The sequence below is a fragment of the Rhipicephalus microplus genome, unplaced genomic scaffold (assembly GCF_043290135.1).
Source record: "Rhipicephalus microplus isolate Deutch F79 unplaced genomic scaffold, USDA_Rmic scaffold_15, whole genome shotgun sequence".
In the NCBI taxonomy this organism is placed as follows: Eukaryota; Metazoa; Arthropoda; class Arachnida; order Ixodida; family Ixodidae; genus Rhipicephalus; species Rhipicephalus microplus.
In genome coordinates, this window is record NW_027464588.1 from 14286410 (window position 1) to 14358498 (window position 72089).

At 47.4% G+C, this 72089-nt stretch overlaps 1 protein-coding gene across 1 annotated transcript; it reads right to left on the reverse strand.

The window, feature by feature from the left end:
* Window positions 1-383: 383 nt before the first annotated feature.
* On the reverse strand, window positions 384-31475 carry LOC142784778 (uncharacterized). The gene is made up of 6 exons (XM_075883278.1): window positions 31257-31475; window positions 23270-23416; window positions 19584-19707; window positions 15903-16391; window positions 11999-12092; window positions 384-603 (listed from the first exon to the last, which is right to left on the reverse strand). Exons 1-6 carry the CDS (start codon window positions 31473-31475, stop codon window positions 384-386), a joined length of 1293 nt encoding a protein of 430 aa, XP_075739393.1.
* Window positions 31476-72089: the final 40614 nt, after the last annotated feature.

A 72089-nucleotide genomic window follows, 5' to 3' on the forward strand; every position in this document is an offset into this window, starting at 1 on the left:
TATTATAGGCAGCGAATCTTTATTTTTAGCAGAAATGTCGAGAGATAGATGCTCATAAATAAGTTAAGAAAACGATTGCGGTTCTGACAAAGACGTGTTGTCTAAACGCGAGCTCTAGCAACAAACCTTGTTTGGCGACTACAAAACAGGTTTTTCTAGAGACAATTTGAAGGCCGTGCTGCAGGGTCTTCTCTCGGCTTTATTCTCAACACATCGCTGCACGCAAACATCCGGCAGATGGAGCCGTAAACAAAGAGTTGAAACTGGGATCACCCACAATAAAAGACATCGCTTAAAACTTCCGCAGCTGTGCCTTAGATGCCGGGATGCAAAGCGGTATTTTTATTTTTGTGCATCTGCATATCATGCGGCTACAATGCACGTCAAAACTGCTGCGTGCCTTCAGGAGCAGCCGAGAAGGTTGGCATAGATGGGTGCGGCTGCTGCAGTTGAGCTATGGATTGGTGAATCATATCCAGGGCAAGCGCGATGTCCAAACTTGAGGAACCTCCCCACGATGGCTGCTGCTGCTGTCCAGCTGTGTGCTGCTGTCGCTGTACGGGTTGCTGTTGCTGCTGCTGCATCATGAGTCGAGGGTGGTGCCTGCGAGTTGTCATAGAGTTGGGCAGTTATTCTAGGTCTGTTTTTTTTACAGCGACAGCGTCAGAGAGCTCGTTTCGCAGATAGGCAGTCGTCGGAGTCATTGGTGGTGAGTGAAAAATTATCTTGTGCGCGACTGAAAAATAAAAAAATAAATAAAATATAATAAATTCAACATTCCGAGTCTGAGGAAAGTGTAGATTGAACCCTAGCTACCATGAAACCACGAGATATGTTCAAAGTGTTTAGAAAATGAACATGAATATTGTGCAGATGAAAGGAGTTGACGCATCATATATATTTTCTGGAAAAAGCGTAAAATCACGCCAGCCATCAAAAGTTGTGGATTGAGCGAATAGTGGGTGTTTTAAAGGCCGGCACATATTAAAGCGCTTAGACACAGTTAATCATCAACAGTAGAACGATAAATAAATTGAAGGGTTCACATGTTGCCCTTCGGACGCGTAAGCATTGAACGATACTTTTAAACGGCAAATTTTCAGCGCACAGTCATTAGTTTTCTTACGGCACGGTCAAGTATTGCAGCGAGACCGAAGAATGTTGGCAGTTAAGAAGGCGATGTAAACGAGGCCCTATGAACCCTTCGCGAACTACTTTTCAAGGCGGAGGTCAACAGCAGAGCCATAAACAAAGTGAACAGCTGCGAAGGGTTCACGTGTTGCCCTACGGACGCGTAGGCGTTCAACGATACCTTTAAACGGCCGATTTTCTGCTCACAGTCATTTCTTTTCTTATGGCATGTGTAAGGGTTGCACCGAGAACCGAAGAAGGTTGGCAGTTAAGAAGGCAATGTACACGTGGCCTATGAACCTATCGCGATCTACTTTTCAAAGTAGAGGTCAACTGTCCTGTGTGTTTTTTTGACAATCATTGCATAGTGAGGTGTGTCTGTGCACATCTTTGGGAAGTATGAAGGTAAAGGTTGAACCTCTATCACTTTGGGATTATTTATTTAGCGCATAACAGGCACACTAAGTGCGTGAGCGACGATAGAACCACTCGTGTTCTTCATAAGTTCTGCTGCTAATGGTTGAATCTTCTTTTGTATAAAAGTGAACGAATGTTCTAATTTTATTGGTTGAATTGTTTCCAGATACTTAGAAGCAGCTTTATAACACCCTAAGCTTCAACATATTGCCACGTTCCTTTTCCCAAGTTTTTGTTATCGTCCCAAAACACCACACGATTCTTAGCGCAAACCGCGCCTGCAGTTTTCTAGAAGGTTCCGGACTGTAGTAGATCATTTCGATAAGATCACGCCCACTGTGCGAACGGTACAGATAGTTCTGGAAGCTACGCCACCGCCAGCGATAACGCTAGAACATTCGACAGCAAGAGTATAAATGCCGACGCGCTTCGCCGCTTGTGAGTTGTTGATCGAAGGCCGACGCTGCGTTCGCCGCTATCAGTCCGAGACTGCTATCTGTGCAAGACTGCTGCTGTAATTAGACTTTCTCTTTACCGGGCACAGGTTCGCCCAAATAAACAGTTAAATACTAACACGAAGTTTCCTGTCTTCGGCCACGTCACGACCCCGTGACATCTGGTGGAGGTGCTGCTTCGTTCATGTACCGGACGCCCCCGTCAAGCCGTGAACCCAGCCCCCGTCGCGGAGAAGACACCGACGCCAACCAAGGGCAGCTAACGAGCCGCCGACAGCAAGGTCTCCCACCGGAGTACGGCCTTCTACAAGAAGAGCCGCGGAAGACCAAGACCATGACCTCGACTGCAGTGACAATGACAACCGGGGCGTCCCAACCCGCGATCGTCTTTCATCAACCCAGGGAACCACCAACGTTCCATGGCTCATCGTTTGAAGACCCGGAAACCTGGCTTGAAACATACGACCGTGTGGCCACCCTCAACCACTGGGACAACGAAGAAAAGCTCCGTCGTGTGTACTTCTACCTGGAAGACACCGCAAGAACCTGGCTAGAGAATCGGGAGTCCACGCTCCGAACGTGGGATGTCTTCTGCGGCGCATTTCTGCAAACGTTCGTGAGCGTCGCTCGCAAAGAGAGGGCCGCTGCTCTACTCGAGACCCGGGTTCAGCTACCAAATGAAAAGGTTGGAATTTTCACAGAGGAGATGACCCGCCTATTCCGTCACGCTGACCCAGACATGCCTGAGGAAAAGAAAGTTCGTTTCCTCATGCGAGGGGTCAAACAGGAGCTCTTCGCGGGACTAATGAGGAATCCACCGAACACCGTCCAAGAATTTGTATCCGAGGCGACCACCATCGAAAAAACGCTGGACATGCGCACCAGACAGTATAATCGTCGCCTGACTCCAGAATGCGCTGCTGCTCAAGCCAGTGACTCCGACGACCTGCGTGAAACGATCCGAGCGATTGTGCGGGAAGAGCTGCGCAAACTGTTGCCTTCGGCGCAGCCTCAAGTGAATTCGATCGCCGACATCGTGCGAGAAGAAGTCCGGCAATCGCTTCGAATTCCCGAAACACTGCCGCCCGAGCCAGAAACTATGAGCTACGCCGCTGCAGTACGCCACAACGCTCCTCCCCGTCCACGCCGAAACGCCGCCCCGTCGCACTTCCGTCGCCAGACGCCACCGCCGCCACCACCCCCACCGACGTGCTACCGTTCCCCAGCAGGCCGGCGCAGTGCACCGAGGAAAACGGACGTTTGGCGTGCACCTGACAACCGCCCGCTCTGCTACCACTGCGGCGAGGCCGGGCACACATACCGCCGTTGCCCGTACCGAGAGATGGGACTGCGTGGCTTCGCCGTCAATGCACCGCGTCCGCGGCCAGGAGATCGGCCACGTGACATCGCCGACTACCTGGCAGGAACTCAGTGGACACCACGAAGTCCTTCCCGTTCGCCGTCACCCAGCCGCCGCATGTCACCGCACCTCCGGCAGTACTCTGGCCCATCGCGGGGCCGGTCTCCGAGCCCGTATCCGGGAAACTAAGGGCAGCAACCGATGGAGGTGCGGTTGCTGTGCGACGAACTACCGAAGATCCTCCGACGACGACGACGCCGCGACGGAGTTTTCCGAACACAACGCCAAACAGGCAAAGCCCTGACGGCGAAAGCTCACTTACCGAAGGTGGCCTGACGACGCAACATGGAAGCAGCGGAAGAAGCCGACGCAGCCGTGACCCGACGCCACGCCCTAACTGTAATGCGAGACGGCGAACTAGCGACCTCGACGTTCTTATCGACGGCCACAGTGTGACCGCTCTCGTCGATACTGGAGCCGACAATTCTGTCATCAGTGGGTCGTTCGCCGCGAAGTTAAAGAAAGTTAGGACAGCTTGGAAAGGCCCTGAAATCCGCACAGCCGGTGGTCATCTCGTAACGACTGCAGGAATCTGCACAGCGAGAGTCACCATGAACGGACGTATTTATCCTACAGACTTCGTAGTCCTACAGCGTTGCTCGAGAGATGTCATCCTCGGCATGGACTTCTTATGCCTCCATGGTGCTGTCATCAACCTAAAAACAAAGTCGATAACGTTATCCACAGAAGAAGCACTACCGCCGCGCACGCCGTCAGGACACCATGCCTTGAATGTGCTGGAAGAACAAGTCACCACTCCACCTTGCTCAAGCGTCAATATTTCAGTCGGCGCTCCTAAATCACCTGACTTGGAAGGCGTCGTTGAAGGCAGTCAGCATCTGTTGGTCACCCGAAATATTTGCGTCGCAAGAGGAATTGCAGAGCTGCGGGGAGGCAAAGCAACGGTTATGCTCACGAATTTCAGCAATGAGTACAAACATGTGAACAAAGGAACAACGGTCGCATACATCGAAGAAATTGTCGAAGCCACCAGTGCTTTCGCCCTCGCCGATTCTGCGGAACCTGCTCAGAGGAACCAAGCCCCTCCCATAGCTTTCGACGTCAATCCCAGACTTCCGAACGATAAGCAAGAACAGCTCAAGGCCCTGCTCCTGCAATACGAAGATTGCTTTTCGTCGTCATTGAAAATTCGGCAGACCCCAATCACGAAACATCGCATCATACCCGAAGAAAATGCCAGACCACTTCGTCAGAGTCCGTACAGGGTTTTGACGCGAGAACGTGAGGCCATGAAGAGACAAGTTGATGAAATGCTGCGGGATGACATTATCCAGCCGTCCAAGAGTCCATGGGCAACCCCCGTGGTGTTAGTGAAGAAGAAGGATGGGACCCTACGTTTCTGCGTCGATTATCGCCGCCTGAACAAAATCACAAGAAAGGACGTTTATCCTCTCCCACGAATAGACGACGCACTTGATCGGCTCCATAACGCCAAGTACTTTTCGTCAATGGACCTCAAGACTGGCAATTGGCAAATCGAAGTCGACGAAAGAGACCGAGAGAAGACGGCGTTTATAACACCGGACGGCCTCTTCGAGTTTAAGTTGATGCCCTTCGGCCTTTGCTCAGCGCCTGCAACTTTTCAACGCGTTATGGATATAGTACTGGCAGGATTGAAGTGGCAGACTTGCCTTGTTTACTTGGACGACGTCGTCGTGTTTTCCTCGAGTTTCGACGAGCATCTTCGGCGCCTTGAAGCTGTACTTCAAGCCATCAAGACTTCCGGACTCTCACTGAAACCAGAAAAGTGCAGATTTGCGTATGAGGAGCTCTTGTTTCTGGGGCACGTTATCAGCAAGTCTGGAGTTCGTCCCGATCCACGGAAAACAGCCGCCATCGCAGAATTCCCGCCGCCCACTGACAAGAAAGCCGTGCGCCGATTTCTGGGCCTGTGTGCCTATTATAGGCGGTTCGTGAAAAACTTCGCCCGCATCGCCGATCCTCTCACTAACCTCACGAAGGCCAACGTGGAGTTTAAGTGGGAAACGCCACAGGAACACGCTTTCCAGGAGCTTAAACATCGCCTCCAGACGCCTCCGTTACTTGCCCATTTCGACGAATCCGCCGAGACAGAAATACATACTGACGCAAGCAGCGTAGGTCTTGGCGCCATTCTTGTGCAGTGGGCTGACGGACTTGAAAGGGTTATTGGTTACGCCAGCCGATCGCTATCCAAAGCAGAAGCAAATTATTCCACAACAGAAAAGGAGTGCCTCGCCATCATCTGGGCTACGTCGAAATTTCGCCCCTACCTCTACGGCAGGCCCTTCAAAGTTGTGAGCGACCACCACGCATTGTGTTGGCTAGCCACCTTGAAAGACCCTTCAGGTCGCCTCGCACGATGGAGCCTGAGACTTCAAGAATATGACATTACTGTCATTTACAAGTCCGGCAAAAAACACTCCGACGCCGACTGTATCTCTCGTGCGCCTGTCGACCAACCACTACCCGACGACCCGGATGACGACTACTTCTTAGGAACGATAACTACCGACGACTTCGCTGAACGACAGAGGGCTGACCCGGAACTTAAGGCCCTAATAGAATACCTCGAAGGCAGGACCGCCGAAATCCCGAAGGTATTCAAGCGCGCACTTGCGCCGTTCTTTCTACGAAACGGTCTTCTACAAAAGAAAAACTTTTCACCGCTTCGAGCTAAGTACCTTCTTGTGGTGCCTTCAGCTCTGCGACCAGAACTCCTGCATGCCCTGCACGACGATCCGACGGCAGGGCACCTCGGTGTTTCTCGCACGCTCGCGAGGATACAAGAAAGGTACTACTGGCCACATCTTACCACCAACGTCACTCGTTATGTGAGAACATGCCGGGACTGTCAGCGACGCAAGACACCGCCGACAAGGCCAGCGGGACTCCTGCAGCCAATTGATCCACCTCGCCGACCTTTCCAGCAGATTGGCATGGACCTACTGGGGCCGTTCCCGACGTCAGCTTTCGGAAACAAGTGGATCGTGGTAGCTACCGACTACCTCACCCGCTACGCCGAGACAAAAGCCCTGCCAAAAGGCAGTGCATCCGAGGTAGCTAAGTTCTTCGTCGAAAATATCGTCCTACGTCACGGCGCCCCGGAGGTCCTTATCACCGACAGAGGAACGGCATTCACTGCCGACTTAACTCAAGCGATCTTGGCATACAGCCAAACAAACCACCGCCGGACGACAGCGTACCACCCACAGACCAACGGCCTCACCGAGCGGCTTAACAAGACGATCGCCGATATGCTGTCAATGTACATCGATGTTGAACACAAGACGTGGGACGCCATTCTTCCGTATGTGACCTTCGCATACAACACGGCGGTGCAGGAGACGACGCAGATATCTCCATACAAATTGGTCTACGGAAGGAGCCCGGCAACGACGCTCGATGCCATGTTACCCAACGTCACCGACGAAGAAAACCTCGATGTGAGCGAGTACCTTCAACGAGCCGAAGAAGCCCGACAACTTGCGCGTCTCCGTATCAAGAATCAACAGACGACCGACAGCCACCGTTACAACCTTCGACGACGCTTCGTGGAATACCAGCCCGGTGAACGTGTTTGGGTGTGGACGCCGATACGCCGACGTGGACTAAGTGAAAAGCTTTTGCGACGGTACTTCGGACCGTACAAGGTGGTTCGACGTCTCGGCCCAGTTGATTACGAGGTTGTCCCCGACGGTATCACGAACTCTCAACGACGCCGATCGCGACCTGAAGTCGTCCATGTCGCGCGCCTCAAGCCGTTTCATGCGCGTTAACAAACTGAACCAGTGTTTTTTTTGTATGATTGTTGTATCGGAACTTATTCATTGTACTTTCTTGCATTATTATTGTACTTTCATCTTTACTTAAAGCATCGGGACGATGCCTTTTTTCAGAGGGGGGCAATGCCACGTTCCTTTTCCCAAGTTTTTGTTATCGTCCCAAAACACCACACGATTCTTAGCGCAAACCGCGCCTGCAGTTTTCTAGAAGGTTCCGGACTGTAGTAGATCATTTCGATAAGATCACGCCCACTGTGCGAACGGTACAGATAGTTCTGGAAGCTACGCCACCGCCAGCGATAACGCTAGAACATTCGACGGCAAGAGTATAAATGCCGACGCGCTTCGCCGCTTGTGAGTTGTTGATCGAAGGCCGACGCTGCGTTCGCCGCTATCAGTCCGAGACTGCTATCTGTGCAAGACTGCTGCTGTAATTAGACTTTCTCTTTACCGGGCACAGGTTCGCCCAAATAAACAGTTAAATACCAACACGAAGTTTCCTGTCTTCGGCCACGTCACGACCCCGTGACAATATTTTTATCTCACCTAACTCGATACGATAAAGGGTCGTCCACCACCCATATTGCGTGGTTGATTGCTAATAATACCACTTTTCTATAGCCAGTTTTTATGATTTTCAGAGCAGCTGTCTGACTAGAAGCAAAATTTTCTTCTTTTTCTTCGAACAAGTAGAGGTAACGAAAAGCACGAGAGGGGACTAGCAAGTTGAATGCATCATCATCATATGTATATTCTATTACCCTGTCTTGTGCCAGAGAATTCCGGGGCATGCCTTCAGGGTTCTAAATTTTATGACACCACCTAATCATCTGCCATACTTTCAGACACACCATTTTTCCCGCGGCATTCTGCATACGATATCTAGCCTTATCTTCTCAAACTCTTTTGCTTCTCCCCACAAATTTTTCCAAGTTTAATTTCAAGGTCAGGAAAGCAGGAAATGCGTAGAAACCGCACTCCAGGTGAGAATATAGACAGCATGATGTAAAGAAAATTGACCGGTCAACAGCACGCCCGCTACGGGGTGGTTGGTTTGAACCGCTGGTTTCGGGCTCCTGAAATGACGGTGGCGTTTTCGTCAAGATGGGACCACCTCCACGGCCCGAGTACGGGCCGCGCAACGCGTTGCAGGGCTGCGCACAAGTACCCGTGCAGCAAACCTGCGTCGAGTAGGCATAGGGGAGGGAGGTAATCGCATGGGAGACCGTGAGTTCGCACGGCTGGAAGGGTCCGCCCATATCCTGGTGCTGCGTGGTCTGGGCCGTCGCCGGTGAGCAGAGCGTTGCTTCCACAGCGCTGGAAGTGGCAGCTTCAGTGAACCTCCAACGGGACCCTGAAAGAGGTCAGCATGCGTCACTCGTTGCTTGGTGCATCCAAATCCAGTACCCCAAGCCACATGCTCATTTAGTCCTGCAGTAGAGTTCGGCACGGTGGTTCACTGGTCACGGTACTCATCTGATCACCCGAAGGATTCGTTTTAGATCTCAGCCGTGGCATTCGTGTTTGGGTGGAGGCGAAATGGTGTGTGCCACGTTAGGGCAGGGGTACACTAGATGGTCGATATTTCTGGAGCTATGCGCCACGGTGTCCCTTACAATGGCACCGTGGTTTTGGTACATAAACCCCCCGATATTACTACACCAGTGCTTCCCTGTGGTGCAGAACGCCTTTGTTCAGAATCCGTATGGACGACCAAGTGGTCTCGTGACATGCCAGCTTGTTCGGCCGTTTTAAACGAGCATAACCTGAACGATACAGAGACCCACCGAGGTGGTCTAGTGGCTAAGATACTCGCCTGCTGACCCGCAGGTCGCTGGTTCTAAATCCCGGCGGTGGCAGCTGCATTTCCGATGGAGGCGGAAATGTTGAGGCCCGTTTGCTCAGTTTTTGGTGCACGTTAAAGAACCCCAGGTGGTAGAAATTTCCGGAGCCCTCCACTACGGCGTCTCTCATAATCATATGGTGGTTTTGGGACGTTAAACCCCACATACCACATACCAACTCGCCTGCTGACCCGCAGGTCGTGGTATTGAATGCCGGCTGCGGCGGCTGCATTTTCGATGGAAGTGAAAATGCGGCAGGCCCGTGTGCTCAATTTGGGTGAACAAACACCAGTTGGTCAAAATTCCCGAAGCCCTTCACTGTGACATCTTTTTTTTATACATACGCTGTTTTTTGGGGCGTGAAACCCCACGTATCGATCATGAACTATACAGATGCATTTACGTCATCTTGCTATAAAGCTCGATCAGCTTATCTCCAGTAGCGCAGTGGAAGCTGTGATTTGTACGGGAAATATCATGCGCTGAAGTCAAGCCCATAAGCGCTGTTGTAGTCGGATGTCTGCCTGCTTCTTGCAGCAGTTAAGATTTCCGGACCTGCGAAGAAAGATGACCAATAAGATTTAGTGTGGTCAAGTCGTCCATGCGCTGGCACCGCGAACGTGCAGTACAGTGTAGAAGTGCGAGAGGCTCGATGTCTACGTTCATATGCCGCAATCACAGTTCAAAAAGCAGCAATTTTATTTGAAACATGGTGTGAACGTATTATTCTGGATTGATGCTCTTCTTAAGCATAATTCTAACTTTAAGCGCTAAATTGGGAAAAGTACGAGAAAACAAGCGACACCAGAACTTGTGTCAGTTCCTCGTTTGTCATTATGTGATTTTGTGCTTTAGATTGTACTGATGCATATTTATCAACGTGCTAGTCTTTCAGTCTTCCTTCTTAACGCTACAGAAGTTTTTTGGTCGTCTTGGTGATATAGTGACTTCAGCAATGCAGGTGATCGAAAACGCTTCTGTGAGTGCTCAGTACAAGTTTCAGGCTGCTATTCGGGAGTCCAACTGAGTGCTCGCTACCTAGCGGCCATGTCTGTAAACGGCGCTACCTGGGAAAACCGTTAAAGGAGATGTGACCACGTTGCGCTTGTTGAGACGCAGCCGCATAGTTTTTGTCTTTCTGCCATGCCGCACGTGCGAGCCTGAAAAAGGAGAAAGCGCTGTTCAGAGACCATTGCAGTTTTTCGCAATGCGTGGCATAGTGGGGGAAAGATGGCAACGTATCGTTCTGTCACTTCCTTATGCTTGCAGACACGCACGACGGGGAACGGTGCAAACCAGAAACTTGCGCATTGGGATGGCCACTATAGTAGTTTGTTCTGATTACTTCGCTTGCGACGACTTAATTCTGCTCGGTGGGTACAGCATTATTAGATTGTGTGAATGTTTTTCAATATGAGACCCTCTCTAAGTGTGGAGTCGTTTATATAAGTAAACGCTTTAGAAAATTTGTTGCGTTACATGTGTGACTGTATTTTTTTCTTATGCTTGTTTTCTGTGCAAGCCGTAGTGCTACCCATTCTCAAATTAAGCTGCTGTAGTCGTTCCTCCCGATTTTTTTTCTATTTGGCATATGCGCGCACACAAACGCGTGCACAACGGTCGCGCTTGCGCATAGCGTGCATGTATGTTCGTGCGTACGTACGGCATGTCTGTCACGGTGCATTCATAGCGTGCGTAGTGGGCGTGCATGTACCTGCTTTCATCATCATCTACTGCCAACACGAACAACGGAGTGTCCGGAAGCACACGAGCTTAATCATTAGAAACCTAATAACATGGATCGGCAAAGGTACAATCGAAGGTACGATTTGCCTTGCCTCAAGACACACCAGCATAGGAATAGCTCCTTTATGTAAGAGTACGAACGGGCGCTGCACTCTGCCACGCGCCGCTCACCGCTCGCGAGACGCTGCTTTTCTCTAATCAGGTGAACTGAACGCGTATTCAGCTTTTGATGGCAAAACAAAACTTAGTGGGATACATCAAATCGGCAGCAAAGGTCACAGCATAGTTAGCTCAAAAACTGATAAGGCCTTGCCTGTAGCAGTGCAGCAACGCAGCGCATAAGCACTGTAGTGCCTTTCGAAGAGACCAGTCAATATGAGCAGTGGTCGTCTTCAATCTCGGGCTCACTAAACAGGTTCTTCAACGTGGAGTAAATATGTTTGCGTTCACCGAAAAGGCTCAGTGTTCCCACCCATAGCGCAATTATTTCCGCTCTTTCACCAATGAAACTTTTTATGCTGATGAGAATGAGGCGGTCCGCTTTCACCTTCAATGAATCAACGCGATCTGACACCACAATGAAAAAACTTCAGCACAGCGCCAAGCGAAACCATGGCGAAAGTGCCACGTCGACCCTGTTAGGCGCATCCATTTTGCTTATTCAACCAGCATTGCCTGCACGCAGACCGTTTTCTGCAGTTGTGAAAAGACAGTAATTGAGTTTACGTAATGTTGATGTCGTCAATCTGTAACAGTCCCGCCGACATATATTGCAGGGGGCGTGTCGTCGAGACGTTCTCTCAGGTTAAGTGGTCCTCAGCAGGACAATTCTTGGAACGTGACACTCCAGCCATGTTTCTTTTTCAAAGACCTCATCATAATTATTTGTTGTTCTTTTTTTCCGCCAGAGAACCACGATATGAATATGAGCCACAGCGTAATGGAGGGCTCCAGAAATCAGGTCTTCAACGCGCACCTAAGCCTAAGCACACGAGTCATGTCGCGTTTCGACTCAGTCAAAACTCAGCCGTTACGATTGCGACTCTACCGCCGCTCTGTTTTCTGGTCAGCAGTCGAACACAATAGCCAGGAAAGTACCGTGGCGAGTTCTGACGATTTCGCAAGGATGATTAGCACGTGGAATAAAAATTAATAACAATTAGATAAGCCACACAACAGCTTACGCAGCCAATGTCTCACCTGCGATTCGCTGTTGGCGACTGGCCATATTCGGCATCGCGGTTCCGGTCGGTGCCCTTCTGGTGGCAGTGGCGGTGTTCCTCTGCTGCTCGGGCTGCTCAGCGAAGGGCGCCACATGTAAACAGTTGGACGCAAACCGCTTGTAGTATGTTAAGAAAGGCATTATGCTCTATGATGGCGCCACAAATGATACGAATGTAAAAATTCGCGACCTGTAGCGTTCACGTAATCACCATCGTAGTTGCAATCGTAGTTTTGTGTCCATCTATGAACGGACACCACACTCGGTGACTTGGATCAATTGTGATGTCGGTTTAGACGTGCAGCTGCAAATTCCTTAACCATATCAATGCGCCTCTAGTTTCCTATCAGTTCTGTGGTCTCCCAATGCAAATTTCTTACCTTAAAACTAATTATGAATTACTAATGAGTAAACAGTTACACAGGGTGTGTCATGAAATGTGTCCGACATACTCCAAAAATCAGAAAAATGCGACAATTTATTGCTGGCTTCAAAATTGCTTTTCTTTTCTCACAGCGGTATGCATCTCTAGAGATCGGAGACATTATTTGCATTAGCAAAAGTGATTGCGCCCTGAAATATTACAGCATATATACAAAACCTAGTTTTCTTTCCTACTCTAACGTGAAGTTACGACGCAGAGTGAGCTTCTAGTGACGCAAGCGGTCAAAAAATCGTCACTTATCCACGGTCGCATCGCTCGGCGACGCACAAGATGACGTCATCGCAACTCGCTGTACGAGCGCTTCTGATCACCAGAATTGGTACTGTAGTTTGACGTAACGCTAGTGTCGATGTGATAGTAGAGAAGGTTGGGAACCTTGTCGTCCCCCTCATATTTTGTCGATGTGGATTTCAGTAAGTGCGCCAAGCAAAAATTGACTTCAATGTCAAAATAAAATGTTATCAGCAATCTACGAGCTTCACGCCTGGTCGGAGTCGTCTTTATATGCCGGAGATTTGTATGACGACGTAAAGTAGACTTATCGAATTGGTGCAGTACCCAATTAAAATCCAAGGTACATTTACTGCCGGGAGTGATCGCCCGACGGAGCTTTACAATATTGTGATATATCGAAAATTGTGATTTCATTGTAACGAGGATCAGGCCAGCATGAACAACAGCGAAACGGAGTAAAATAGCTCGCTTGCATCATGTGGAAGAACTGAATCGGACCAGGTCTGGCTGGTACTTCCGGCCTGGGGAGTTGCATCTGTGGACCTGGCAAAGCAAAGTGGGGTCCGACTTTTGCAGGAGCCACGGCCGTGGGCAGCAGAAAGGGCAGTGGTGGAGCCAGGGCTGGAGGTGCGGCAGCCGCAATAACTGGCCAGCACAGCACCGCTGCGTCGTGGAAGACTTAGTTCTATTCGCTTGCTTCTACCACGACGAAGCATAAATGACTGCTACTGTAGTACAGTAGACGCCTCGTGTGTTCATTTGAACACACGAGGCTCACTTTTTGACATGTTTATCAATAACATCACCCGACATGTCGTGCGAGTGAAAGCTCACAAAGGCTCAAAACAGGCGCAGCTCAAGCAGACATGAAACACGCCGACAATCTTAGTCGGTAGGTATACCGTGAATGCATGCCGTGGGGGGGGGGGGGGGGCTGCATTGAGGCACCGCGCTTCTACCAGGTGACTATTTCGGTGATTTCCTATAACACTGGACTTAAGTGAATAGCGACCGGTAAATCAAAAAAGGGTACCTGGAAGATATCGGAGTGAACTCTGCATGCTCAAGGCTGCTTCAAATGAAAGTAAAAAAGACTAGGTTTAAGCGTACTTGAGGCAGGGTATGTTGTGAGAAAATGTGTTTACAAGTTTGAAAAAATTTTGAGTCGTTAATTTGCCCCGCCCGTTTGTGCCTGCTTCTTGAAAGACGTCATTCGCAACGCTGTATGCTTGATATGTGGAATGGTTTTTCATTTTGAACGCCATATCATTCCTTTCCTATTTTTCGACAGTAATTGGCGCATCTTTTGTAATGCGACTTCGACACGAAAACTTAGTGGAATCTGGCTAATTGCAATTGTTAATATTTCACTTTCTTCACGAAAAAAAGAAACAAACAAAGAAAGAGAGAAAGCAAGCAAGCAAGCAAAAAGAAATGAAATAAAAAACAAAAAAAGAAAAAAAAGAAAAAAATAGGGCTTAGCTAGAGATGGCCCCAAAATGACAAACCTTGTATATGGCATGGAAAAGAGGGTATGTATAAATAAAAATGAGCGAAGGGCAATAAAGCTAGACGTTAAAGTCATCATGGTAGTCTCATGTTATCAAGGTGTACTCACGCGCTGCGGCTACTCCGACTGTCATGTGAGCTGCAGCGGCTTGGGCTGTTTGGTCGAAGAACCATCTCATCGTTCGGGCGCTTGCATCGAAAAACTGAGGCAGTCCAGGGCCGTTCACTTGTGGATGAGATGAAAAGACGCAGGAAAATTATAAAACAGCTCGTGTTTTTAAAGTAAAAAGAAATATATTGCCAACGCAAGTAGACACGGCTGGGTTTTCAATGTTAGACATAGTTTGTAGGCCTAAATGACAGGAAGGAATACAATCAACTCGTATGTGTGTTCTGTCACATTTTATTCGGTCATACACGTTCCACTTTCAAGCCTACACATGTCGCACCAACAAGGTCGGAAATCAACCCTTACTAGCTGAGCTTTATCGCCGAATACCCCAAGATATGTCGAATACTGTCATGTTTAAACTACGTTCCACGTCGAGAAAATAAGATCGAATTTCTTACCTTCATCTACATCACCAACAAGATCTTGACAAAAGCAATACAATGGTAAGGTATTCTACGCTGTGCTACCACACCCAATCGGGAACCTACAGCAAATGGTTGGGAATACTTACGCACAGCAGCGCAGTCTCTGCTGAGGGCTGCCAGCGAGCTCAGCTGGTTTAGTGGGTAAGTGGTTGGCGGCTCACGGGTGGTGACAGTACCAACCTTACGCAGTGGCGGTGGCGGAGCTCTGCGTAATCGCTGAATATGACCATGGTATCAATAACCAATCAATCAATCAATCAATCAATCAATCAATTGGTTAAGCAGTAAATGTATCTATAAATGAGTTATTTAATCAATCAATCAATCAATCAAATGATATGTACTCAGGCAGTTTGTCAAATTAAGGACAGATGTGTGCACAAACGTGTGCAGGGTTCCTCCGTGAGGGAGGGTGGAAACATTTTACCGCCGTTCCATCACATCATCGTCCCCTCCCCCACTTTCCGCTTCCTTGTTTCTTTGTCAAATTCGACGAAAAGAAGCTTCGCAATACATGCAAAAATCTAAATGAAGCGAGCCCACCATGGTGGAGTGGTCGTTTAGGAGCTCGGCTGCTGACCCGAAGGTCGCGGGTTCTGTCCCAGTCGTGGCGGTCGCATTTCCATGCAGGTGAAATGTTAGAGGCCCGTGTACTGTGCCATTTCAGTGCACGCGGCAAATAACACCGGATGGCCGAAATATCCACAGCCCTCTCTTACGGCGTCTCTCGTAATTATGTGTCGTGCTCTTGGGGCCTTAAACGCCATACTTGATTATTCTTCAGACGTTTATTAGCCGGTAGTCAGCGATAACGCATTATGGAGAGAGTCAGAACAGGGTACGGACTCTCACACGAGCGGCGCCCTTCTTGGAGATCACCCACTAAAAGGTCCTCGAGAGTGAAACACGTTGCTAAGTTTCTAAAGATTTCTACGTTATTTCAATGAAAGGGAGACATGATTCCCGCAATGGCCTGTTTTCGATCACCGGTTCTCGGAGGATGAAAATTGGAACAGCTCGGAGTAAGCAACGTCAGTGGTTCCCGACCATTTATAACATAAAAATAATCTTCATTGTTTAAACCTGCATTTTCATACCTTGCACAAGAGCGGCGACAGGGACGATAGAGTAAAGATAAGAGACCGATTTGGCGCTCTCTTTTGTGGTAAGCTCCTCCCCTTTCTCCCGAACCATTTTCGTCAGCTGTTTTATACGCAAGCTTGTGGTCAGGAACAAGCTTGCGTATAAGTATGGGGAGTATGGCCGTGCAACTGGTCCAGCCGATGCGGTGGATGGTGCGGCAGCCGTCGACCTGCCAGTTGGCGTTGTCCGAGCGTCGGCCTGAGTGCTGGCCAGGGTAGCAGTGGTTGCCCACCGCCTGAGCTGGAGTGGCAGCGGGGGAGGTGACTGCGAAAGCCGCGGTGGGTTCTGCAATGCAGGAGTACTTGGACCTAGGGATGCAGAGGTGCTCTGTGCTTCCAGCTCCTGGTCGTCCGAAGGCTCCTGCTTTACTTTGCTGGCGATCGCCTTGGCTATGCGCGCCTGCTCCTTGCGTCGGTGTGCCTCGCGTGGGTTGTAGACGTAGCCTACGCATTGACGAACTCACTGTAGCGTGGTATACGCCGTTCAAGCGATTCAAGTCACCTAAGTGGTATTATTTTGAAACAAGACTGCATGCGCAAGTCTTGAAAGAGTGCCTAAGGATTAGCACAGCACCGAAGCTCTTCAGATCAGCGTTACGAAACGCTCGTAAGGGTCAGTGATGCGACACGGCCTTAAAGGCTCGTTCACACCTGCTACCATTTGCGAGCGGCAACAAAAAGCGGTTCAAGGCCATGATTGTTCACGGCCAAGTGCGACCTGTACGTATCGTCGTCAGACAGAATTCATGTCTTCTCGCATAAAGCTTTCCTACCTCCATGTAGCTCGCTTTCCCAGTGTCCCGCAAAGTAAGCTCACGTAATGTTCCTGCTCATGTGACTGGCTCAGAGTTTTGCAACTGATGCCGTCCGACTGAAAAATCAAGGAGCGAGCGGATGAGCTAAAACTGTCACCTTGGGGCCCAAGCGGTCGTTTGCGACTATTTGCAACCAGTCGCTATTCGACTAACTTTATCGCACGACCGGTGCTGGACCTAGGTGTGAACGAGTTTTAACGCTTGACGCAATTGCTGTTCTCCAATGGAAACGTTATTTGGCTGGCATTCTATAAAACAACGCTCGCTTGGCGAGGGAGATACCTTTGATGTATAACAATAGCTCTCATTTTCACCAACTGTCCCAGTCAAATCTTCTAGGTGGAGTCATTTAGTAGGGTCCGTTTACCGTACAAATGTACCATGAGTTCGTGGTCGGCATTTCACTATTTCAATCTGTCATACATGTATTTTTCACTATAACCATTCGATCACGTTACCGTACGCGCACCGAGCAACTCGCACAACATTGTATTAACTTCTCGGATAGTGGTATGTTTTGAAACGCAACGGTAATATCCTACAGCGTGAATGGTACAGTACTACCATCATTTCTGAAAGATCCAGATTACGGTTGGCAGGATTATACCAGCGAGAAGTACAAAGTGGGGATTTCAAAAGACGCCTAGACAGAGCGACACGATTTTGGTTCTACTCCTTGTGATCGCTTTCACTTTTATGTTTAGTTGATAGATAGATAGATAGATAGATAGATAGATAGATAGATAGAATTGTGACCCACGTACTGGAATATCATTGATTGATCTTGCATTACTTAACGGATTTCGCGTTAAATTCAGCACATCCCATGCAACTTGGCAATCGACGTTATGCGAAGCATGCGAAGGGAAGGTGGCCATCTTGTAATATTTGTTATTGAGCGACACGTTACGGAATGACGCTAAGTAGACGCGAAGTCTTGTACACACAGACATAAGTTGAAAAGTCGCACATGTTTTATATAACCAGTTGTTTGCACTTGCAACACGATGCCAACAGCAACATGAGTATTAGCAACACAAGAAGCGGTAAGCTGATATGTAACACTTGTACATGAGGATGGTAGCCCTGGACGACACTGCTACAAAAAAAAAAAACTGCAGCGTATTCACAGAGCGAATTATAATTGGGGTGAAGCGTCCGTCAGCCCTTCCGTGCTTCCGTCCGTCGGCGTGACCATCCGTGCGTCCCTACACGTGTCCTTCCATCTGTCCGTGCGTCCACACATCCGTCCATCTGTCCATCCGTCTTCTAGTCTGTATGTCGGTCCATCTGTGTGTTCATCTAGTGAACACTTTAAGTACCCCCATCTCGCATCTCCTGTGGCACATAGCCGCTCCTCATGTCAGTCCATCCGTCCGCTCATCTGCTATTCTGCCTGTCCATCCGTCCGTCCATGTGTTCGTCCGTGCGTCCGTCTAGTGAACTCTCCAAGTGCCACCATCTCCCATCTCACATCCCGGTGGCTACGTACGACAACAACGGAGGATAGACAGACCACGCCTTAAGGAGCTTAGCCCTTGAAAACTACAGTACATGGTGCCTAAACACAACTGTCGCTAACGCTACGAGATGTCTCTATGGTAGCAGTACATATATAATGCTTACACAATTGCAGATTCGCAAGCACAACTAACGTTTCTCCCACATTACGTCCGGATAGCACATTTTTACAAATCATTATGGAGACCTGGCATTGTTATGTGGTAGAATACACGCGAAATAGTAGGACTCAATTCGTGCTGGGACAACGGCATTTATTCATTGCTTTCATCCAGCCAACGCTGCTGATGTCACTTTTTCTTAACACTCTCGCACTTGACTTACCAATGTCTGTTGTCACGGTTCCTGGGTACATAGAAAGTTTCAATCACTTGTGGTGCATAACCGCCTCCATGTGGCACATACCCGCTCACAAGTATGGCCACCGCGTCAGAAGGTGTTTGACGAGGTGCGCGTTGGAATTGTAACATTAGACAGTGCTAGCTTACCGTTAGCGTGATAGCGGGGTTAAAGAAATAGCGTTACCGTGCAGAAAACGTACGTTACGGACAGCATCCTATAGTTTAGCGGGATAGCGTTTACATGGTTTACATGCCCTAGCTAGGATGGTGGCGCCATCTATCGAACAGTCGATAAGTTGAAGAACATGAAAATGAGAAGAAATCGAGTATGTTCGCCTGTGTCACCGTGCGAAGTAGTCTTACAAGAAAGTTTTAAGAATATTAAAAGTAAATAAGTATAAACCTCGCAAAAAACGCTAAAACAATTAGGTTTCCCATTTGTTTACACCGATTTTCTATTTAGGCGTAGGGACGATCATATTGACAAGCTATCTCAAACATTACACTAGCATACCCGCAATACTCGGTCATCAAAGCCAATTGAAGGCAAGCGGAGTCATTTTAAGCTGTCGTTTGCTGTGAAAGAAGTCTACCTTTCAACAACTACGCATAATCACTTCGAAGCGGGCGCCCGTAAGCGCCGCCATGTTTACGTACACTACGTACAGCACGCTAACACGGCAACGTTAAATATGAAAAATAACGCGCGTACGGTAAGCGTTACGAGCAACGTACGCATCTGTGTATGCGTATCTGTGATCCCGCTATCGGGGTAAGCTCGCTATCCGCTAAGCTTGGTATACAATAACTGTTCACTATTCTTGCTACGACCAGCGGGCCATATTCGTCAAACCACCTTACTTTTAGCACCCAGACGTAGGCGGCTGATAGATAGATGCGTAAAAAGACGTCAAAAGTGTCCGCAGTACGGAAACAAATCATTTGCATTTAAATTATACCAGGATATTTGATTCGGTGGATTGCTGCTGCTACGGCCGCCTTGCGCCGATAAGATTCTTTAGCGGCCGCGCTTAGAGAACGCCAAAATTTACCCAGTCGGGTGCTCACACGCTGGTTGTCCTCCTGCGTCGAAAACAAGCACAATATTTTTATCGGGTTTCACGTGCCAAAAAGACATAATACTGAGACAGAAAAAAACATGAAAGCACACCTAAAGAAGCCATCAGGTTGTAAAGATATGGTGAGCCAATGTATGTAAGGGAGCTTCATACGAGCTCAAAAATTGCCGCGAGTTTCTTCATTAAAGTTCAACTTAATGTTCGAGTATTTCACTTTTCCTGTATACCTGCAAGTATAATAGACGAAGTTTCCTCACCATTCTCCGTGAGGTCATATATAATGACGACGCTTACAAGAGCCTACCCAAATCCTCTTCAGTGAAAATGAAGTAGATTGTCCTCTCAGGGTTTAACACCCCAAGTTTGAGAAAATGTTGTGGAACAAATGGTGCCAAAATAGTACTTTGGAATTCCTGACGTCATGCGTGGAAGCTTTGGTGCTGAATTCAAAAACGAAACGTTGACCTTGATTTTCTACACTATTAGTGAAGTTATGATGATCAAATTTATGATGTTTGCGTTCTCACAGTACAATTTAGCGATTTCAATCAATTCAATGTTTCTCTTTAGTGTAACGTTAAGTTCTATCATTGTCCTACAAAAAAAAAACCGCAAAAAGGTATGAAAGCGAGTACAGTGCCCAAGCCCTGAAACGTGATATCAATAGTTTTAGCATAGCGACTCCATTCTACGGCAACGCCGGCACCCACTGCCTGTCACATTTTTGCCTCGCTAAAAACGCGGCATGCGTTTCCACAACCCGTTGCAGCACTACAAACGTGGCTTCCAAAGGTAACGTTTCTGTGATTTAGGCATTTGCGTCAAAATTACGGCGACATGACGTGAATCGGATATGGTGGGAACGCAAAGTAAGTGCACTGCTTAGTGCTAAATTAGGTGCTCCGATCCACGAGTGCTGAATTAAAGCGTATACGAGGCGTTACGCCTACACAGAAAATGCTAAATGAAGAAAAAAAATTGCCCGCAGCTTCCCTCGGGGGAACACTGAGGAGGATGCGGAGCATATAACTGGTTAACGGGGTGTTAAAGTGCGACTTACTTGGGTCGATGGCTAAATTGGTTAACGTGGTTGTGAAATGGGGTGTTAAATTGCGACTTACTTGGGTCGATGGCTAAATTGGTTAACGTGGTTGTAGGAGGGGGTGTTAAATGAGTGAACACGTACACACGTATGCGAAAGGGCGGCGCTGGTCGAAGGAACGTCGATCACTGTGTTTGTGGATTCGTTGGAATTCATTTCACCGCGACCTTGGACGTCGACGCGCCGTACAAACCAACCGACGAGCGGCAACTGAGCGAGCGAGCGCCGACTTTGAGTATATATACAGCGCGACGGCGCATGCACTGTCAGCTGTCGAATGTTCGAGAAGGGGGAGAAGCGCAACGGCGCATGCGCACGCGTCAGCTGCCGATGTTCTCGAAGCGCGACGGCGCATGCGCGCTACATTATACAGCTAGCGAATGTTCGTGAAGAGGAGAAGCGCACGCGGTGTGTAGAGGAGGAAGGTGCACAGACGGTGGAGGAGAGAAGCGCGCGCGGTTTGTAGAGGAGGAAGGGATGCACAGATGGTGGAAGAAGGAGGAGGAAGCTTGTGGACGGCGCCGCAATACAAGCCTCGAGTATTAGATGCTCCGCATCTAAAAGTTGCCGCTGTCATGTATGCGATAGCACTACGTGTTGTTGATAAGAGCGGGCTGCCAAGCTGCCCTGTAATGATGGGACCTGACTGCGATCAGTATAAAGCTGGCATGTCTAGGCTACCTCCCCACTCACCCTTTTCACTTCTTTTATACCGTCGTACTTGATTGATGATTGATTTGTGGAGTTTAACGTCCCAAAACCATCATATGATTATGAGAGATGCCTTAGTGGAAGGCTCCGGAAATTTCGACAACCTGGGGTTCTTTATATACCGGCGTACTTACGGCACGATATATAAGCAAAGTGTTTTTAAGTGTGAATACACTTTATAAGCGACCCCAAACCATCCACCGCCGTCGGCGGCGTCCGCAGTCTTCTCTCTATCTTTAAAAGAAAGAGGACTTGGCAGGCCGCAGCGCGACGCTCTACCAAATAAGCCACAGACGCGACGCTGATATCGGTGTCAGTAACGTGCCTTATACCCCTCCCCCTTCACTCCCTCCTCCGCTCTCCTCGCTCGCTGCAGCTCTCTCTCTCGCGCGCCCGCCTTCTCTCTCAGTCTCCCGTTGAGCGGGTCGTGCGATGGATGTCCCGGAGGCAACGCTACCATCAACAACGAATGCAGTACAACCGAATGCCAGCACTGCACCCGTCGTTGGAGGTGACGGTACCGCGGTGGTTTCGCCGACTTTGGAAGACAAGGCGGCGCTGCGAAGGGCTTGTGAGACCGAACGTAAGCGGGCGAAGCGTGGAGCGGATGCCGAACTGCGTGCTCGCGAGGCCGAGTGCAAGCGGGCGAAGCGTGCAGCGGATGCCGAACTGCGCGCTCGCGAGGGTGAGGACAAGCGGGCGAAGCGTGCAGAGGAAGCCGAACTTCACGCTCGTGAGGCCGAGGACAAGCGGGCGAAGCGTGCAGCGGATGGTGAACTGCGCGCTCGCGAGGCCGAGATGAGGCATCAGCATCGATCCGCCAACGCGGCCCAAGAAGCGGAACGAAAACGCAAGCGTCAGGCGGAGAAGGGCGATGAAGGCCGGCGTCAAGACGCCGCTCGCTATCGTCAACGGCGAGTGGACGTTCCCGAAGCCGTTCCAGCCAGTGAACGTGCCGCGCGGGAGAGGGTGTGAGCGCTGGACTTTGCTCATCCGGACGCGTCGTGAAGTGTAAATAAATAATACTTTGTATATAATGTATCTGTGTACAAATGCTTCATGACAAACAACACTTAAATTCATTAATTACACTTTAATCATCATCATCAGTAATAAAACTCCCAAGCATTTCCCCGAGGGTGAACATGGTTAAGTGCGAATGCACGGGGTGATGCTATGAGGGGGAGTAAAGTTAAAATCCATTGGCATTCGCCAGTGAGTTAACGTAAATTCCCCGTGTGATCAAATTGCGATTTTCAGGAACCATTACACCATAAAGGCACCATAGTGTGATTAATAAATATAATAGTGCGAATTAATAAATACCCCTCATAGCATCACCCCGTGCATTCGCACTTAACCATGTTCACCCTCGAGGAAATGCTTGGGAATTTTTTACTGTTTCACCTTCATCTCCGGGCTTTGGACGTAATAGCCGCGCACGTTGGAGCTCTGTACAGCTATTACCCTCGTAGTCAGCAACTAGACCAATCAGCGTTGCTAAGAAGTGAAGTATAACAGCAATAAAAATTAGGCGAAGAGTTGGAGAAACAAAGTTTACGAGGAATGGCTCGATTGCTGTAGAAATAATTCTAACTCCCAAATGAAGCTCGCAAGTGCTCTAAGCTAAACGCTCATACCATCTGGGTGTTTTTGTTGTTGTTGTTTTTCGTTATGTAAAGAAAGCTATTTGTGGAAACCTTTTGTTGTAGAAAGGAAACGCTTTGACAAGTAGAGAGGAAACTGCGCGTACGTTAGGGTTCTCAGCAGCCACTGATCGCCTGTTCTCCATTGCGAACAGCATGAACGCATTTGGAGGCTGCGGGATGCGTCTTCGCAGCTGATAGCCATGCTGCTCTCCGCTGCTCATTGACGGACCTGCCCCGCTGAGGTCGGGTGGCTGCGTGAAAGATATACGTAAGAAAAGTACGCGTGTTCATCCGCAAACTTAAGCTACACAGGGACAGGAATGAAGAAGCAACAAGACAAGTGAACACAGATTCATACCAACTAGCCCGATTTACATGTTTATCAAGTCCCTCTTTTGGTTCTGTGTTCTGCTAAATAGGCACCCGGCAATGCAGTTTACGAGATCTGATGGAAGCGCAAGAACACATAGCCTAGCGAGTAGGCGCAGCAAAACAGAGTCTTCCAATGCGTAGCCTAGCGAGTAGACGCTGCGAAACCAAACTTGCACACGCAAATCATTTTCTTTTTTAGTTGTGAGCAAGTGGGTTACGGCTGATTATGTAAGCGCCCAGGATGCGCTCTTTGAAAACGTACCAAAAAATTGGCAGCATATCCACGAAGTGAATGATGGAGAGTGGGGCGAAGCATTCGTCCATCCATTCGTTCTTGCTTCCTTCCGTCTGTGCGACCGTCCATGCGTCCATCCACCCATCCTTGCGTGCGTTCATTCCTGCGTTCGTCCATGCATCCGCCCCTGCGTCCGTTCATGCGTCCATTCATGCATCTGTCTGTGTGTCCGTTCGTCCATATATTCAACACTCCAAGTACCACTATCTCGCATCTTTTCATCATATTGCCACGTTCCATTTCCCAAGTTTTTGTTATCGTCCCAAAACACCACACGATTCTCAGCGCAAACCGCGCCTGCAGTTTTCTAGAGAGTTCCGGACTGTAGTAGATCATTTCGATAAGATCACGCCCCCTGTGCGAACGGTACAGATTGTTCTGGAACCTACGCCACCGCCAGCGAAAACGCTAGAACATTCGACGGCAAGAGTATAAATGCCAACGCGCTTCGCCGCTTGTCAGTTGTTGATCGAAGGCCGACGCTCCGTTCGCCGCTATCAGTCCGAGACTGCTATCTGTGCGAGACTGCTGCTGTAATTGGACTTTCCGTTTACCGGGCACAGGTTCGCCCTAATAAACAGTTAAATCCCAACACGAAGTCTCCTGTCTTTGGCCACGTCACGACCCCGTGACATCTGGTGGAGGTGCTGCTTCGTTCATGTACGGACGCCCCCGTCAAGCCGTGAACCCAGCCCACGTCGCGGAGAAGACACCGGACTTCTACAAGACAAGGCGCAGAAGACCAAGGCCATGACCGCGACTGCAGCGACAATGACGACCGCAGCGTCCCAGCCCACGCTGGTGATGCATCAACCCAGGGAACCACCAATTTTCCATGGGTCATCATTCGAAGACCCGGAGTCCTGGCTAGAAACATACGACCGTGTGGCCGCCCTCAACCACTGGGACCATGACGAAAAGCTGCGTCATGTGTACTTCTATTTGGAAGACACCGCAAGGACCTGGCTTGAAAATCGAGAGTCCGCGCTCCGAACGTGGGATGTTTTCTGCGCCGCATTCCTGCAAACGTTCGCGAGCGTCGCTCGCAAAGAGAGGGCTGCTGCTTTATTATAAACTCGGGTTCAGCTTCCAAATGAAAATGTCGCCATTTTCACAGAAGAAATGACCCGACTATTCCGTCACGCTGACCCAGACATGCCTGAGGAGAAAAAAGTTCGTTTCCTCATGCGAGGGGTCAAACAGGAGCTCTTCGCGGGACTGATGAGAAACCCACCGAAAACCGTTCAAGAATTTGTAGCCGAAGCGACCACAATCGAAAAGACCCTGGACATGCGCACCAGACAGTATAATCGTCGCCTGACTGCAGACTGCGCTGCTGCTCAAGCCAGTAACTCCGGAGACCTACGTGAAACGATCCGGGCGATCGTGCGGGAAGAGCTGCGGAAGCTGTTGCCTTCGGCACAGCCTCAAGTGGATTCAATCGCCGACATTGTGCGAGAAGAAGTTCGGCAATCGCTTCAAATTCCCCACGCACCGCTGCCCGAGCCGGAAGCTATGAGCTACGCCGCTGCACTGCGCCACAACGCTCCTCCCCGTCCACGCCAAAACGCCGCCCCATCGCACTTCCGTCGACAGACGCCACAGCCGCCACCACCCACACCGACGTCATACCGTTCGCCAGCGGCCCAGCGCAGTGCACCGAGGAAGACTGATGTCTGGCGCACCCCTGACCATCGCCCGCTCTGCTACCACTGCGGCGAGGCCGGACACACATACCGCCGTTGCCAGTACCGACAGATGGGACTGCGTGGCTTCGCCGTCAATGCACCGCGTCCACAGCCAGGAGAACGACCACGTGACATCGCCGATTACCTGACAGGAACTCGGTGGACACCACGAAGCCCTTCGCGTTCGCCGTCGCCCAGCCGCCGCACTTCACCGCACCACCGGCAGTACTCTGGCCCAACGCGAGGCCGGTCTCCTAGCCCGTATCCGGGAAACTAAGGGCAGCAACCGGTGGAGGTGCGGTTGCTGTGCGACGAACTACCGAAGATCCTCCGACGACGACGATGCCGCGACGGAGCTTTCCAAACACAACGCCAAACAGGCAAAGCCTTGACGGTGAAAGCTCACTTACCGAAGGTGGCCTGACGACGCAACATGGAAGCGGCGGAACAAGCCGACGCAGCCGTGACCCGACGCCACGCCCTAACTGTAATGCGAGACGGCGAACTAGCGACCTCGACGTTCTTATCGACGGCCACAGTGTGATCGCTCTCGTCGATACTGGAGCCGACTATTCTGTCATCAGTGGACCGTTCGCCGCGAAGTTAAAGAAAGTTAGGACAGCTTGGAAAGGCCCTGAAATCCGCACAGCCGGAGGTCATCTCGTAACGCCTGCAGGAATCTGCACAGCGAGAGTCACCATTAACGGCCGTATTTATCCTACAGACTTCGTAGTCCTACAGTGTTGCTCGAGAGATGTCATCCTTGGCATGGACTTCTTATGCCTCCATGGTGCTGTCATCAACCTAAAAACAAAGTCGATAACGTTATCCACAGAAGAAGCACTACCGCCGCGCACGCCGTCAGGACACCATGCCTTGAATGTGCTGGAAGAACAAGTCACCATTCCGCCTCGCTCAAGCGTCATTATTTCAGTCGGCGCTCCTAAATCACCTGACTTGGAAAGCGTCGTTGAAGGCAGTCAGCATCTGTTGGTCACCCGACATATTTGCGTCGCAAGAGGAATTGCAGAGCTGCGGGGAGGCAAAGCAACGGTTATGCTCACGAATTTCAGCAATGAGTACAAACATGTGAACAAAGGAACAACGGTCGCATACATCGAAGAAATTGTCGAAGCCACCAGTGCTTTCGCCCTCGCCGATTCTGCGGAACCTGCTCAGAGGAACCAAGCCCCTCCCATAGCTTTCGACGTCAATCCCAGACTTCCGAACGATAAGCAAGAACAGCTCAAGGCCCTCCTCCTGCAATACGAAGATTGCTTTTCGTCGTCATCGAAAATTCGGCAGACCCCAATCACGATACATCGCATCATAACCGAAGAAAATGCCAGACCACTCCGTCAGAGTCCGTACAGGGTTTCGACGCGAGAACGTGAGGCCATGAAGAGACAAGTTGATGAAATGCTGCGGGATGACATTATCCAGCCGTCCAAGAGTCCATGGGCATCCCCCGTGGTGTTAGTGAAGAAAAAGGATGGGACCCTACGTTTCTGCGTCGATTATCGCCGCCTGAACAAAATCACAAGAAAGGACGTGTATCCTCTCCCACGAATAGACGACGCACTTGATCGGCTCCATAACGCCAAGTACTTTTCGTCAATGGACCTCAAGACCGGCTATTGGCAAATCGAAGTCGACGAAAGAGACCGAGAGAAGACGGCGTTTATAACACCGGACGGCCTCTTCGAGTTTAAGGTGATGCCCTTCGGCCTTTGCTCAGCGCCTGCAACTTTTCAACGCGTTATGGATACAGTACTGGCAGGATTGAAGTGGCAGACTTGCCTTGTGTACTTGGACGACGTCGTCGTGTTTTCCTCGAGTTTCGACGAGCATGTTCGGCGCCTTGAAGCTGTACTTCAAGCCATCAAGACTTCCGGACTCACACTGAAGCCAGAAAAGTGCAGATTTGCGTATGAGGAGCTCTTGTTTCTGGGACACGTTATCAGCAAGTCTGGAGTTCGTCCCGATCCACGGAAAACAGCTGCCATCGCTGACTTCCCGCCACCCACTGACAAGAAAGCCGTGCGCCAATTTCTGGGCCTGTGTGCCTATTATAGGCGGTTCGTGAAAAACTTCGCCCGCATCGCCGATCCTCTCACCAACATTACCAAGGCCGACGTGGAGTTTAAGTGGGAAACGCCGCAGGAACGCGCTTTCCAGGAGCTTAAACATCGCCTCCAGACGCCTCCGTTACTTGCCCATTTCGACGAATCCGCCGAGACAGAAATACATACTGACGCAAACAGCGTAGGTCTTGGCGCCGTTCTTGTGCAGAGGGCTGACGGACTGGAAAGGGTTATTAGTTACGCCAGCCGATCGCTATCCAAAGCAGAAGCAAATTATTCCACAACAGAAAAGGAGTGCCTCGCCATCATCTGGGCTACGTCGAAATTTCGCCCCTACCTCTACGGCAGGCCCTTCAAAGTTGTGAGCGACCACCACGCATTGTGTTGGCTAGCCACCTTGAAGGACCCCTCAGGTCGCCTCGCACAATGGAGCCTAGACTTCAAGAATATGACATTACTGTAATTTACAAGTCCGGCAAAAAAACACTCCGACGCCGACTGTCTCTCTCGTGCGCCTGTCGACCAACCGCTACCCGACGACCTAGATGACGACTACTTCTTAGGAACGATAACTACCGACGACTTCGCTGATTGACAGAGGGCCGACCCGGAACTTAAGGCCCTAATAGAATACCTCGAAGGCAGGACCGCCGAAGTCCCCAAGGTATTCAAGCGCGCACTTGCGTCGTTCTTTCTACGAAACGGTCTTCTACAAAAGAAAAACTTTTCACCGCTTCGAGCCAAGTACCTCCTTGTGGTGCCTTCAGCTCTGCGACCAGAACTCCTGCAGGCCCTGCACGACGATCCGACGGCAGGGCACCTCGGTGTTTCTCGCACGCTCGCGAGGATACAAGAAAGGTACTATTGGCCACGTCTTACCACCGACGTCACTCGTTATGTGAAAACATGCCGGGACTGTCAGTGACGCAAGACACCGCCGACAAGGCCAGCGGGACTTCTGCAGCCAATTGATCCACCTTGCCGACCTTTCCAGCAGATTGCTATGGACCTACTGGGGCCGTTCCCGACGTCGGCTTTCGGAAACAAGTGGATCGTGGTAGCTACCGACTACCTCACCCGCTACGCCGAGACAAAAGCCCTGCCAAAAGGCAGTGCATCCGAGGTAGCTAAGTTCTTCGTCGAAAATATCGTCCTACGTCACGGCGCCCCGGAGGTCCTTATCACCGACAGAGGAAAGGCATTGACTGCCGACTTAACTCAAGTGATCTTGGCATACAGCCAAACAAACCACCGCCGGACGACAGCGTACCACCCACAGACCAACGGCCTCACCGAGCGGCTTAACAAGACGATCGCCGACATGCTGTCAATGTACGTCGATGTCGAACACAAGACGTGGGACGCCATTCTTCCGTATGTGACCTTCGCATACAACACGGCGGTGCAGGAGACGACGCAGATATCTCCCTACAAATTGGTCTACGGAAGGAGCCCGGCAACGACGCTCGATGCCATGTTACCTAACGTCACCGACGAAGAAAACCCCGATGTGAGCGAGTACCTTCAACGCGCTGAAGAAGCCCGACAACTTGCGCGTCTCCGTATCAAAAATCAACAGACGACCGACAGCCATCGTTACAATCTTCGACGACGCTTCGTGGATTACCAGCCCGGTGAACGTGTTTGGGTGTGGACGCCGATACGCCGACGTGTACTAAGTGAAAAGCTTCTGCGACGGTACTTCGGACCGTACAGGGTGGTTCGACGGCTCGGCCCACTTGATTACGAGGTTGTCCCCGACGGCATCACGAACTCTCAACGACGCCGATCGCGACCTGAAGTCGTCCATGTCGCGCGCCTCAAGCCGTTTCATGCGCGTTAACTAACTGAACTAGTGTTTTTTTGTATTATTATTGTATCGTAATTTATCCATTGTACTTTCTTGCATTATTATTGTACTTTCATCTTTAGTTAAAGCATCGGGACGATGCCTTTTTCAGAGGGGGGCAATGCCACGTTCCATTTCCCAAGTTTTTGTTATCGTCCCAAAACACCACACGATTCTCAGCGCAAACCGCGCCTGCAGTTTTCTAGAGAGTTCCGGACTGTAGTAGATCATTTCGATAAGATCACGCCCCCTGTGCGAACGGTACAGATTGTTCTGGAACCTACGCCACCGCCAGCGATAACGCTAGAACATTCGACGGCAAGAGTATAAATGCCAACGCGCTTCGCCGCTTGTCAGTTGTTGATCGAAGGCCGACGCTCCGTTCGCCGCTATCAGTCCGAGACTGCTATCTGTGCGAGACTGCTGCTGTAATTGGACTTTCCGTTTACCGGGCACAGGTTCGCCCTAATAAACAGTTAAATCCCAACACGAAGTCTCCTGTCTTTGGCCACGTCACGACACCGTGACAATATATTCCCCATATAGAAACACCGCCATCCAGCGGACATTCCAAGGACTAAACGAGACGCGGCACACGCACACTTTCTAACAGCTTGCGCTTCAGGTCTATTTCCCACCTTTAACCACCTCGAGTTCATGGTATATACTAGTTCACTGTATTCATGGCACTGTGGCCCAACACTCGCTAAACCTTTTTAAAACCAAGGAGGTTACACCCAGCGAGTATAACGTAGCGACCTTTTCCTGGCAGATAGAGCTCAATGTACATGCCAATGGCTGCATGGGATATGAGAGACAGGAGAAATCGGCTTTTACTTTCTTACGGCTTGCACTTCGTACCTACTTCCCACCTTTAACTACCGCGAGTTCATTCATAGTATATACTAGTTCATTGTATTCATGGCACTGCGGCTCAACGCTCGCTAAACCTTTCTAAAACTTAGGTGGTTACACCCAGCGGGTATAACGTAGCAACCCTTTTTTTTCAGATAGTGCTCGATGTACATGCAATGGCTGCTAATGGGGATCACAGCGTGCACGTTAACTAAAAGCCGAATGTTCCTGTCTATCATACCCCATTATCAGCCATTGGAATGTACATTGAGCACTATTTGTTTTTGTTGTTCAACAATGCACAGACGGAATCTCTCACCAGCACCACCTTGGAGGTCAAAATGTTTGCAGGTAAAAGCGTAAGACTGGTTACATACTACGACGGGACGCGGGACGAACAGGTGCCGCTATAAGGAGCTTCGCCCCTAAAAGGCACTGACACATCAGCGTGTCACTGGGTTCAGTGAGCGTTCCATTTTCCTGGTATCCCTGGTGGTCGGTACCAACAACGCTGAGGCGGCCTAAAGAGCTTCGTCGCGCCCTCTGGTCCACTGTCGGGTGCCTATATCGCCTAATTATAAATCAAAGGGGTCTTGAAAAGGTCGCTCCTAAAATTACAAAGCGAAAACCACCGCAACCACACCTATTGGGTAGGTGATGTTTTGGGTGACGTCAGCGTATAAAAATTAGACATGTATGAATGATTTTCGTGGTAAAACGTCTATGCTTTAAAGGCTTCTCGAGTCTTTGTCTCGCTAAGCGTCCATGCAGGTGTACTCTTCTCAGACGTACACCACCTAAAGCTGAAACCGGACGCTTTGCGAGTTCTCCATCTAAGCAGAACAATACGTGGCCGGCTACAAAGGCCATTGCCGCCGCACGCGCGTCCAATTACGACCTTCGCGGTCTAACGAAATTTCCACAAGGTTCCTTCAAACTTTCCTGTACCTCATCCGGTGCAGTGGTCGCTTCCGTTGTTGCAGTTGCTGCCGCTGGTGCTCTCGGGGAAAACGGGTGACCCTCCACAACAGCTGAGACAGCGGCTGACGACGATTCCAGACCATCGCCGGCAGCCCCGCCCACGGAGTCCAAACTGTCCAGAAAGCCTCCATCGTCGAATGGCGAGCTGGCCACCGACGAGTCGTCGTCCTCTTCTTCCACCAACATGGCTGCAGAGACTTGGTCAGAGCTTCACACACCCGCCGTTCCACGAACTTCTAAGGCGTAACTTTATTTGCATTTTGCATAATTTTACGGTTGAAGTGAGTGAGGATGAATTTATATAATGAATAAGGGTAGGAATTTCAAGTCAATTTTCAACTGGTTCGAAAGGGAGCTTAGCGCCCACGAGGATGACTGAAATCAGGTGCCCTTTTCCCTTCTTGAAAAACCACGCATTATTTCTCTCCCTCTTTCATTCTTCCTCACCCTCAATTTCTCTCCCACACTTTTGCTATGGTATACATTTGTATACCATGAATGGTCATGCTGTACTAAGAGGTAGCTGCTTGGCTCATATCCATTGAGTTTTCTGATTACGCTACGCGAAGAAGCCTTGAGCTGTTGAGATAGCTCGGCTGGCTGCGCCCCTGCTCCAAATAATCCCATGTCGTAATTGCGGCATCTTAAGCCCATCACAAAGGCCTCCGCAGTGCTCTGGACCAATCATAGTTGACAAGATGGCGAATGTGACAATATGGTGTAATTATGTGGTAGTTAGGATAGAACCTACGGCTGATCGCACAATAGCTACATCACAAGAACTTTAAAGGAGAAATCGAAGCACACTTTGTGAACTCCAAAGTGTGTTGAGCGAAAGCCTGTGTCCTTTGAAACGGGGTTGGTGAGAACGGAATGCGATGCGCGCGTCTTCAATTTCAATGAGTGGGCACGTTCGGCGCAACGCTACGTTATAGGGTGTGTTCCAATATTCACCGTAAACGGCTCCATAGACAGCTAACTTGTCAGCGACCATCTTAAGTTCCATTCCAATTCTCAAGTAGCGGGCAAAATAGGGAGCTTCGATAAGAAGGCATCGTATACAAAAACGATGCAGGGTACTCTGCTGTCCCAACAAGATGGGGGCTCAGCGAAGTGCTCAAATAGCTCGGATCTCGTTGGTATGGTCGTTTGAACACATACAGACGCGTTTCAATATGTTCAACGGGAGTAGCCTTCAATTTTTTGTATAGTTGAGAACGAAATAAGGCAAAAGAAATAAGAGTTACATTTTTTAACTTAGCTTTTTCTTCTCAACGTTAAGTACCGTAGCGTCACGTAGACGGCTCATAAAAGTGCCCAATTTTTCGGAAAACATAAGCTCTTCTATGCTGTCAGCGTGGACTATATATTTGATAATGTGTAGAATCGGAACACAACCATGATAATTGTCTCCGTTACCACATGTTTCACTGCAAATTTCATCGAAGGCCAATAGCCTTTGCATCCAGAGAGAGCGATGAAAACATTTATTTGATGTTCTGTGGGAGAAAATCGGTGAATGGGATTCGGGAGGCGCTATATGTTAAAATGCCTCAATGCGCACAGTGGGCAAGTGCCACCAATGTATCGTCTTCGCAAAACTTGAATGTACTAAAATGTTAGCACACTCTAGCGAGGCGCAGATAACACCCCCCTTTTCGTGCAAAGCGTTGCATTGTCAGCTTATCGTAATAAACGCAATGATCTTTAGAATTACTGATTCACGAGTTTTATAGTTTAAAGAAACACATCACAATATATTGACGTGTTTATGTTTTGCCTCAAATATGCGCAAAACTGGATTTATAATCGATACTACGCAAAAGTATGTACTCGAAAATCATTGCAATATTGGTGGAGGCTGCGTATGTGGTTGGATTTTGGAATTAAAGGCCAACAATAGAATTAAAAACGACTAGCCGTTTCGGGTTACGGACAGACCGATCAGAATTTTTGCTTCGAAATATCCAATGAAAGGCTATCGTCTTTAAATAGGTCCTCTAACACTTTTCGCGACCTCATAGTTTGACATGTCTTTAAAGCTGGTTGCGTACACTGATGGCTTAAGAGATAAGTGCCACAAAAACGGCAGCGATAGGAGCACGCTTTTACTTTTTTTATTTTGTGCAAACAACGGCGCCTGGAGCATCCCCGAAGCGTTTTTTTTTCAGAACCAAGGCGTTAGGCGCATTCTTGAACAAGCTTTGCAGTTTTCAAGCTGGAAACTCGAAGAGCTTCATTCTCTTCCGCTTTGCGGGAAAAATCATGCTAAACGAACAATTGGCCCCGTGTCTGCATGTTTCTGCAAATCTCGTCGAAAGACGATAGTCTTGCGTGTGGAGAGAGTGAACAAGACATTTATTTGATGTTCGGCGGAAGAAAATCGGTGAGTGGTATTCTGGAGGCACTGCGTTATAGTGCCTCGAGCGTGCAGCAGAGATGAACGAGCGCCAGACGTGAGACATGAGTGCCATCTGGTAGTTTTCTTAAAAACAAAGCACGTGGCTCTGAGACGAGTGTGCGCGCCTGTCTCAGAGGTGATAAGGTGTAGAATGCAAGGCGATTGGTAGGTGCCACCACCATCTTGTCTTAGCAAAGCGTTGAAAACAATCCCCGTTCCGTGCAAGCGTTGCAAGGGAAGAGCAGCGTGATAAGCGCTACACTCCTTAAAATTACTTATGTATGCTTTTTCTAGTAAGAGACGCACATTCAGAATATATACGTGTTGTTATGGGGCCCTATGGATGCGAAATAATTGCTTTTTTATTGACAATTGCACAAGCATGAACGCTCTACTTTGAGCAACATTAGTGGGCGCTGCGGATGGGGTTGGCCATCTCAAGTACCCGGTGCCGTTAAAAGTAGAAAAACAGACAAATGTACAGACAGACACAGACAAAAATGTTTGCGTCCAAGGTCCCCAAGAAAGACTATCGTCTTTTAAAAAAATCCAATAGTGATCCCTATTTTGAAGCAATGCCGTGATTACATTTAACGTTACATTCATCCAATGATGTGGCGCAACCTTCCCGCGTTATTTACACTCGCAATAGTTCTGGCAAGCGCCACTACGCGTTATGCAGTCAGCACCTATGTTTGCGAGTGTTAAAGGGCCCTTTGAATAGCAAGACGTGAGCCTTCGATGCAGAAGGGATTTTCAGGCGCTTCCCGGTGGCCACGGGGTGGCTGAGAGAGTGTGAGTGAGAAAGAAGCGTGCGCATGGAAGCCATCTGGCCCCATTCGATCGTTGATTCGACTGACTCGAACGCTCCAACGAGACGCTGTGTCATAACGCGATGGCTGAGAGTGTGAGAGGGGAAGAGACCACAGCTGGCACTGTGCCAGGGAACGTATGGAGGGATGTATGGACGCACGGACGTGAGCACGAGGCATCGAAGGCTATGACATAAAAAATTTAGAAAGGAAGCTGTCACAATGCCTTACCGACAAAGTTGAAGCTAGTGCTTGCCCCCCCCCATTCCAAAAAAATGGCCTGTTCTGGTGATTACTTCGAGAATAAGTGACGTTGATATGGTATTATATTTGGTAGGTTAGTTGTAAAGTAAAGATCTTGGTGGAAGTAACAAATCGAGATGGGTACTGGTGACCTGATCTTCAATAGGATTTCAGGAGACTTTGTCGCTTTCAAAGCAAACGGTTTACACCGTGACTCACGTTGAGCAGTGCCTACTCGAAGAAAGTTGCCGTAACGTTTGGTACTGAGTTCAAGCCTGCAATAGGCGAGCGTACGACGCATGTGCAACGCTAACGCAAAGGTTTGCGTTGGCCTCTCTAAATAAATAAGCAGGCTTAAGAGGCAGAATGCAATTCTTTCTTCGCCTAATGGTATCGCTTTACCGTGCTCCTAGGGAGATGGCGGTCACACCCGCCATCTTGTAGGAGGCATGGCTTTACCCTAAAGCAATAATTTACGCTTCACTGCCCACTGTGTCGAACGTCATGGAGCCCCGTCTAGTTGTGTTCGCCAACTTACGTTTGTTCTGTTGAGCCATAGGGCTATGGGCCTCTTGGCGGGTCACACGGCATGTCCCACGACTGAAGTCCTGCCAACAAGACTTCGCTGTTGGCTTGTAGCGGAGACGATTACTAGCTGGCTTGCGCCTCGATGTCTGAAGAACCACGGTAGAACGTCGTAATTCAGGCTTCGGCACGCAGGAACATGCGCCAGCGCGAGGACTGTGCGTTCGAAACACGACGAAATGCACGCGGATATCTTCTTCCTCGTCTTCACTTTATGGACTGTTTCACGGTTCAACGCACGCTGGTGGATCCGCCATGAGGTCGTCGATAAAAAATTCCAGCATCTCTATGGAGTTTTCTTACTTCTACTAGGGTATACTGGAAAACATGGCTGTGGTGGTCGACAGCCAGGGAGAGGTACGAGACGCCCTGACTATACTCTCACAAAGAACTCCACGGTGGCGGAACAAGCCGCGATTGGTTTAGCTTTCAGGAGCAGAAAATGGCTATACATCTATAGCGATTCCAAAGCAGCAATTAAGAGCTTCGACAAGGGCTATGTCACTGGGACTGTGATAGAACTTATGAACAAAGTCAATCCTATCAATAATGAAATCCGATGGTTTCATGCACATTTGGGACAACTAGACCAAACTCGGGTCAACCTCAACGAGGTGACGAATGAGGTGGCACGAGGACTCGCTTGCCATGCCGGTCAGACCCTACCCGAAGCCCACTACCATTCCGGGGAGTATAAAGATAATTTATTCACATACAATGACATCACAAGATGCTATTACTTGGGGCTCCACTGTAGAATGCTGGCCAGCGCAATTCTCTCTTTAAAACGGGCAACATTAATCGGAAGAATATTGAAAGCATAAAAGAACAAGAAAAACTTAGTTGGTCAGCGTGAATTGAACTGAAGTCGTACGCTAACAACGTACCCACTCGCCTCAAAATATCAACGTAGTTGAATTGTCTATAACAACTGGCACAAACAGCGAAAAACATTTCTGCAAAAAATCACAATTTCAACTGTTTCAGAACAGTAACATCGCTCTTGACGCATTACCTTAAAAAAGTAAAAGTAAAAATTAACAGAATGTGAACTTGAACTGACGACCTGCGGCACCATCGGTTTCCCAACTGCCCGTCAACTCCCTATGCGAGCAGAACAGCCAGATGATGGGCCTCAAATCGACTACACATTTAGAGCATCGTACCCTCCCCCCTCATTTTTTCCAGTACACTGACGTGACCGGCCGCAGTCAATGCTTAACAGTGATGGGGCTTGTCAATTTAGCTGTATCGCTTTTATGACATGCCCCCTTACTCCAACGATAGTACTGCGTTGACGGGCCCCGTCACAATAGTCATTGCTTCTTCTAATACGGCGTTCCTCACAATGCTGATGTTGGCTCTCGACTTAGTACCCCATCACTATCGTATTATCTAACGGTAACGGCAAAATGTTCGCTGCACCTCTCTGCTCGATACTGTTGAGGCGTAGTCTGTTTCGGTAAGCCAAGAAAAGCGGTGGGCATACGCCAAACTTTCGAAGTCCTTTCAATCAGGATATAAAATCATGAGATGGCAATGATAATTTTATTTTTATACTTTACGTAGCGATCGGAAGGCTCGGCATACTTACAGATCGTATTTGTGGCAATTTCTGTGGCAATTTCGGTGTCTTGACTAAATCAGCACGTGTCTCTACCTTAGTGTCCTGCTTTGGTATCAGAAGCTGGTCACCCTCCGGGACTTCCCATTCGCAATTTGTTCATGTCGGCTAAAAAAAGCCATTTTCATCTTTGTGAGGCTGACTTTCTATACCGGTTTTTGCCGTCGCCGTGATGTTCCGTATATTCTCCTTGGTTTCTGGGTACCCATTTAGGTACCGTTGTTTTAAAGGCTCTAGATTATCTCAATTCAGTATCCCCGTGTCCAAACTTCTCTTGGCAAATGAAGGATTAGTCGCTTTCACAAAAGAACTCATCGAAGCAACACGGTGCCCTGAGAAGTGGCGCAATATGTGTCTAGTCATATTCACAAAACGAGCGAACGGTTATGGCTGAGTACTGCACGAGCGCTCAGATGCGTACTGCACGAACGCTCGGCTGCGTTCTCGTGATAAGTGAAGGTTTTTTTACTTTGTTGCAGCGTGAACGAACACGTCTGTATTACATTTTTTCAGGTGTGAAGGCTCTATAGATCATATTTAAAGTCATTTTTGTCTAATTTTATTTCACTTAATTTTAAAGACATCAAAAGATCAGGAGCACGCAAATGGGTACAATCACATTTTGAGCCAACCATTCAATTTTTCGAAGTCAACCATTCAATGTTTCGGCATGTGTTTTTTGTTGGGTGCAGTTAGTCAAATAATAGTTTTGCAAAAGCTTTTCACATAGGTCAATTCTAGCGACTGAGAAGAGTGTGTATATGTATTGATATATTTAGGAAATCATCATAGAAAATAATTTAGAAAAATGTTTTCCATATGCGAAATCGAACGAGGGGCTTCTCACTCCGCAGCGCGCAGCGTCAACCAATGAGCAGCGCAGGCACTCGTTCTTGAACGTTCAAATGACGAGCTATTTATATACACCACTTACCACTGGCAGTGAACATCTCGGGGTGAGTATCAGCGTGTTCATAACATTACCAGTGAGATTACGAGAAGCGCTAAAGGTGCGGTCGGCGCCCCACTCGACGCGACGCGTTGTCATCGATTTACCTCCCAAGCATACTTTGCCCCACAGGTAGTATAGACACAGATGTGCACGCGCTAATCTCGCGGTGGGTAACATTGTACGCCTTTGTCTTTCACTAGAATGATCACGTTGTACTTCCCAGGCTCACGTAGTTCACTTCGGTGGCTACAAAGTCCCGACTTGCGAAAGGACCGTGCTTTTTAGACACAACGAGGTAACAACCATGGCACTTGTTAGTTCACGCTCGTCTGTATATGGGAGTGCGTTTTGTGCATCGTATTTCTTTGAGCAGCGCATTATGTGTTGAGCTGTGAATGTTGTTATATCGCTCTCGTCCTGTTTGTGTTATTTTCGTACGTCATTTGTGACTTTTGTGCAAATGCGATTTTGCGAATTTATGACTTTTGTGCGAATTTAAACGTGCTACTATTCCACTTTCTTTCAAGGGCCTTCAAGTGCATGCCGCCTCCGGCGGTACACACATGAAGGCTCTCTAATTTTGTTCCTATCGCGTTCATTGCTGGGGCCTTTCGGTGAAACTGTGACTTTTTTTTTGTTGAATGAACCACAGATATACTTATGGCGGGAAATGTTAACGTGCAAGTTGAACACTACAATGCGTGTTGGCAACATCACCTGCATGCTTTGTAAGGAAGCCGTTCATAGCACGCACTTGATTTTTATCCTTACAAGCCGTCTTAGAAAGCTTTGGCCAGAACAAAATAAGAACGTCGCTGCATAATGAAGGTGGCGCCCTTGATTCATTAATTTACCCTACAAAAAGAAGAGGTAACGAATAATCTTGAACACAGTCATGAATTGCACAAAACAGGCAGGATATGGGTTGCGAGCAAAGGAGATCTGATAGAGATTGAGCTGTGATAGATAAGGAGCTCTGATGGTTAGGAGCTCTGAAAAAGAGCTCTGATGAATACTTGATGTTCTTCCTAGAATAAAAGTACAAATGGAATGAGCCGGAAAAATGGCGACGTATAACAGTGACAGTGATAATTTGCAATGAACTAAGTACAGCCGTGGCCACGTCTGTGTAGGGAGCCCGAGCAGCTGAGTTTCCTTCTGCGGAGCGACACCTTGAGGCAGTTTCGGGCTCTGACATGGTGTGTCAGGAGCATGCGTGGCCTAGCAGTCAGGCTGACCACGCCAGAGCCCAAAACTGCCTCAAGATGTCGCCACGCAGAGTGAAAACCGTCTGCTCACATGTACTACAAAGACATGACCACGTATCTTCAAACACATAGTGAAACCAATGAACCTGGGTGGCAGCCTTACGGAATACTTCAGGAGGGTTGACTTGTTGGGACCTACAGCCAAGTGCAGTGAGAGCAACAGAGGAGAAAACCAAAGCTGTTTGGCAGTTAATGTTTGCGGTCATGGTTGGCTGATACAGCCTTTTTTGTGATTAACTGCACACTTGAGCGCAGCGTGAATACGTTGTAGCATAAATATACGACTTACTTACGCGAGAGACTTAACAGAAAACAACCGTGTTCGCACGTGAAAAAATCAGCTGCCAGGTATACGCAGTATTGCCACCGCACTCGTAAACTATAAGGTGGAGTACGCCACGTTACGGTTACGTTTAATTAGTGTAAACTTAACGTGCGAATTGGCTGTATCATACTCTAAATGTGAGAAATTACAAACAGGCCAACAGTCTTGTCCGTTCTAACGCTTACTAGCACGCCAATCAATATGCTTATGAAAATTACAAAGAAGCTGCTCGACAATGGTGATATGTTAAGCACGGAAAACAGTTACACAGATCTGATATGCAAAATAAAGAAAATAATTGAACAGCTCTCAGAAATTGTCAGGCATTTTATCCATGATGCGTGATTGTGAAGCGAACAAGTATATCCTATCGGCCGGATGTAAGAAAGATGCCATGAAGTTGTATATAAAGTTAATAGGTAATGATTTGGCGTGGCAATCGTCTAGAAAAGTTAAGCCCGCTGGGTGGTAGGCTTGGTTATTTATACGGTACTGATGGCTGCGACATCACACGCTCTGTATGCGTTATTTTTACCGCTTATCTTATAGTGTACAAGCACTGGAGGTTGTGGGAGTCACTCGTATCGGGCGGCTACTTACAGTGGCACACGTGCTGCGCATCACAGATGCGCATGACACAATAAGACCATTCACAAGGAGGAGCTGACGCGCCGGCCAAAAATTTGCTGTGGGCTGGTGGGCGTGCCTTCGGCGTTCGCTTCGACGAGACGTAGGCAAGTGAATAATGTCGTGGCTCGTGCTTTTCTTGTAATTCAAACGTGCTGTTTGAACGTTCGCCCACTAATAAGTTGCCGATGTTTTCATCCACGGTTTCCACTCCTTGGAGCGGATGGTCCGAACTTTCAAAATTTGCAAAATAATTCTAGCTATTGATTTTCAGAGAAAAGAGGTAATCACGATTGGCCGTGCAGCACATTATTCTGCAAAAAATATAGGGAAATGCTTATATACAAGTATGTGAAAGCGAAAATTTGGACATAGCCGACGCGTGAGTGCGCCGCAATCAGGGTGTCACCGTTTCGAGAACGTCCTGCGGGGGCCGCCCATGAAATCGTCTCTTCCTGCCCAGCATCACTATGGCCATTTGGGCCAACGTCCTTCGGGGCCTTGAAACAAGTGCTTTCACCATAGCTTTATCAATTTTCAATGGCAAAAAAGCCGTTTTAAGTCATAAAGACAAACTTGAGCCAAATCTCTGTACTGGCTGCGTCGTTATACCCTGCGGGATAAACCCTCACAATTGCAGATCCCATCACTACTGTGCCATACCTCTCTTTATATTGTGTCAAGTTATTCTTTAGGAATTCTCACATGAAGCTAAATATTTTAGGCTAGTTTGGTGAGCAAAAATCTGCCATTTGTGATAGCATATACGCTCCACTATACCTTACGACAACTTCCTGTGGCAGCAAACCAAGGCTAAAAGAACGAGGCACGCCCCTTTTTATTACGCTTCTGCAGGTAGTCCAAAATGCTTCTATATTACGTAGCATAAACGAAATTGTAAAACAAAAGATATTGTTATTATAGTCAAGATTGTTCGCATTGTTATCAAGAAAACGTTTTCAGTGTGGTATTTTCGGTTTTCACTGTTTCTAGTTTTCTGGTGTCATTTCACCTTTTCCTGCCCAGGTAAATCAGAATGGCGTTTCCGGGATGTAGAAACTTGACGTCGAAGCTTGCGAGTGATCATGATTACGCGTTCCAGCCCCCCTCGAAAGTTGCACCAGCGATCTCACGATCTTCAGTGAGACCAGCGAAATTGCGATTGGAAACTGTAAGTAAACTCAATAACTTTTTCGTAAATTGTGTTTCATACTTCGTCTATATTTCGGTAGTCTACTATTGCTGGTACAATAACGACAAACGTCGCATGTTGTAACACCGATACCTGTCAGCGTCTATGGAGGAGTGGTTCCGGCGCTTTGCGGCGGCAGAGGTATTCCAGAAATAAGTATCCAGTGGAAAGCTTCACCTTGGCAACAGGCGCGTATATGTCTAATACGCGGCTGACTGTGCAATAACACCGTTCTTGGCTGAGCGTGGAGTGCGTTTCATTCGCCTGAATTTCAGAGCTTTAGTTGGCTGCTCGTGACGTGGTTGTGGCCAAGATATCTGCCAAGGTAGGTACAACTGGTAGCGAGGGCTCCATAGAAGCCCATACGTTCAGAAGATGGCGGCTGATCAGCTGCTCATAGAGCTTAGCGCCATCTCTGTGAGGTGGAATACTTCCGGCGGAACAAAAAATAAATTGAACGTGACGCAATAGCTGGTTAACAAAAATGACGTAATTTTGCGTGCACTAGGGGTAGATTTCATCTCAAATTACTTTTTTTAGGCCCCTTATCGCTGAGGACTCGCATTGAGGCAGTCGGCGGCGAGTTCCCCACGAGTGCGCTTCAAATCAACGACAGCTAATCTGATGCCTACTCATGACTAGATATCGATATTTAGGTTTACTACGGTTCACTTTGTGTCGGTTTTACGAGCAATCTGTTTTTTTACCTTTTATTGAGCGTTCGTGTCATTTTTCGCACATGGTTTAAAGCAACGAACAGCGTATTCCTGTCATATCGGTAGCGTTGCTTATTTGCTCCACACGTACGCATGTTCTTTAGCATGAACAATGCTTGTGTTCTTCGGTTTTAACAGAAAAAAGATGACGCCTACTCACGCCAGAATTATGAAATTTCAGTTTTATTCAATGGATGCATTAACTCGAACCTATTACACTGCACAAAATGGTAATATGCACAAATGTCTGCGAGCACTACTTATATCTTTATGGAGTTTCATCTAATACTAAATTACCGCTGTGCAATTATGTGGTTCAAAGAAGCGTTTGCACCGACCAAATCCAAGCGAGAGATGCCTGTGCTCCCATAAGTTTTCTTACCCAACTTTTTGCGCAGCTTCCGCAGCGCTATACCCGATGCGCGAAGTGGAGTAGAGTGCATGCACTGGCAAACACCGATAAAACAGCTTCAATAAGCGGTGCAGAAAGGTAACAATGTCAACGGTCTAATTTTGTTCAAACGGATGCTTTGGGGCCCATCGAAACACACGCAAATGGAAAGCGCGACCCATTCGCGAGTTCACGGCTTGAGATAACAATTTCGCTTTGCTGTTTGTTGCCTGAAATGAAGGTGATTTGTATGGGTGCATGTCGAGTACCAGCGTTGATGACGTGCATGTTTACGCCACTTTTTTGAGGAATGCACAGTGTGCTTTGTCCAGGTGTATGTCGGATACTTCAAAATGTTCAAGAAATATATGAATGTTTCTTGTTGGGATAAACATGTGCCACCAGTGGTAGATGTAGGTGCGTCTGCACTAATGGTGCTATAGCTGTCATACAATGACTGACATTGAACCACCTCTTGTGTTTAGTTGTGCAATAAACATTCAATAACTTCAATGAGGACACGTTTCACTCTCTTGATATATCAACAGCAACGAGATGTGAAAATACCACGTTTTTCAATGGTATACACTGCACACTTTAATTTTATTTTCAATTCGCAATTTTTGTTTATAAAAACCTTGATATAATATTGAATATGTTAATAATCTAGCAAAATTTCATGCATCTCTTACTGTGGTTGTTAGCTACAGGTCTTAGGCGGACAACGCCACATTCCTGGGCGATGATGGTGGTTTTGCGGTCGTTCGAACGCATCTCTGTGGTAACTGCATATGCTGTCTGTTCGTTCGCAAGTTGTCGATGTGTTCAGTCGCGATTGATTTAACGTCTAGCACCATTCCAAACGTTCTCATCCAGATGGCCGACAGAGAGAGAGGGAGAGAGAGATAAATAGAGAGGAAAGACAGGGAGGTTAACCAAGCTTGGCTCGGTTGGCTACCCTACACTTGGAATTGGGGGAAAGGGAGAATAATAGAAAGAGAAGAGACTTAAAAGAAGAGTAAGAATCAGAAGAATAAATGTTTAACTCGAGACCACACAGCGCAGTCTCACACTGTTCTTTCACAAGCGGTTTTGAAATCTGGTGGTTGTTAAAAAGTACAAGAGGGCTTTCGTGGCTTTGTGCGTATGGGAAATTGTCGACCAAGGTCTTATGATTTTCTCTTCTGTGAGCGGCCGTGAATATAGCTGACAGAGTTTGGCTTCCATAATACGTCGTTCAGACTGGTATGCTGGGTAATAGCATAGAATGGGCTCGAGCATTTCCTTGCAGGCGCAGATGATGCATGCCGAAGTGCTCGCCATTCCAAGGAAACGAGAATACGCATTCGTAAATGCCACGCCTAACCTTAAGCGACACAGTAAAGTTTCAGCGCATCGTGGGAGCCCGGATGGCAAAAGAAGTTGCAAGTTTGGGACAATCAAATACAGGTGCGTGTTGGAGAAACCCGGCGTATTCCATTGTAGGAGCGTTATACGGCGAGCAAGTGGCCGACTTATCCACACAGACAGTGGTCTCATTTGATGTATTCTTTCAACCGCAGTTGGCGAGAGCTGTGAATTTTTATGGGATATTACAAGAATTAACACTGATCCATCAGCTCATCCTCGTCGACACGAGATATGAGTGAATAATCTACATCAAATAAAAGGAGCCATATACCCACTTTGAAGTTGCATTGATAAAGTTCAATATCGTTTATTAAACAATACTACACAGCACGACTAAAGAAATCATGTTTTTCTATAGCTTCACAAGTCATACCTTTCGACAACTCTTGCGCAGCATAATAAAAGCAGCTTGTATAATTCAGATGCATTCGCAAACTGTGTAGAAAAACATTAAAAGTGCTGACAGTGAAACAGGTTGAAGTGCACTAATGATCTTCAAGAGTTAGGAACTGCGCAGTAATGCACAAACAAAAACAGTATAATTGACAAGTTCAGTGTAGCTTCTCTTAAAACATTTCTTTATTTTGGTTTCCAAATATAAAAGACAAGAATCTTTTCCGATAATAATATTAGCATGTCAGTATTTACGTCTTAAAAACCACGATGAAATCAAGAGAAACGCTGTAGTGAAGGACTTCAAAAATAACGAACCCTGGTGGCCTTTAGGGTGCATTGGCATTACAGCGTACGCGAGCCTTTGTCATTTGGGCCCCATCGAATTGTGTAAGTCTAGGTCGGAATCGGCTCCACTACCTTCGGATCAGCAGTCGCGCATGCTCAGTGCTGAGAAACTTGACTCCAGCGTTCGGTTGGTGTTTATAAGCGTTTTCATGTGAGCTTTCGTTATAATCAGAATCTTCGTATATGTATTTGTGAGTATAGCCAGCTGTGAGTATACAAATGGGTGCCACAAAGCCGTCCAGGCCTTGGTTGATTCGAAATTTTGTGTCGGGGGATGTAGAATATCAGTATATGATGTTAAAATACAGTTATAGTGATGGTGCAAGGGCTCGCTGTGACCGAAGTGAATATTTATGCTTAGACGTAAGAGTAGGGAATTATGTAATATACCTGCTCAATCAAGAATAATCTCGACGTAGTTAGAACTCGCATATATTACCTCCAATAAATCGCCGTAGGTTAACATCTCTGTGGTTTACACCTTCGTTGAGTGATATCGCCATTCCACACGGAGGCGGATGCCAGCAAATCTGCAGTGCTGGTACCACTAAACTATGAACTCTGCTGCATTTTCTTCTCAAAGGTGGATGTGGACATTTATGCATCTATGGGCACCCACTCCACACTGTCGCCATGACGGGGCCGGCCGGTAGCCGTACCTTCGCAGAAAATCACCGAGTGCATGAACGACGTTGTTTCTTTTATCACCCAGACAATCATCTGCCACTCTCCGTACATCGCAGCGGGGCTTGCCGAGATTTGGTAAATAATATCTAGGCACACATGCACTCAGACTCTATTTAGTATTTTGTACTTCAGGTGGAAGGAATCTCAAAAGTAGAGTTGCCCTAACTATAACCGGCAACCTGCTGTGCAACTACAAGTACTCAGAATTTGAGGGAACAAATTTACCGTTACATATATTTTAAGGGTATGTACGGTTGCTAACCAATATAGCGCCCGCGAACAGCCATAAAGCATGCAGTGGGTACAACTAAAACTTCGTCGTTTGTGTCAGCAGTGTTTCTCATATAAGCTCCTTCTCGTGGTGATCGACATCAGCCAAGTAAGCATTCCAGGCCTGTAAAAGAAGTTGCACATAAGACATGAATGCGGTTTGTAAAATGAGTGGCACGGAGCCCGAAAATGATACTAACCGGTAGCTTTCTCTCATGACGAGCAGGAATGATGCTTCTCCAGAAATAAATGCCGGGTTGTGACAGGGATTGCGCTGCCATTTTTCCTTCTTCATTTCACCTAAAACACATATTGCAGTGCAAGGTTCAGAAAGATTTCACACAAGATATTGAGTTTACTCACGTACTGAATTGCGAGCTCTTGGGCCACAAAAACATCACAGCCGTATGCAGGTTTTCAAAAAGTACAACTCTAAACTTCTTAAAAATATGGAGTATTTTTTTATTTTTTCTTACAAAACACTTCACTATAGCCTTTGATTTTTATCAAACCTCATAATGCAATATCCTCGTGGTATTTTACGTATTGCTACTTTGGCAGCTACATAAAAGAACATCACGTAACGCCACTGCATTGTCTTCGTGGTACGGTTTCCCAGTCGCAAAGAAATGCGCGGAATTTATTGAGCATAAGCCTGCCAAAGGTCATGGTTTTCTGCCTGAAGTACATGTAGGTCTACGTTTTAGGAAGTGACAAGAATTGGCACATAAGTACAACCAGTTGCTTACAAGAAAAGGTGATAGTTACATGTAAATATTTGTATTACCTGTAGCAGCACTCACGCAACGCCAATTATTAGTGTGGCAAATATAGTGAAAAAACTGGCCCACAGGTAAGACAGACGGAACAGAATGAACGGTTCTTCACGGTTGCATAAAGAAAAAAAAAGAGTCCGAACTCTAACTCTTAGTTGCTCGTGCACACAGGACCACAAGTGCACGTGCAGACATAGTCGTGCAATTTTAGTAGAAATAAGCTTTATTTCAAAGAATTGTGTACAAGCGATACTCGCATCTAAAAGAAGCTGTGTAGTGCTAAAATTTGCTTTTTTGGGGGTTTACAAATATATACCACATCCGTATTTGAATGGGCATAGATTGTAGTAGTATTTTTCAAGGACACCTAATGCACATTGAGAGTACAATTAGGCACCTTTTGGGCTCACAATAATTTCCAGCATATTGGCTGAAAATGCCCTAAATCACTCAATTTGTGGAGAGAAAGCATTTTCAATTGAGCTATTTGGTGTCTCGGCTTTACTGTTCGGCAAGATATATGCATCTTGCTTTTTTACAGAAATATTGGCATTATTAAGTCATTATTCTATGCGGTAACAAATACCGCACGTGCTTAATGATCAGAATATGCAATTCTAGCATGAATGCGTTGGTATGATTTGGTCTAACTTTTGAAGTCGGTGTGACGAGGAACGTAGTATTTACTGAAGAAGCAATGCTACTTTGATTCCCAGGGCAGCTGTCAAGTGACACTTCCATTCGGGGAGGTATTCTTCCACTTTGAATAATTGTAGTGATGTGACAGAGTTGGTAGAGAACCATCGCAAGTGTTGCCACGCCAGCTCCCTGCAACATATATATTTTGGTGCTTAAAAAGAATGCTTAAAAGCAGATATCCAAAATGAGTCAACTACTTGGTATAAAACATGTAGGTATGGTATCTAGCAAAACTCGTAGCATGGTTTTATACGTCTTGCTATTACGTAACACTGAAGAATTGCATTCTCCATGTAATTCGTAGTGATATCACTTATATGAATAGTTTCAGCAGGTTGTTTCAATCACTGTCAAAAATCTTCAAGAACAAAATTCTGATGCATGCCACCTCGGATTTGATTATGGAACCCTCGCTTGGCGTTAGACAGCTTAGCCATGTATCGTATGTCCTCCATATTATTATCTCTAGCATATTTATATAGTGTACCTCATTTACTGCTGGCAGTGTGAAGGACCCGAATGAGCTTCAGCGTGTTCACCCATAAGATGGCGTGAAGGGCATTGTTCAAAAGCTGCCACTATGTTCGGCTTTCGCAGGACAATGAGAAACGTGCTTTACGCGTACGACGTGTACTTTGCCCTATTGATCACTCATGCTCATTGACCCGTGAGGAGGGTGGAGGATGAAGGCTTGTACTTCAAGTGCTTTCACCTCAAAGTTTGCGTTGAAGGTATGGGCCGCGCAAGCACTACTTCAACTTCACTCGCATCAGTGCTTGCGTATGCGAAACGAGTGAGCTCCAAGCTTGAAAATCCATAGCATGAGTAAGTTCCTCGTTCTGAGTACACACTGCCAGCGTGCAGCTGAAACACACGTTAAAAAGAAATGGCAGATGTCACGTACAGTGGGAATCGATGATATGCAAAGCACCAATCAGGAAGATTGATATGCTGCTTTAAAATTAGTACAACGTTACGAGGCGGAAGTAAATTATGCCGTACATGACTTCCATGTTATGATTATCATGTTCAGACGTTTCATTTGCTTTCGTCATTTATTACGTCACTTGATACAAAATTAGGTATATATCGAGCTAGCGAGAGGGCCACGAGCGTTCTATAAGCGTAGCATGCAGTCAACTTTAACATGGCACAGATGCCGTAATTATCATGTTTTACGTGTCATTTAACTTGGTCGTCTAATCTTGTCACGTAATACCAAGTTTAGTATATGTTGAGATAGCAAAAGCAGCGAACGCGCTATGAGCGTAGCATGGATAGTCACGATTTACATGACATTCATATGATCATTATCATGCTTGGACATGTCATTTACATTCGTCGTCCATTCACGTCATGTAATACCAAATTTGATATATGTGGAACTAGTCAGACAGCCGCGAGCACGCCATAGGCGCAGCATGTAGTCATGTTTTACATGAAACACATACTAAGATTATTACGTTTGGACGTTTCATTTACCTTCGCCGCCTGTTCACTTCCCGCTATACCAAATGTGGTATATCTGAAGCTAGCGAAACGGCGGTGAGCCCATCATAAAGGGCCCAATACAGTCCAAGGTAACGTTGCTGCGCGCGCAGGCTGGGTGCAGCGACGCCACGCTAGCAAAACCCGAGCAGTCTATAGTATGACGCCAGGCGCGGTTGGCACGATCAGCGTCCATCAGCGCGTCCCGGTGGCAACTGGCACGAAACGCAACATGCTGCATTTCGCGCCGACGGTTTTTCCCAGACAGCACCACGTCTGCCTCTCTTCGTGACGTCACTGGCCGGGGACACCAACACGCACCGGGAGCCACTCCTATCATATCACGAAATTTGCTCGCACTATAAGTTATTTAGAAAGGAATTACCCTCACCTCACTCAGCACTAAATAGAGCATAATTAACGCTTCGACTGCTGCAAACGCACAGTTACCCCAGCCCCTATATCGGCAGCAAATACCTCCCAGATATAAGGCCAGAATGCCCCAAATGCCAAAATTCAAGATGCGATTTAATTCACATGCTGTGGCAGTGTCCCGTGCTAAACGCTAGCTTCGAGTCCCCTGACACCGAGGACGACTGGTTCAACCACCTCAGGAGCCCCGACAGGGCCCATCAACACCAGGCCGTCCAGAAGGCCCAAAAGGTGGCTGGCGAGCTTCGACTCCCAGTCCTCACATGGGTGGAGCCACCGGGCTGGCCCCCGTAAGGGGTGCCCAGTCCCCTTCAGGACCTTTAATAAAGTTAATTCTCTTTTTCTCTCTTCGTTACGAAGGGACGCCAGGCGCGCTCAAGCGCGCATGCATCAAAGCAACGCAGCGCGGCGCTCGCTTGTGAATATATGGCAGGCAGATCGGTGTCTCGCTTGGCATCGCCGGCGTGACTCGACGAAACGAACGCCGGCGCGCACGCGCGCATGTTCACGTCGAAGTGCATTGGCGCCTTGAGTGTGGCATGTAGTCATGTTTTGCATGATTCGCATCTCATGATTATCATATTTGCACACGTCTATGTACATACCTACGTCATCCATTCACATGGCGTAGTACCAAATTTGGCATATGTCAAGCTAGCAAAACGGCCACCAGCGCATCATGAGTGCGGCGTGTAGTGATACTGTTACATGGCACGCATGTCACAATTTTCATGTTTGTACCAGTCATATACCTTCGTCATCCATTCACGCCTGTTATACTATATCTGGTATATGTGAAGTAATGAAACCACCGCGAGCGCATCACGAGCGTGGCATGTAGTCATGTTGTTACATGACACGCAGTTCGTGATGATCATGTCTGCACCGCCCACATACCTTCGTCATTCATTTACGTCCCGTAATACCAAGTTTGACATATACGAAGGTAGCTGAACAGACGTGAGCGCATCGTGAGTGTGGTATGTAGTCAAGTAGTTACATGACACGCATATTATGCTTTTAATGTTAGGGTCTGTCGCTTGTGTTCGCCACGCACTCAGGTCATACCATACCAGTTTTACAACTTGTCATGTGAATGAAACCACCGCAAAAGCAGCAAGACCATGAAATGTAAATTATGACATTTATGACATAAAAATGATTTTCACGTTATGACTAATCACTTATGCTTGTCATACAATCATGCTATGCTATACGACTTTTGGTATCGATAATATTATCGAAAAGGCCAGGAGAGCAAAATATTGTAGGGGGATAGCTAGATGGATAGATAGATAGATAGATAGATAGATTGATTGATTGATAGATAGATAGATAGATAGATAGATAGACAATGTCACTGATGTTCGCGAAGAAATGCTTCACATTTAATAACAACTGTGATAGTTAGTTTACGCTAGTATTGATTGCTGTGCGTTATTTTCATACGTCCTTTGTCTTTTAGCAGCACGTTCCATTTGTCAAGTTCTGACAGTTCTTCGCACTCTTCTTGTGCGCGTGATCTTTTAAGAGCGGTGTATTTATTAGTCACACGAGGTCGTGAAAGTGGCGTTGGTGCATCTCTATGTTTAATCTTTTTCACATGTGCATCATATGCATACTTTCTGTTTTTTCTCGTGTGAGAGGGAATCAGGTTGTTTCGATGTACTCCCTCTTCTATGCATTAAACATACGCTTAATTACAGCATACACAGTAAGAACGACGGGTTCATCACCGTGAATGCATACGTGACCTGTAAGAAAAAACTAACACAGAATCCACTTATTTGCTTGATTTTCAGTTCCGCCAACAAATATTCAAGCCGAGAAAAGCTACAAAGCATTGTTGGTAGTGTTTAACTATAGAGCACTTGCATCGTCGAAGTAGTGGTAAAGGACGCGGACTTAAAGGGCCACTCACCGGGCTCCTAAAACACAAAAAAGAGCGCAATGTTCTTTCCGGATATTTATTGTCCTTCTTGGCGCACTACTGTGACGTAAACAGTAGTTCCCGTGACGTCTACAGCGTAAATGCTCTCGATTCCTTAATTCACGCAAAATATCACGTGTGGTTTGTCTCCTGCACTGCTTTGCCGTGCAGCTGCCCATCCGTTCTTTTTATCGAATGGACGTTGGGCACAATCAACCGATCAATCGGTTTTCGTGTTTACAACTGCGCAAGCGGCGATAACAGCGTGCAGCCAAGAAGTGCGAAGTCCAGAGAGGCTCTTGCGCTTAGTGCCGCTTTTCCTCACGTGCATTGAAGAACTAAGGGGTGAGGAGGATGCATAGTGTGTATGAATGAGAGAAGGAAATCACCTCCTCATCTTTAAACACGGGGTCGTGAGTGGCCCGTTAAAACGAAACACACAGAGAGGACCTTAAGTGTTAAGTCCTTCTGCCCTCTTTTTCTTTTGTCGCTGCTTGAAACATGTACTTTTATTGACTAGCGCGAAGTCCTATTCGTTTGTGACAAGATCGACGATTATGAATAAAAACGGCTCAACAACAACCTGTGGTCAGTGGTGGTTACGCCTACAATATTCGCATTATGCGTGGAGTGTTTAGCTAACGGAGCTATGGTATAATACCGAAAGCTTCCTGCATCTGCTTTATTTGCCATTTCGGAGTGCGTGTTTCTAGGTCATGGCTGAGAAAGACAAACACTAATAGGGAATAGTAGAGATGCTCCTCGTATGGAAGCGAATGCTCCTTTGTTCTGCTGGAGTGATTTGGGATGGAAAGCACGTACGGTATCTGTTCAACTAGAATATCGTGCAGTCGGGATGTTCAGAGTGGCTTCACCGCAGCGTTCACGAGCACGCCAAACGCACAGGCATCTTAGCTACTGTAAGGCAGAATGGAGGCAATAGACAGTTATAGTATACCGGGCGTACCGTGATAGCGGGTGTACCGGGATAGCGGGACTGAAGTGTGCGTGCGTAGGTACGTACGTTACCCGTACCGCTTACCGTACGCGCGCTATTTTTCATATCTAACGTTACCGTGGCGGCGCAGGTGTACGTAGTGTACGTACAACGTGGTGGCGCGCTCGAACGCCTGCTTCGAAGTTATTCTAGCGTACTTGTTGAAAAGTTCACTTTGTTCGCAACAAACAGCTGTTTAAAGTGGCTTCGCTTGTCTTCAGTTAGCTTCGATGAACGAGCATTACGGATAAGTTTGCGTAACTTTTGAGATAGCTTCCCATTTGGAACGTTTCTAGGTCTAACTTCAATATCGGTGTAAAGAAATCAGCAACACAAATGTTTTCGCGTTTGGTACATGGTTAATATTTATTCACTTTTATTGTTACTAAAATAAACTTATTGTCACAGTGCTTTGCGCCGTGGCATAGGCAAACATTCTCGTTTTCTTGCCGTTTTCGCTGTTCTTTAACTTACTCACTATCCAATAGGTGGTGCCACCGTTCCAGCTGGGGCACGTAAATCACGTAAACGCTATCCCGCTAAACTATAAGGCGCTGCGCACAGCTAACGTTTGCTGCAAGGTAACGCTATTTCCTTAACCTCCGCTATCGCGCTAACGGTAAACTATATCTGTCTAGTGTCTCAAGGGTGTATTATTCTAGCTGGTCGTAGCTAGAATATTAAGTCGAGTATTAAAGCCATTGCGAAATCACCATTATTTTTCTCAACATGGGCTCAATGGCGGCGCCTCATTCTAGTTGTTTTGGCTGATGAACGGAGACAACCACCAAACCGCAATACATACCTTCGAATGAACAAATGAACATAAAACAGCCAGAAGACATAATCCCACAAATGGTGCTGTGATACCGTTGTAAACCATCAGGAACGCCTGAAACAAGAGCGAAACATTTATAGGCTCAATATAAAATAAGTGAACACCAGTGAGACGTTGTTTGCTAATATTAGCTAGGCAACCGAAATAAGTGAGAAATAAAATACGCAAAATTTCAGCAGAGCCGATCATAATTCATTAATGTATCAACCGCGTTGTAACTTGCTGCTACCCCTTATTCCCTGCAGCTACGTTCTTGTACCAACGAAGAGTGACCTACTGTGACTGTATGTGCTGTGTAATGTATGTGTGTGCTCGTTCCTTCCATATCTTTTCAGCCCACCTTTCGGTTTTCCCCTTCCTGTTCCAGTGTCAAGGGTAGCAAAGAGGTTGTCCTAAACTAGTCAACTTCCCTGCTTTTTCTTCTCTACTACTCTTTTCTCTTCGCTCATGCATTGATGTTTATTCTGGCTCAAAACCCCTTCTAGTTTTCTCATGATTGTACGGTACGTTCTTAAGCATACGTGACAAAAATCCACAAGCAAACTCCCACAGGCATGCAGCTAAGAAAGAATATTTCAATCGAATAGTTTTCAGATACATTCAGAAGTATGATCATATAGTTTTATAATAATCATAACATTAGGATGTCTTTCTTATGAAGACCGCGCTTAGAAAATACGTTTTGTAGTCTTTTTAAGATGTAAAGATATTCACACACTTACTCTCGTCACAGAACCCATGCGTGCGCGCAGCATGCTGTAGAGTGTCATTACTATGCCCAAACCTAAGGTTGAGACAAGATAAAACAGTCCGTATCTTCGTCAATTTGAAGTAAACATAGTAGTATACAGTTTACTTACTGGCACCTTACATTGATTTTCTTTTATTTATGCAGAATATATGTCGCTAAAAGTTCCTCTAAAATATTAGAATGCATCATTTTTATTGAAAAAGCACTTTGAATTGCGTTACGACTAGTTGTAATTTTAGTATTTTGCCTCTTTATAATACTGAAAACCTAACGGTTGCATTTTCTGAATGTATTTATTTTCAAATTGTTAGATCTGTTATTTGAAATGGAGGAAGCACGAATAAGACAGCGAAGTGACATCTTTTTTGTCGTGTAGCCATTTAAAGTTTTTTCATATATATATATATATATATATATATATATATATATATATATATATATGAGTTATTATTAGGTGCTCGTATTTTAATGCTTGCCACTGGTTCACTTATTTTAGAAAGCGTTTTGCTTCTTCAAACACTTCATGTGAAAGTATGGAGTGAAAAAAATATTTTTGATAAAAATCACAGAACATTTTCACGGGTGCTTAGGCGTGTTCCTGCTGTACTGAACAGAGAAGCGAGCTTAGAAAAAAGTTCATTAGAAGAGGGCACTACGGAATAGATGGATATATATCTAGCGAAAATTCTATAGACATAATTGAAATGTATAGGGGCTCATGGTGAGAGGCTGATATTCGTGCAATAATGAAGTCACATCTCATAAAATACAACAGATCACGATGCACTAACAAATGCCCTAAAATACCTGCTAAAAAACCTGATAGCTATATCTGATGTTTTCTGACCTCTTTGATCGAGTATGGTGTTTTAAGAACCACCTATGCCAGCAAAACGAGTCCTTTCCTTTCTTTATCATGAAAAATTGGGGAATATATAGTCATTTGCATGCATTTATATTGCGCGACACAATTTTCTCGCACATGCTAGGAAAATAGGGGAATGTACAGCACAATGGAAATAAAGGTTTTAGGAATGTATCTCAGCTGCATGCTGAATGCTCACTGTGTCGTATTTTGAAGTATAGTATACCACAATGTTCATGCTCTTATTAACACAATTAAAAGACGCTGTGCTGTCTCGCTCTCCATATTATACTGAATGAGGTGAAACTGGTGACTGAAACTGTATAGCGTACCTGTTCCACGCGTAATCCATAGCACGTGATTCTCAGCACTTTTGTAACGACGGGAAATGATGTCGACGTACGGAATAGCAGCTTGAGAGTTGATTGTTGATGATACGGTACTTCAGACGGTGTGAGCAGGCAGAAAGAAAAATGCAAAATACACAGTTTTCAGCCAAGAGGAGGCGGTTGGTACGTTCACTATTATCAAACTTTAAATTATTCACAGGTGTAACGTGCACCAAAAACTAATGTTATGTCTAATATGACGGTAACCAATTCGATAAATCAGACACGCAATACCGCTAGAGCATATCACTAATGATTATCAAATTCAAAACAGGAACAACGATACAAATACTATATGCGAGAAAAGAAAGTCGCGTATTTGGTCGAGCAAACGACACTAAGTTTAATTAGCTTCCCCGCCTTCCACTGCACCCGCTTTCTGTAATATGGCCCAATTCCAACTAGATATAATACGGTTCGCTGACATCACGATAGCTTGACGAGGATACTAAAGGAAGCTCATACGAGTGTAATCTGTAGGGCATTGTAGACATCTTTTTTTATTCAATATTAGCCCAATGCTCTTCGCGTTTTAGGAAGGTTAAGAAAAAAATTTAGAGGGCAGTGAAAAAAAAAAGTCCCAAATGCACCATATTTCCTATAAGTACATTGTATTACGGGCGTAACATGTCATGACGAGATGCGAAGAAGTTAGTGAAAAACATTTGAGAGCCGCAAGAAAAGCTATCATGTAGTGGTGTTTCTATAACTATATTTGATTTCTCTAGCGTAAGTCTCTTTTGTTTTTCGCTGAATGCGTGTTGTCCTCGCCGCAGTGGTCTTGTGACTGAAGTACTCGGCTGGCGACCCACAGGTCGCGGGATCGAATCCCGGTTGCGGTGGCTGCAGCTTTGATGGAGGCCAAATTCCGTAGGCCTGTGCGCTCAGATTTGGCTGCCCGTTAAACAACACCGGATGGTCAAAATTTCCGCAGCCCTCCAGTACGGCGTCATTCATAATCAAAGGTGGTTTTGGGACAATAAACCCCACATATATAACAATGAACTGCGTGTTTTAGGGTAAAACAAGTTTACTGCTTTCCTATGACTAAGCGGCCGTTTAGGCCGGTTGCTTTTGTGCTCATTTCTGGCTTATTTACTTAACAAATCAAACTATCGTAAACATTGTGGTGTGGTTTTTTTTTTACAAAAATGTCTCGTTCGGTTCTAAAACAGCTAGCTTAAGTAACAACAAACATCTTTGTCACCCCCAGAAGTTGTGCCTCATAATGAAGTCATGTTGGGTACTTAAAACGCTACAATTGCATAGCGCTCATTTGCACTACCAAGAAAAGTTTTGATTTTTGTCTGAATAATTGCGAGCTTTATATTTTGAAATCTTGAGTTTATCAAGAAACATATATGTTGGAAGAGGTTTGCTGTGTTCATGCTACCGAAAAAGGGAATAAATTATATTCTGGCTACCCTTTAAGAACATGCAGGCTTTCTGTTTCAATTATGATTTGCGGAACTCATGTATGTATGTATGTATGTATGTATGTATGTATGTATGTATGTATGTATGTATGTATGTATGAATGTATGTATGTATGTATGTATGTGTGTGTATGTATGTATGTATGTATGTATGTATGTATGTATGTATGTATGTATGTATGTATGTATGTACAATTTAATTTTTTTATTTTATTCATACTGTCAGCATATCTGCCAAAACAGGAGTTGCTCATCTGGGCACACTAATTTCAAAAGTCGATGCAAAAGTGGAACATCTCACAATTTGACACAAAGAAAGCAAGAGCAATGCAAAAAAATAAATAAAAATCCAACATTCAATGCGCTCCTGTAGCATAACACGGCAGAACACAGGTGAGCAAGTGAGTGCCTTATCACAGCTCAGTTAAACATTTGTAACGCACATTGAAATCTTTAACATTGTTACACAGTACAACGCCATTCCGTAACTTATTCCATGTGTCAATAGCGGATACAATAAAAGAATTCTCGAACAATTTTGTGTTATGCTTCAGGGGTTTAATGTGTTTGGTGTGCTTTGTCCGCGAATGCGACGTGTCTAGAGTGAAAATTTTTGTTATCTCTGTTTTGTAGATACCGTGGAATATCTGGAAAAAGAATTTTATGCTGCTGATATTCATTCTTTCGTGCAATGTAGGAATATGAGCCCTAGTTCTTAGACTTGTTACAGACCGCGTTCTACGGTAGGAATTAAAAATAAACCTTAAGGCTCCATTTTGAACCTGTTCACATTTAGCGATATTGTTTTGCGTACATGGCTTCCATATCGGGTATGCGTATTCCAGAAACGGAAGTACTGTTGTTTTATATGCTATAGGTTTTACTTCAGGTGTCGCGTCACCAAGCCTCCGACGAAGCATCCAAAGCTTTTTTTTTGCAATTTATCACAGATATAATCTATATGGCGGTTCCAGTTCAAGCTATCTGTGACGTAAACACCCAGGTATTTATATTCTGACACACGGCAGAGTGGTTCGTCATTTACGACGTAACGAAATAAGAGAGGCTTGGTTTTTCTTGTAATCGGCATAAAAACTGTTTTGCTTGGGTTCAACATCATTTGCCATTTTTTGCATCAAGAGCCTATCATGCCCAGATGTTCATTTGGCTTTTCCTGGTCGTAGTTCAATTCTGCCTTTGAACAGATGACTGTGTCATCAGCATAGTGCTTAATGAAAACATCGGACGAGAAGCTGTTGTTCATATTGTCACGGGGTCGTGACGTGGCCGAATACAGGAAACTTCGTGTTTGATTCAACTGTTTATTTGGGCGAACCTGTGCCCAGTAAAGGGAAAGTCTAATTACAGCAGCAGTCTTGCACAGATAGCAGTCTCGGACTGATAGCGGCGAACGCAGCATCGGCCTTCGATCAACAACTGACAAGCGGCGAAGCGCGTCGGCATTTATACTCTTGCCGTCGAATGTTCTAGCGTTATCGCTGGCGGTGGCATAGCTTCCAGAACAATCTGTACCGTTCGCACAGTGGGCGTGATCTTATCGAAATGATCTACTACAGTCCGGAACCTTCTAGAAAACTGCAGGCGCGGTTTGCGCTAAGAATCGTGTTGTTGATTATTTTTCACGTTCTGGGCTGGGACAAGGAAACGAAGAAGAAGAAGAGCGCGAGCGAGGAACGCGGGGACGCTCAAGTGACAGCAGAGCGCTTCCGAACGCAGTTAAATAAACAAGTATTTTTGCCTTATACCTAAAAGACGGAGTTGAGTCTGATCACAGTGTCTGGAACGCCATCGTCTAAACATTGGTGCCGAAGAACCGGGATTGAAAACCAGGACCCTACGGACGGCTACCAGTCAACTGCAGCGGCATGGAGCGACTGAAGTCGAAGCGGACGTCGCGGCGAGCACAGAACACGAGGATTATAAACGAGGCAAGTGATCTCCTCGCTAACGACTCTGCCTCCTATGACCAGCTCAACTCCATATATGAGAGGCTGAAGGCTAATAACGAAGAGCTTAAAAACTTGAACCACGAGATTGAGCCGCATATACCTGACGAGGAGTTCGAGGTCGAGTATAACGCTGTCTTACAATACGAGGACGTTGCTACGCGCATTCTCGCTGAGATTCTGAGCAAGAAAGATCGCATGCTAAGGACATCGACCGGAATTCAAGAAACAGTTTCCCAGACAGTCGTAGCACCATCAGATGGAACTGGAGTTAAATTGCCTAAACTGACAATAGCTCCTTTTTTTGGAGACCTATGCAAGTGGCCCGAATTTTGGGAACAATTTTACCAAATTGTTCATAGTAACAATCGCATCACTGCCACGGAGAAGTTTCATTACCTGCGACTGTATCTTAAAGGAGACGCTGCATCAGTAATTGCGGGCCTTCCGACGACAGAAAGTTGCTACAGTGACGCCATCAAAATGCTACAGAAGCGATTTGGGGACAAGACGCGCCTGGAGCAAGAATATTTTGCCAAGCTACGGATGTTAAGCCCTGTCCGTTCATCGACTGACACCAAAGCGCTACGCAGCTTGTACGACCAAGTTCTCATGAATATCCGAGGCTTAGAGACTTTGGGTGTGCACAAGTCGTCATTTTCGTCAATGCTCTGCGACATCCTACTGCGTCCTCTTCCACGGGATATACTCCTGCAGTATCATCGATCTTGTGCCGTCCAGTTGGCATATGACTCGAGAGCTGAAGCTACATCCGTGGGACTGGACCGTGTGCTCAACTTCCTGTGTATCGAGCTGGAAAGCCTGGAAAAGAGTGATTTTAAGAATGCCAAAGAACGAGAACATGGACCACTCCCCGTGGCCAGTCAGTCGACGTACTCTCGGCGTGGAAAACCGACGTCATCTGTGCTTCACAGCAACTCGGTACGAGAAAAAAAGGACAACTGCGTATTCTGCTCGTCCAGCCATCATGGATCGGAAGCCTGCACAGATGACTTGTCACTGACGCAGAAGAAGCAACTGCTTTCCAACGACAAAAGGTGTTTCCGCTGCACCACCAAAGGACATCGGGCACGGGACTGCAAAAAAAGGATTTCCTGCTCCAAATGCCAAGCTCGACACGCTACAAGCATGTGCGATCCCGATAGGTGTTCGCGGAAGTCAGACTATGCTAACAAGAACCACGAAAAAACTACGACAGTCTGTGCATCACTTGGAAGAAGACCCGTCAAGGAAGACTCTACCACTTCCGTTTTTCTTCAGACTTTCAGAGCATGGGCCATGAATGATGACACCTGCCGCTACATACGAGGCGTTTTCGATGGTGGCAGTCAGAGGACTTTCGTAACTGAAGATCTGTCCAAGCACCTCAAGCTGAAAAGCGTGGGAGCAACTCGAATAGCCTTCAATACTTTCGCAAATACATCGGACCAAGAGGCTAAGAGGCGTCGCATAGTAGAACTACGACTGCGAAGCCAGTTTTCCGACGCGGAAATAGTCTTAACTGCCATAGAGATCCCAAGCATCTGCCAAGACATTGCAGAGACTGCAATGGACGTAGCCTTCGTTGCGTCTTTCAAGAAGCTGGGAAACGATGTTGCCGATGAGCTCCAACATCCATCTATCATAACTAAGAGTGGCATCAGCGTACTTATCGGGTCGGATCAGATGTGGAAAGTGTTGACCGGCGAAGTTTCACGGTGCGAAGGCAACGAATCATTGATCGCACTGAACTCCAAGCTTGGATGGACCTTCCAGGGAAGCACATCGCACTTGGTGTCCCACCCAACTACTTCACAAACGATGGTGTGCGTGCTAAAAGCCGAAGCTACCGATTCCGACGAGATATTGCGCTCCTTTTGGGAACTTGAAAACATAGGAATTACGGACGCGATAAACAAGCCACCTGAAATGAGCGACACCATGAGGCATTTTGAGCAAACGATTAGCTTCAAAAACGGAAGATATGAAGTGACCCTCCCTTGGAAGGATAATTTCGAGCTTGCAAGCAACAGGCAAGTAGCCGTTACTCGACTGGACAGGCTTGTCAACCGTCTCAACTCCAGAAAAGGACTGGTCGAAACGTATGACCGTACCATAAGGGAGTACTTGAGGGCAGGACATGCCGAAGTAGTCATTGACGTACCTGCAGAGGTGACGAAATTATATTACATGCCGCACAAGGAAGTCATGCGTGAACAAGCACTGACGACGAAAATGAGAGTGGTGTTTGACGCTTCGTCACATGCCAAAGGATGCAAGTGACTTAATGACTGCCTTCAAAAGGGTGACAACTTATACCAAGACCTCGTGCAAATTTTGCTACGCTTCAGAACGCACCCGGTGGCAGTTATCGCGGACATAGAAAAGGCATTCCTTCAAATTGCGATTCGGAAGGACGACAGAGACGCTTTCCGCTTTCTCTGGTTTGCAGAAGGAGATTTATCCAAGGGCAAGCTGCAAGAGTGGAAGATGACACGAGTGCCTTTTGGAGCCACATGTAGCCCATTTTTGCTCACAGCTACTATTCTCTACCACGTAAAAAGAGCACCGGCTGTCATGGCACAAACTGCGCAAACTCTTGCCGAGTCGTTTTACGTGGATGACTTAGTCACTGGTGCCGACACAGAAGAGGAAGCCGCTAAACTATGCCGAGAAGCGCGCTCAATAATGAAATCGGCCGGCATGACATTGCGAAAATGGACAACGAATTCAGGAAATTTGATGCGCACGCTTGAAAATCAAGTGGAGTCAACTAGTAATGAGATGGTCGTTCTTCACGAAACGTCAGTCAAGGTCCTGGGTTTGGTTTGGAATCCTGCAAAGGATGAATTCAACTTTTCGGTTGAAAACCTACTCCGGTTTTTGACAGCACAGACGGGTACAAAACGATTTGTCTTGCAGTCAGCATCAAGAATATTTGACCCGTTGGGATTTGTAGGACCATATACTATTGCCATACGAATATTGTTTCAGAGACTGTGGATACGAGGAATCGGCTGGGATGAAGTCCTACCCAATGACCTGCAAAAAGAATGGAATGATTGGGTCATCCAGCTGCCGCAACTGCAAGACGTCGTCGTTCCTCGCTATCTGGGCGGCGGAGCAAGGAAGACCAATGTGCTTCAAGTACATGTTTTCTGCGATGCCAGTCCAGCGGCATACGGAACAGCGATATACGTCGTATCAAGTCCTGAGAAGCCGATACTGTTGATTGCGAAGTCCCGTGTAGCACCCATTAAGGAGACAACGCTGCCGCGATTGGAGCTGCTGGCTGCCTTAATCGGCTCAAGAATGTTGGCATACGTGAAAAGGGCTTTGAGGAATGTTCAAGTTGACTACACGATGTGGACAGATTCCGCCATTGTGTTGTCATGGATAAAAGGTGACGTCAAAAAGTGGAAACAGTTCATAGCCAACAGAGTCAATGAAATTAGGTGCACTACAGATCCATCAAAGTGGAAATACTGTCCTGGAACGGACAACCCGGCTGACCTACTCACACGTGGCGCGACGCTTGAAAGACTGATGTGCAGCTCGAAATGGTGGCATGGTCCCGAGTGGCTAACTAAACCGATGTCTGAATGGCCCCTACAGCTCTGTGAACTAGACATAGCGGAAGCCACCCAAGGTGAAGTTACAACAGTCCACGTCGCACTAATGACACGCTTCTCAGTTCCGATAATTGATATTCAACGGTACAGCAGGCTTCAACAGCTACTCAGAGTCACTGCGTGGATTTTCAGGTTTACTGACCGATGCAGAAAAAGAAGTAATCATACAGGACATCTCGTGGCAACAGAAATCCTGAACGCTGAACAGTATTGGATAAAATGTACACAAGAGCAAGGCTTTCTTGAAGAACTCACCACTTTGACCAACGGCCAACCAGTCGAGTCTACATCTCGAATCGCTGAACTACGCCCTTACATAGACAAAGACAGAATTCTTCGGGTTGGAGGCCGTGTATCCCTCATGCATTCCACACAAGATGTCAAGCACCCAATCATAATGCCGTCAAGTCATCACTTTTCGACACTTTTGGCAAACAGAGCCCATCTTCAAGTCTTACATGGAGGAGTTAGAGATACACTTACGCAGCTTCAGGAACGCTACTGGATTTGTCGAGCTCGCTCTTTGGTAAAAAGAGTGCTGCATGGCTGCAATATATGCAAGCGTTTCAGTGCGGGCCCAGGAACTGCTGAGACTGCTCCGTTAACAAGTCATCGAGTGACACCAACGAACCCATTCGAAGTTGTAGGAGTCGACTTCGCGGGCCCTCTGTATGCACGCACGGAGAAAGGAGACACGAAGTGCTACGTTGCACTTTTTACGTGCGCCGTATCTAGAGCCGTGCATCTCGAGCTTGTCTCGGAAATGACATCCGAGGCTTTCCTGCTGTGCCTACGACGATTTGCAGCTCGGAGAGGATTACCTAGGGTGATCTATTCTGACAACGCACGAAGCTTTCACAAGACATCGGCAGACATAAAGCGGCTAAACCGAATGTTCTCTGAAGAGGACGTCGCTAGTCGCCTCAGCACCAACGGCATTTCGTGGAAGTTTATAGCACCAAATGCTCCTTGGTGGGGTGGATGGTGGGAGCGCCTTGTACGATCAGTGAAGCTTCCGCTGCGAAAAATTATCGGCAAAGCTCGTCTGAACTACGAAGAAATATCGACAGTGCTGGCGGAGGTAGAAGCAGTCGTAAACTCTAGGCCTCTGACTTTCATCGAGACAGATGCAGGAGAACCTTGCACTTTGACGCCAGCCAAACTTCTCCTTGGACGAAGATTGACTTCCATACCGTATGCGACCGCTGACGAAGTCAACAGTAATTCCAAACGATCAGACGCCATACGCAGACACAACTACAGGAAGCTGCTGGTTGAAAGTTTTTGGAAGCGTTGGCAAAAAGAATACCTGTTGCAATTACGATCTGCACACTTTGCCGACACGAAATCAAATACAGCATTGAAGCAAGGGGACATCGTTCTCGTGCATGCGGACAACACTCCACGCCAGCTATGGAAGCTTGCAAGGGTCACGGAAGTGTACCACAGTGCAGACGGTGTCATTCGTTCTTGCAAGATCAAGTTGCAAGGTGGTCACCTTGCGATCAGGCCGATACAAAGACTGTACCCACTTGAACTATGTGTTTAACTTTGCGCGGCCGGGAATGTTGATTATTTTTCACGTTCTGGGCTGGGACAAGGAAACGAAGAAGAAGAAGAGCGCGAGCGAGGGACGCGGGGACGCTCAAGTGACAGCAGAGCGCTTCCGAACGCAGTTAAATAAACAAGTATTTTTGCCTTATACCTAAAAGACGGAGTTGAGTCTGATCGCAGTGTCTGGAACGCCATCGTCTAAACAGTGTGGTGTTTTGGGACAATAACAAAAACTTAGGAAATGGAACGTGGCATTGCACCCCTCTGAAAAAAGGCATCGTCCCGATGCTTTAACTAAAGATGAAAGTACAATAATAATGCAAGAAAGTACAATGAGTAAATTCTGATACAACAATAATACAAAAAAAAACACTGGTTCAGTTTGTTAACGCGCATGAAACGGCTTGAGGCGCGCGACATGGACGACTTCAGGTCGCGATCGGCGTCGTTGAGAGTTCGTGATGCCGTCGGGGACAACCTCGTAATCAAGTGGGCCGAGACGTCGAACCACCTTGTACGGTCCGAAGTACCGTCGCAGAAGCTTTTCACTTAGTCCACGTCGGCGTATCGGCGTCCACACCCAAACACGTTCACCCGGCTGGTATTCCACGAAGCGTCGTCGAAGGTTGTAACGGTGGCTGTCGGTCGTCTGTTGATTCTTGATACGGAGACGCGCAAGTTGTCGGGCTTCTTCGGCTCGTTGAAGGTACTCGCTCACATCGAGGTTTTCTTCGTCGGTGACGTTGGGTAACATGGCATCGAGCGTCGTTGCCGGGCTCCTTCCGTAGACCAATTTGTATGGAGATATCTGCGTCGTCTCCTGCACCGCCGTGTTGTATGCGAAGGACACATACGGAAGAATGGCGTCCCACGTCTTGTGTTCGACATCGACGTACATTGACAGCATGTCGGCGATCGTCTTGTTAAGCCGCTCGGTGAGGCCGTTGGTCTGTGGGTGGTACGCTGTCGTCCGGCGATGGCTTGTTTGGCTGTATGCCAAGATCGCTTGAGTTAAGTCGGCAGTGAATGCCGTTCCCCTGTCGGTGATAAGGACCTCCGGGGCGCCGTGACGTAGGACGATATTTTCGGCGAAGAACTTAGCTACTTTGGATGCACTGCCTTTTGGCAGGGCTTTTGTTTCGGCGTAGCGGGTGAGGTAGTCGGTAGCTACCACGATCCACTTGTTTCCGAAAGCCGACGTCGGGAACGGCCCCAGTAGGTCCATACCAATCTGCTGGAAAGGTCGGCAAGGTGGATCAATTGGCTGCAGAAGTCCCGCTGTCCTTGTCGGCGGTGTCTTGCGTCGCTGACAGTCCCGGCATGTTCTCACATAACGAGTGACGTCGGTGGTAAGACGTGGCCAGTAGTACCTTTCTTGTATCCTCGCGAGCGTGCGAGAAACACCGAGGTGCCCTGCCGTCGGCTCGTCGTGCAGGGCCTGCAAGAGTTCTGGTCGCAGAGCTGAAGGCACCACAAGGAGGTACTTAGCTCGAAGCGGTGAAAAGTTTTTCTTTTGTAGAAGACCGTTTCGTAGAAAGAACGACGCAAGTGCGCGCTTGAATACCTTCGGGACTTCGGCGGTCCTGCCTTCGAGGTATTCTATTAGGGCCTTAAGTTCCGGGTCGGCCCTCTGTCGTTCAGGGAAGTCGTCGGTAGTTATCGTTCCTAAGAAGTAGTCGTCATCCGGGTCGTCGGGTAGCGGTTGGTCGACAGGCGCACGAGAGAGACAGTCGGCGTCGGAGTGTTTTTTGCCGGACTTGTAAATGACAGTAATGTCATATTCTTGAAGTCTCAGGCTCCATCGTGCGAGGCGACCTGAAGGGTCCTTCAAGGTGGCTAGCCAACACAAGGCGTGGTGGTCGCTCACAACTTTGAAGGGCCTGCCGTAAAGGTAGGGGCGAAATTTCGACGTAGCCCAGATGATGGCCAGGCATTCCTTTTCTGTTGTGGAATAATTTGCTTCTGCTTTGGATAGCGATCGGCTGGCGTAACTAATAACCCTTTCGAGTCCGTCAGCCCTCTGCACAAGAACGGCGCCAAGACCTACGCTGCTTGCGTCAGTATGTATTTCTGTCTCGGCGAATTCGTCGAAATGGGCAAGTAACGGAGGCGTCTGGAGGCGATGTTTTAGCTCCTGGAAAGCGTGTTCCTGCGGCGTTTCCCACTTAAACTCCACGTCGGCCTTGGTAAGGTTAGTGAGAGGATCGGCGATGCGGGCGAAGTTTTTCACGAACCGCCTATAATAGGCACACAGGCCCAGAAATCGGCGCACTGCTTTCTTGTCAGTGGGCGGCGGGAAGTCGGCGATGGCGGCTGTTTTCCGTGGATCGGGACGAACTCCAGACTTGCTGATAACGTGCCCCAGGAACAAGAGGTCCTCATACGCAAATCTGCACTTTTCTGGCTTCAGTGTGAGTCCGGAAGTCTTGATGGCTTGAAGTACAGCTTCAAGGCGACGAAGATGCTCGTCGAAACTCGAGGAAAACACGACGACGTCGTCGAAGTACACAAGGCAAGTCTGCCACTTCAATCCTGCCAGTACTGTATCCATAACGCGTTGAAAAGTTGCAGGCGCTGAGCAAAGGCCGAAGGGCATCACCTTAAACTCGAAGAGGCCGTCCGGTGTTAAAAACGCCGTCTTCTCTCGGTGTCTTTCGTCGACTTCGATTTGCCAATAGCCAGTCTTGAGGTCCATTGACGAAAAGTACTTGGCGTTATGGAGCCGATCAAGTGCGTCGTCTATTCGTGGGAGAGGATACACGTCCTTTCTTGTGATTTTGTTCAGGCGGCGATAATCGACGCAGAAACGTAGGGTTCCATTCTTTTTCTTCACTAACACCACGGGGGATGCCCATGGACTCTTGGACGGCTGGATAATGTCATCCCGCAGCATTTCATCAACTTGTCTCTTCATGGCCTCACGTTCTCGCGTCGAAACCCTGTACGGACTCTGACGGAGTGGTCTGGCATTTTCTTCGGTTATGATGCGATGTTTCGTGATTGGGGTCTGCCGAATTTTCGATGACGACGAAAAGCAATCTTCCTATTGCAGGAGCAGGGCCTTGAGCTGTTCTTGCTTATCGTTCGGAAGTCTGGGATTGACGTCGAAAGCTATAGGGGGGGCTTGGTTCCTCTGAGCAGGTTCCGCAGAATCGGCGAGGGCGAAAGCACTGGTGGCTTCGACAATTTCTTCGATGTATGCGACCGTTGTTCCTTTGTTCACATGTTTGTACTCATTGCTGAAATTCGTGAGCATAACCGTTGCTTTGCCTCCCCGCAGCTCTCCAATTCCTCTTGCGACGCAAATATTTCGGGTGACCAACAGATGCTGACTGCCTTCAACGACGCCTTCCAAGTCAGGTGATTTAGGAGCGCCGACTGAAATAATGACGCTTGAGCGAGGCGGAATGGTGACTTGTTCTTCCAGCACATTCAAGGCATGGTGTCCTGACGGCGTGCGCGTCGGTAGTGCTTCTGTGGATAACGTTATCGACTTTGTTTTTAAGTTGATGACAGCACCATGGAGGCATAAGAAGTCCATGCCAAGGATGACATCTCTCGAGCAACCCTGTAGGACTACGAAGTCTGTAGGATAAATACGTCCGTTCATGGTGACTCTCGCTGTGCAGATTCCTGCAGGCGTTACGAGATGACCTCCGGCTGTGCGGATTTCAGGGCCTTTCCAAGCTGTCCTAACTTTCTTTAACTTCGCGGCGAACGACCCACTGATGACTGAATAGTCGGCTCCAGTATCGACGACAGCGGTCACACTGTGGCCGTCGATAAGAACGTCGAGGTCGCTAGTTCACCGTCTCGCATTACAGTTAGGGCGTGGCGTCGGGTCACGGCTGCGTCGGCTTGTTCCGCTGCTTCCATGTTGCGTCGTCAGGCCACCTTCTGTAAGTGAGCTTTCACCGTCAGGGCTTTGCCTGTTTGGCGTTGTGTTCGGAAAGCTCCGTCGCGGCGTCGTCGTCGTCGGAGGATCTTCGGTAGTTCGTCGCACAGCAACCGCACCTCCACCGGTTGCTGCCCTTAGTTTCCCAGATACGGGCTAGGAGACCGGCCCCGCGTTGGGCCAGAGTACTGCCGGTGGTGCGGTGACGTGCGGCGGCTGGGCGACGGGGAACGCGAAGGGCTTCGTGGTGTCCACCGAGTTCCTGTCAGGTAGTCGGCGATGTCACGTGGTCGTTCTCCTGGCTGTGGACGCGGTGCATTGACGGCGAAGCCACGCAGTCCCATCTGTCGGTACTGGCAACGGCGGTATGTGTGTCCGGCCTCGCCGCAGTGGTAGCAGAGCGGGCGATGGTCAGGGGTGCGCCAGACGTCAGTCTCCCTCGGTGCACTGCGCTGGGCCGCTGGCGAACGGTATGACGTCGGTGGGGGTGGTGGCGGCGGTGGCGTCTGTCGACGGAAGTGCGATGGGGCGGCGTTTTGGCGTGGACGGGGAGGAGCGTTGTGGCGCAGTGCAGCGGCGTAGCTCATAGCTTCCGGCTCGGGCAGCGGTGCGTGGGGTACTTGAAGCGATTGCCGAACTTCTTCTCGCACAATGTCGGCGATCGAATCCACTTGAGGGTGCGCCGAAGGCAACAGTTTGCGCAGCTCTTCCCGCACGATCGCTCGGATCGTTTCACGCAGGTTTTCAGAGTCACTGGTTTGAGCAGCCGCGCAATCTGGAATCAGGCGACGATTATACTGTCTGGTGCGCATGTCAAGGGTTTTTTCGATGGTGGTCGCCTCGGATACAAATTCTTGGACGGTGTTCGGTGGATTTCTCATTAGTCCCGCGAAGAGCTCCTGTTTGACCCCTCGCATGAGGAAACGAACTTTCTTCTCCTCAGGCATGTCTGGGTCAGCGTGACGAAATAGGCGGGTCATCTCCTCTGTGAAAATTTCAACCTTCTCATTTGGAAGCTGAACCCGGGTCTCTAGTTGAGCAGCGGCCCTTTCTTTGCGAGCGACGCTCGCGAACGTTTGCAGAAATGCGCCGCAGAAGACATCCCACGTTCGGAGCGTGGACTCATGATTCTCTAGCCAGGTCCTTGCGGTGTCTTCCAGGTAGAAGTACACACGACGGAGCTTTTCTTCGTTGTCCCAGTGGTTGAGGGCGGCCACACGGTCGTATGTTTCCAGCCAGGTCTCCGGGTCTTCGAACGATGACCCATGGAAAATTGGTGGTTCCCTGGGTTGATGCATCACCATCGTGGGCTGGGATGCGGCGGTTGTCATAGTCGCTGCAGTCGCAGTCATGGTCTTGGTCTTCCGCGCCTTGTCTTCTAGAAGCCCGTACTCCGGTGGTAGCCCTTGCTGTCGGCGGCTTGTTCGCTGCTCCTGGTTGGCGTCGGTGTCTTCTCCGCGACGTGGGCTGGGTTCACGGCTTGACGGGGGCGTCCGGTACATGAACGAAGCAGCACCTCCACCAGATGTCACGGGGTCGTGACGTGGCCGAAGACAGGAAACTTCGTGTTTGATTCAACTGTTTATTTGGGCGAACCTGTGCCCAGTAAAGGGAAAGTTTAATTACAGCAGCAGTCTTGCACAGATAGCAGTCTCGGACTGATAGCGGCGAACGCAGCGTCGGCCTTCGATCAACAACTGACAAGCGGCGAAGCGCGTCGGCATTTATACTCTTGCCGTCGAATGTTCTAGCGTTATCGCTGGCGGTGGCATAGCTTCCAGAACAATCTGTACCGTTCGCACAGTGGGCGTGATCTTATCGAAATGATCTACTACAGTCCGGAACCTTCTAGAAAACTGCAGGCGCGGTTTGCGCTAAGAATCGTGTGGTGTTTTGGGACGATAACAAAAACTTAGGAAATGGAACGTGGCAATATCATTAATATGTAGTAAGAACAGCAGTGGCCCTATGACAGAGCCCTGCGGAACTCCTGAACCTACCGACTAGCTGGTGCTGTTTGTGCCCCCAATGCAAACCACTTGCTCTCTGTTTATCAAATAAGCCGCTATCCAATTTGTGAGATCAATGCTCTGCAGGATCGTGCTAAGTCTATGCAGCAATTTTGGATGTGGTATTTTGTCGAATGCTTTCCTGAAATCAAGAAAAATCATGTCAACTTGCCCTCTGTCATCTAAGACTTGACTAATGAAATGTGACACCTCGGTGAGAATTGTCACTGTCGAGAAACCTCGCCTGAAACCGTGTTGTTGTTCTGCCAGTAGTTTGTGCTCTTCGAGAAATTCGGTTAAGTGCTTAGTAAGTACATGCTCCAGTGTTTTACAGCACGTGCTTGTCACAGACACAGGCCTGTAGTTGTTTACACAGTTTTAACACCTCCTTTATGAATCGGCATGACCTTAGCACATTTCAAGTCATTAGGAACCTGTCCGTCACGCAAAAATTTGTTAAATATATCAGTGAGATAATGAGAGCACCATTCAGCATACCTTTTCAAAAAGACATTCAGAATGCTATCTAAGCCAGTTGATTTCTTTTCATCAAGGTTCAGAAGAAGGTTACAAATGCCTTCCCGTGTAACGACAATATCAGAGATTGGCGATGCAGGACAAACTAGGCTGAATTCCGGCAGTATACCGTTGTCGGCCGTAAAAACTGATTTGAAATAATCATTAAAAGTACAGGCTAACTTAAAACTAACGGTAACAGTGCCGGTTTTTTTATTTAAATACACAGTATTCGATTTTTTCTTTCGATAAATATCGCCGAAAGTTTTGTGGGGCTGTTTTAATAAACTGCGTTAAATATTAATTCAGGTATCGCTTCTTTGCGTCAGCCAGCTCAGCTCTGAACGATAAAAAGAGCGTCGTGACTTCAGCTGATCTGAGACTTTGTTTACTACTTTTTCGGTATTGCCCGCATGCGCCTTAGTTGTCGTTTCATGTGAATAATTTTTCGCGAAACTCTTGGATTCATTATTTGAACCTTTTTTTTTTGGTCAGGTATGTAACGTTTTATTAGTGTGTGTACAGTTACTTTAAACCTTTTCCACGCCTCCTCAACCGTTGAACTATCACATACAGCAATGCGCTTAAAATCTTCATAATCAATGTCAAAAAAGTCAAGAATTGAAAGATCATCAGCTCTAGAGTAATTGGGCACCAGTACAGATTTGTGGCTTGCGCTTCATGACGCATGCCCAATAGCTGAAGAATCACCATACTGTGATCTGAAATACCGTCCATCACTTCACAAGTGTACTTTTGTTCAGCCAGTGATGGACTCAAAAATACAAGATCAAGTGAAGAGCCACCCTTTTCGTGTACTCGTGTGCACACCTGTACAACTTGAACCACACTGAGCGAGAACACCCCATCTAGGAGAGCTCGGGATGGTAATACATCAACCTGACCCGCTTTATACTCCACCCAGTTAATATGCGGAAGATTAAAATCGCCGGCCATTACAATTTTTTTTGAATTCTGAAATTCGCTATGTAAGAAGTCATTGAAAGCTAGCATGTAGTCTTCCGAAGAATCGGGAGGACGATACACTGCAATGATTGTGAACTAACTGCCGTATAAAGTCACGTCACATGCAATACATCCAATTTCAGGTGGCGAAGAACGTTCTGTGCACTCAGTTGTTCTTTTACAGATAATCGCAACACCACCACCCCTAGTTCCGCGATCCCTACGATAAGCTATATAGTTTGGAGGAAGAAACTCGCAGTTTTCAATGCATTCATTCAACCAAGTCTCGGGAACATGAGTACATCTGGTTCATACTTGAGCAAAACAGTTTCAATGGCTGAAATTTTATTCAAGACGCTGCGCGCATTCAGAATAATAAGCGTCACTGCATCAGAAGTAGTGCCCACGTTCCTGGATTTTCATGTGGTTTGAAGATTATCAGCAACTAAGCATGGCTTCCGTGAAACGGTGTTTTCGTCCCAGAAATATGCATCCCTGTTCACGTACAGTTTGTCATGAACAAGGCGCACGCGCGCACCGCTTCGTTTTTCTTCTTTTGCACTCTCCCAAAGGCACTTGCGGCAATAAAGTACGCGCGCTGAAAAGTCTTCACGCACCGAAACACCTGTTCCTTTCAATTTTGAACACTTCATCAAGATATCGTTTTTTTCTTTGGAGTTGTATAAGTGAAATAATACAGGCCTGGAATGGTCTCGCCTTTTCCCAAGTCGATGTATGCGTTCTACACTACACGGACTTACACCTATTACAGAAAAAAGCTTTTGGTTTGCAGTTTCAAACAGTTCATTGGCTGATTCATTTGGTCTCTCAGGAAGACCATAGACGATCAAGTTATTTCTTCGTTGCCAATTTTCCAGATCGTCGACCCTCCGGGAAAGCACAGCCACTTGCTCAGTTAAAGCAGAAACCGCTTCTCTAGTGTCGGTCAATTTTGGAAAGGATGACTATCATAGACAGTCGTTCTTCAAATTTTTTTATGACGCTGCCATTATCTTTTACTTCCTTGTGAAGCGCACGTTGATCACGTTTTATATCAAGAAGTGTCTTTGTCTGTTCTTTCAATGTTTGCAAAATTTGTTCAATTTTTTCTTCAAGTACAGCGGGACCAGGGTTTGTCTCAATATCACCGCTCTTAGCCAACTTCAGCAACACAGACCAGCAATCACAAGATAGAGACAACAGTGTGTTGGGGCATGGCACGACTATAAGAAATAGTTCATCGCTTCGAAAACATGAAAAGCACCGCCTCACCTGTAAACAAGCAAAGACGAGCGTATTTCAGGTCATGCTTTGGTGAGTGCCGTGCCCGCAACAGAGTCCGTGTGGATCCGAGGTGTTCCTTATATACAGTTGAGGGGCGTGCACATCCATCTTTGATTGGGCCACGCAGTCACA

Excerpts from the sequence above, each read along its gene's own strand:
- LOC142784778 (XM_075883278.1), bottom strand. The coding sequence starts at position 31,475 with ATGTTGGTGGAAGAAGAGGACGACGACTCGTCGGTGGCCAGCTCGCCA. Across the intron at positions 23,417-31,256 it reads CGACCACTGCACCGGATGAG|CCACCCGACCTCAGCGGGGC; the intron begins GTACAGGAAAGT and ends TCTTTCACGCAG. Across the intron at positions 12,093-15,902 it reads TGTCGCCGCTCTTGTGCAAG|CCCGAGCAGCAGAGGAACAC; the intron begins GTATGAAAATGC and ends TTCGCTGAGCAG.